This window comes from Gossypium hirsutum, chromosome A05, assembly GCF_007990345.1.
Source record: "Gossypium hirsutum isolate 1008001.06 chromosome A05, Gossypium_hirsutum_v2.1, whole genome shotgun sequence".
NCBI lineage: Eukaryota > Viridiplantae > Streptophyta > Magnoliopsida > Malvales > Malvaceae > Gossypium > Gossypium hirsutum.
The window spans coordinates 23,189,541-23,261,629 of NC_053428.1; the positions used below are offsets into that span (position 1 = coordinate 23,189,541).

General features: G+C 32.3%; 4 protein-coding genes, 1 long non-coding RNA gene and 2 other non-coding genes across 16 annotated transcripts in view; 1 reads left to right on the forward strand and 6 right to left on the reverse strand.

Moving 5' to 3' along the window:
* The window catches only part of LOC107957744 (putative pumilio homolog 8, chloroplastic), a 4,508-nt gene extending 3,893 nt beyond the window's left edge, over positions 1 to 615 (reverse strand). Inside the window, exons 1-2 of one of the 2 annotated variants that reach the window (XM_016893314.2) lie at positions 343 to 615; positions 1 to 247 (exon numbers count right to left, since the gene is read on the reverse strand). The exon at positions 1 to 247 is cut by the window's left edge and continues 976 nt beyond it. In XM_016893314.2, the coding sequence (XP_016748803.1) occupies positions 1 to 247 (247 nt within the window). In that variant the 5' untranslated portion in view covers positions 343 to 615. The other variant, XM_016893313.2, reaches the window with a different exon arrangement.
* A 14,200-nt stretch (positions 616 to 14,815) lies between these two features.
* LOC107957743 (uncharacterized) lies at positions 14,816 to 17,927 on the reverse strand. 3 transcript variants are annotated; one of them, XM_041113995.1, is made up of 6 exons: positions 17,014 to 17,439; positions 16,857 to 16,930; positions 16,043 to 16,178; positions 15,635 to 15,916; positions 15,320 to 15,329; positions 14,816 to 15,211 (listed from the first exon to the last, which is right to left on the reverse strand). In XM_041113995.1, exons 1-6 carry the CDS (start codon positions 17,131 to 17,133, stop codon positions 15,066 to 15,068), a joined length of 768 nt encoding a protein of 255 aa, XP_040969929.1. In that variant the 5' UTR covers positions 17,134 to 17,439; the 3' UTR covers positions 14,816 to 15,065. The 3 variants fall into 3 exon arrangements, with proteins under 3 accessions (XP_040969929.1, XP_016748801.1, XP_040969930.1); XM_016893312.2 differs by having other exon boundaries at positions 14,816 to 15,329; positions 17,014 to 17,927; XM_041113996.1 differs by lacking the exons at positions 16,857 to 16,930; positions 17,014 to 17,439 and adding an exon at positions 16,397 to 16,641 and having other exon boundaries at positions 14,816 to 15,329.
* A 3,739-nt stretch (positions 17,928 to 21,666) lies between these two features.
* On the reverse strand, positions 21,667 to 21,739 carry TRNAK-CUU (transfer RNA lysine (anticodon CUU)). The gene has a single exon. It is a non-coding gene; the product is annotated as a tRNA-Lys (tRNA).
* A 390-nt stretch (positions 21,740 to 22,129) lies between these two features.
* Positions 22,130 to 25,357, reverse strand: LOC107957742 (uncharacterized). The gene is made up of 3 exons (XR_005927269.1): positions 24,852 to 25,357; positions 23,304 to 24,054; positions 22,130 to 22,978 (listed from the first exon to the last, which is right to left on the reverse strand). It is a non-coding gene; the product is annotated as an uncharacterized protein (transcript).
* Positions 25,358 to 33,766: 8,409 nt separating this feature from the next.
* LOC107957741 (vacuolar protein sorting-associated protein 2 homolog 2) lies at positions 33,767 to 36,166 on the reverse strand. 6 transcript variants are annotated; one of them, XM_041113998.1, is made up of 6 exons: positions 35,934 to 36,156; positions 35,330 to 35,437; positions 35,172 to 35,243; positions 34,725 to 34,805; positions 34,401 to 34,462; positions 33,767 to 33,966 (listed from the first exon to the last, which is right to left on the reverse strand). In XM_041113998.1, exons 1-6 carry the CDS (start codon positions 35,934 to 35,936, stop codon positions 33,909 to 33,911), a joined length of 384 nt encoding a protein of 127 aa, XP_040969932.1. In that variant the 5' UTR covers positions 35,937 to 36,156; the 3' UTR covers positions 33,767 to 33,908. The 6 variants fall into 6 exon arrangements, 3 of the variants coding, with proteins under 3 accessions (XP_040969932.1, XP_016748799.2, XP_040969931.1); XM_016893310.2 differs by having other exon boundaries at positions 35,330 to 35,434; positions 35,675 to 36,152; XR_005927271.1 differs by having other exon boundaries at positions 33,900 to 33,966; positions 34,401 to 34,607; positions 35,350 to 35,434; positions 36,015 to 36,166.
* Positions 36,167 to 43,003: 6,837 nt separating this feature from the next.
* On the forward strand, positions 43,004 to 48,563 carry LOC107961256 (uncharacterized). Of its 2 annotated transcripts, XR_005927274.1 has the most exons (5): positions 43,004 to 43,111; positions 43,550 to 43,624; positions 47,044 to 47,129; positions 47,698 to 47,763; positions 48,224 to 48,563. It is a non-coding gene; the product is annotated as an uncharacterized lncRNA (long non-coding RNA). The 2 variants fall into 2 exon arrangements; XR_005927273.1 differs by lacking the exon at positions 48,224 to 48,563 and having other exon boundaries at positions 47,698 to 47,957.
* Positions 48,564 to 62,768: 14,205 nt separating this feature from the next.
* On the reverse strand, positions 62,769 to 63,959 carry LOC107960659 (uncharacterized). Its single transcript, XM_016896967.2, has one exon. The coding sequence runs from the start codon at positions 63,957 to 63,959 to the stop codon at positions 62,769 to 62,771; it is 1,191 nt and encodes a 396-aa protein (XP_016752456.2).
* Between the last annotated feature and the right edge of the window lie 8,130 nt (positions 63,960 to 72,089).

Genomic DNA, 72,089 nt, shown 5'->3' on the forward strand with positions numbered 1-72,089 from the left:
ACAAATCAAGACCATCCTCGACCGATCTTTCTTCATTCACGTTCGTATTTCTGAAATGAAAATCGGGTAAAGAGGTAGAATCCAACCAGAGTCTATAATCATGAAACTCGGGCTGTTGTTGTTGTTGGTCTTCAAATGACGAACTTTCTTCATGTGAAGAAAACCCATTTGAGAAAGAGCTTGAAGGAGAAGGGGAAACTCGATTCATCATCTTCTTCTTCTCCTTCTTCTCACCCGTTTCAAACATCTTCACACACACACAAAAGAGAAAAGGAACAAACAAAGAATCAAACTTTTATTACGAGAGAATATTTTCACACGAAACAGATACGGAAAGCTCACCGGACAAACAAACAAGCAAAAAAAAAAACGCTTCCTTTTCAGTAGACGATTGTTCTTTTGGTTGATTTGGCTATCTTTATTTCAACGATTTTCTCTTTCAAAAAAAAAAAAAGAACATTGGGTTCTTTTTGTATATTGACGGTTACAAAAGGGATGGCGTACGGACTGGTTATGGCTTAAGCTCACTCCATTGCAGTAGGTGAGCAGGCACTACATTGTGAAAATATATAGATACATAAAAATAAAAAATAAAAAAACCTTGGAGATTTAAATTACGGTTTTTTTTTAATCATCGGTATCTATCTTGAAATGCAAAACAGAATGCTTGATTTTCTCAGATTAATTTGACTTGTTTTTAACCTGTACAGTCAATTTTAGTTTTTTATCAGTGAAAACAAAGACTGAGAGAATTTTTTAGTCATTGGATTTGTTGAAATTTGGGACATTCTCTCTAAGGTTAAAAAATAGAGTGTGATTTGATCATAAACTTGGCCTTTTAGATATATACGATAGGGATAACCGCACCAGATCCCTTATTCTTCTATTCTAATCGTTACTGTTGTTGCCCAACAAAATGGATTCTCAGTTTGGAAACTTTGGCTGTATTTTCTCTACCTTCAAACCACGACATAACAAAAATAATCATATTTTGTAATATTTTAGGTGATATCAAACTTATAAATTTAATTTATACAAACTAAGGGTCAAGTGCCAGATTCAAATATTATTGTTGTCCTCACTAATGATATTGCAACTTATGTTAAAAGAATTTCCATATGATTATTTTTATATAACATTTATCACAATTTTAAATTCTAGGTACTTGACTTTGATTAAAATTTATATATAAATTTTTTATTTCATTCGATTTTCATAAACATTAACAACATTATTGATATCAATTTTGTGGGCTAGTCTAGAAGAGGTTGAAGGTAAGTTATTGGTAAATTGATTATTATGGTGAATATAACAATTTATTGGTTTTTGGCCTCTGCCCAAAACTTCTCTAGCAAATGCCAAGATCTAACTACTTCTGCATAAACTCTTTCCAGCACATTCAAGGTTGTTAGATAGTTTTTGTGCCCTACAGGGAAAGGCCCCTTATGACATTATTTTTATTTTTGTGCTCTGCAGGGAAACATCCCTTATGAAGACTTTGAGGCTTGTTCAATTATGCTTATGGGTCAATAACCTGTTTCAGGTTTTGATGTTTGGCTAGCCTGCTCATTGGTTTGAGCTATTATATTTGTTTTGGGCTTAAGCTCATACATATGTTCTTTAAGTCCAGGCTCGTATAACTTTGGGTATTAACAATAGTTCCACCGCCCCCAAACAAATAGACCTATAGCTTTTTATAGCAACTTGTGGAAGATTAGCAATGACCACTGCTATAGAATATCGTGAAAACCCGACACCTTTTTATAGCAATTGGTACGATAATTTTGAAGGGAATGGGCCATAATAAGAGGAAAGTTGGTCATTAATGGTCTTCAATCTTGTAAGTTACAAGATGGTGGGGAGTCAATAAGGTAGTGTCACGAGTTTAGACAACTATAGTTATAAGCTTCATTTGTGAGGCTTTCTATATTCTTTTTCATTTATACAAACCAATGTTTCAAAAGAAAACTCCTTAAAGGGTGCTTCTTTCATTCTTCTCTGCTGTATTCTACTTTGCCAACTTTTTTTCTTTTTTTCTGTTTTTCCCTTCTTTTTTTTTAATGTTAAATGTAGTAAGGTGGGGTGCCACTGACTCTGAGGGTCTGTCTCCATCAGCGATAGTCGATGCTTTCCACAGTAGCATAGATATGAAATCCGTTAGATTATAACTAAAAGGTTTAAGAATTCTCCTGATATTCCCAAATGTTTTGTTATGGTAGGTAGGCAATGTAGGAGAATCTCTAAAAAAACCGAGAACAATTTGTGTTTTTACCTACACATCTTTAGGGGAGGTTTTCATTTACCGCTCGACCTATTTTTCTATCAAGTATTAAAACTATACAACCTAAAACCTAACCAACTTTTGGCGAGTTTTTTCATCTATTGCTGCGAGTTTAAATAAATTCCATCTATGAGGATGATTCCCCACTTATTTTCCTACAAGGTAAAGTCTAGCCATTGGTATTACTTATAATCAAAGTAAGTAGGCATGTTCGTGGGTTTAAAAGACTGACTGGACCGATAAAACAAAGTATTTTTTTTCTGCTAGGAAGGCAGCATATGCATGATAGGGCTTCAGTGCCCACTAGGATTTTAAAAACCAAAAATGCAATGTAAAACTACCTATGTCTGGAAAAGAAGGACGTCAAGTGACTTATTTCTTAAACCAATCCCACTCTTGTGAAATTGAACCCTTAAACATTCAGAAATACTACTTGGGTTAGACTAAGGGCAAGGGGTACTTCCCATCGATCTGCTTGTTACTGCGGGGTTGTCACCCCAAAAAATGAGTGCCTGTTATCCCTATTTTTTAGTGTATTTTGGTTTCTCAAATTGTTATACTAACTACTAGATACTATGTTTATGATAAGAACGAAATGCCTAAAGCAGTACTTATGCTACACTGGAGTCGGGACCTTTGCAACTCTTGTTAATTGTAACTGAGAAGATGAGGGTGTTGAGAGTTCAACGGGCGTTGATGTCGTTAAATTTTGTAATGCTCTAATGAGGGAAGGTAAGATAAAGAGAGTTGCTGTGGTTGTAGAGTGAGAGAAGCTAGAGGGATTGTCCTAAGGTTTTAGCCCGAAGCCTAAAATGAAAGGCATTATTTCCAATGAGAGAAAAGTTGTATCCAATTCTTCTAAAACTCACTCAACCCTGAGACCCAAGGTACTAACTTAAAACTACCTTTACTAACTTTAGTCTTTGCCTGTAATCATTGCGTTTCTTTAATCTTGTAGGTATGAAAAGTTCTGCATCTTCTATCACTCATAAAATTTCTACAAAGAAGGGCAAGGGATCTTTAGAAAAATCCTCTGGAAAGACACCAAACACAAAGTTTCCCAAATTGTCAAGTGATAAACTTGTTCCTCTGACAAAAAAGTCTTCACATGTATCTGCCTCTCAACTGAAATTTGTTCAAACACTGCCACATCCATTCCTTTCGAGTGGACCTTGAAGTATTGTCTTGTTAATGAACTAAAGAATTACAGAAACTATGGCCTCCTTTATATGACAAAGACATTGTCTTGTTAATGAAGTATTGTCTACCTTTTATTACACATGCATTTCTATTTGTGTATTTGTTCTAATAGTGTTCATTTGCGTGCAGCTTATTTCCATTCTAACTTGGTGCTTTCATTGGCCACCTTGAGGTGTTGACAGAAAAAGAAAGAAGGTTTGGTATGAAAAATCCAACTGCTAGAGGGGGAATTAGAGGCTACACAACAACGCTTAAGCGAGGAAAATTGCGCAGCTAAGGACTGATTAGACTTTATTATCAAGAACAAAAATAAGCAGTTGATGTTGTTAGTGTAATAGTCCAAATTTCACCGATGTCGGAAATAGTGGTTCGAGACTACCAAATCTGACAAATGAACTGTAGATTATATTATGTAATATTTATGAGCCAAATGTAGCTTTTAAAAGATTTTTGAAATAGTAAATTGTGTTTTATAAAAATTTATTTGGTCAAAAATTGAGAAAAAAAAGTATTGAGATCTCGGTGTTATAAACCGAGCCATAAATATTTTTATAAATATTTACGGAGTGTCAATAAGGTATTATTAAAATTTCGTTAGAAAATTTTAACGTTTGGGTGATTAATTAAATAAAAAGAGCTAAATTGAAAAAAGTGTAAAAGTTGCTAGAAGGGTTAAATAGCTTAATTGTCAAATGAGGAAGGACCTAAAGTGCAAATAAGCCCAAAAGAGATATTTTGGGCGGCAATAGCTAAGAAAAATCAATGGGTGAAATAAGGGTAAAATTGGAAAATTGACAAAATTAGCTAAATAAAAATGGGACCAAATTGGAATATCTAGAGTTTTCTTCATTTTCTCTTCATTTTCTTCTCATTTTCATCTGCTGAAGAATAGCCATGGAAGAGGGTTCAAGCTGATTTTCATACTCTAGCTTCATGTAAGTTTAATTCTTGCTTTTTCCTTAAAATTTTTAAGATTTTGGACTTTTACAATTGGGTCCAACTTACTATGTCATTAGTTTTTGATTCCATGGCTAATTTTTAAAGTTGCTATGGATGGGTGCTGAAAGCATTTGATGAATAAATATAGAATTGAAGCTTTAATTTGGATATATGATGATTTTATCAAGTAAAATTGATGGAAATTGATTTTAGGACCTAATTATGAAAGAGTTTGGAATTAAGGTCTATGTTATAATTCTAATTTTCAAGGGTTATGAAGTAGTTTAAAACGATAGACTAAAGTATTAATTGAGAAAAATTAGCTCAATTGTAATTTAGTAAGGACTGAATTGTATGAACTGTGAAATTTGGGGTAAAATAGAAATCAACATTTTGTATTAAAACTATTTTGGACAGCAGCAGTAGTCTAAATTTTAAAATTCACCAAAAATTGTAGAAATCGAATGAGATGATGAATAAAATATGAAATTAAAAACTTATTGAGTCTAGTTTCTTATAGAAGAAACGATGTAAACAATGGAAATGTAAATCATGAGATATAATAAATTTTGTGAGACAAGGTCAGAATAATTTTGGGTTCCCCTGTTCTGACTTTGTAAAATCATAAAAAACTGAAAAAAATAATTAGGGGCTTAAATGTATATGTTTAGAATCCTAAATGAGTCTATTTTCAAGAGAAACAAACGGGAACATTATTCGAATCCCGTACGAGAACATAATTAATTTTTAGTGAAGAAGAGTCGGAACTGTCAGACAGCAGAAAAATGGTGACTTTAAAGAATAAATTGTACTTATTGGCTAAACCAAAAATTCTGAAAATTTTATGGTAACAAGATATGTAAGTCTAGTTTCAGGGAAAATTAGCGGATCTTAATTTTGAGTGCTTCATATCTCAAGTTAAAAATAATTTAGTGACTAAGACACGGATGGACAGCTTTGGAATATAAATATAAGTAAATAGTGAAATTATAGATAATGTTACTTATAAGCGTGTTGTATACATCAAAGATGTGGAATGGAGAGGGGGAGGAGGAAAATATGTGAGTGGCTTATGCATAAATTGATCACATGCTCGATTATATTTGGTAAATGTTAAACTTTACTAAAATGAAAAATGTTATAAATTCATGTTTGAATTAAATGTTATATACGTTAAAGAATAATTTGAATATTTGATATTGCCTAATAAATGAATATCCGATATTGCTTAGTAAATGTCAAGCCAAATATAAAAAAAATTGTTATAAGTGGAAAATGTGTGAAAGAATGTGGTAAGTATTTTCATGGTTATTATTGAGCTCATTCACATGAATTTGTCATTTGAAATTGTGATAGATAGGAAGAAATAGTGAATGGCATGCTTATGCATGGTTATATGTATTTATCTGAAATACAAGAAAATGATGGTTATATATTTGATATATGGAGACATGAGACTATGATATATGAACATGGAATATATTTTATGAATGTGTTCGTTCATAATTATAGAATTGTGCAACTCAAGTGTACTATTTGTATAAAGATAGTATTTCAAATGATTTGATGAGTAAAGCTCTAATGTGAGATAGTCTAAAATCAAGACAAATTTTTATGAAAGCGTATTTAAAATACATAGATATGATTGTTATAAGTTATATGAATAAATGATGTGTAAAAGTATATGCATATGAGAAATTTAATGAAAGTTGAGCCCATACATGTTTCTTGATATTTATATGAATTATATGACTAACAATGTGATAAGAATAGGTGTAAATGCCCAAATTTGACCGGGCCCAATAAACCAACATAAGACCCAAACCCAAAACATCCCCATTACACCCAAAACCAAACTAAATCCAAATAACCCCAAACTAAACCCTAACTAAACCATCAGCCCAATACAACCCAATACCTAAAATCTAACCAAAACCCTAAGCCCAATTAACAGGCCCTGACCTAAACAAACTTTCAGCTAGGCAAAGACCTTAGCTCATTCTTGGCGCCGCGCCTCCCTACTCCTCCCACGTCAGCCCCCTGTCCGATCGCCCGTACCACTAGCTCCTCTGACATCTGCAAAACCAAAGCAACAAGCAAAACAAAAGTAGAGACAACAGAGGCAATAGAGCAGAAGGACAACGAAATAGTAGCAAAAATAAATAAATAGAGATTATTCGGCTATAAGAGAAAACGGATTGTATTTTCAAAGGGGGGATAGAAAAAAACATTGTATTAAACACGAAAAGAAATCAAAAAGAGAAAGAGTTTCAAAAGGTAGTTGTTTCATCCTTTTTATTTTATTTTTATTTTTTATATAAAAGAAAAATACAAAAAACTCACAGTGGTTTTAGTTTTCTCGTTGCACCGCCGTCGGAGAGGAGTGAGCCGAAGGGTTTTCCTTCCTTTCGGAGACTTTCGGAGAGATTTCGATGATTCCAACTCCGGATCGGGGTTCTACGCGGCAAAAGGGACCCCTTTGAAATTTTGGTGATTCCCAGCCACCGGAGGCGGTGGTTTCCTGCACCGGTTACCGCCCGTCACGACGGCACCGATGGCCGGAGTTAGGCCTGAGATCGCAAAAGGGGGTGAGAGGGAGAGAGTTTTTGAGAGAAGTTTTGAAAATTCTCTTTGGTGAAGAAGGAAAATGATTTTTTTTAAAAAAAAATTGATTTATATAGTGCCTTAATACGGCGTCGTTTTGGGGCAAGCCACAGACACCTAAAACGGCGCCGTTTCACCTTGACCCGTGGAGACCCGACTCGATGGAGGCTATGACCCGCGTGTTTTTACGCCTTATGGGTTATTTATGGATCTGGTCCCTCCACTTTTTTCTTGTCTTTGATTTAATCCTATTTTCTTTCTATTTTTAATTTTGCCCCATAATTTTGGGTCTTGTTTCATTTTAGTCCTTCGACTATCTGACCACCTGAAACGGTGCGTTTAAAAAAAGGAAATCTAGGGAATAATTTCCCATTTGACCCTTGTTCTTTGTTCGCACGTTCAGTTTAGGTCCTCTCCTATTTTATTTTTTTACGATTTATCCCTTTTAGCCCCATTTGGTTTCGATCCAGTCCTTATTCGTTATTTTTATTATACTCTAGCCTTTAAATTTCATTTTTATTTTGATTTAATCATTTTTCGTTTAATTTCCACCCTTATAGATTATTGTATATTATTTCAATTGTTTACGCATGTATCGATTCATTTATTTGTTTCTTTATACTTTTATTTCATATTTTAAATTCATATCATTATTCTGCCATACGTGTGTTTCATTATTGATGTTATTATTTTATTATTATTATTATTTTATTTCTACTCTTGTTATCATTATTATTACTATTATAATACCCCTACCCGCATTCATTACCGGAATAGGATACGAGGCATTACCGGAGTTTACGAATTAAAATTTTTTTTATATTCAATATAGCCCCTTTATAAATATCTAACCTTCCCTGCAATATTAAATCGAGACCAATCCACATCAACCAAATCAATTCAACATATTTTCAAGATAAATTCATGCATATTTATAAGATAACATTATCACATATCTAAAACCAGGTTTGTTAACCATACTAATGGCTAACTTTACATTCATTTCACGTTAACATTTACTTTGTTAGCTTATACATGCCATTGATTTCCAAAATAAAGTTTCTTTATATACCGAAATCCTGAGGTTGACAGTGTGATGTGTCTCTGACCAAATCCGACCTCTGAGCTCTTAACACTACAAAATAGGGAAAAAGGAAACGGGGTAAGCACTTTGTGCTTAGTAAGCTCATGTAACAAGAATTATACTTACCTAATATTTTCAATACAATATAATAAACATTTATATATCCATTCAATGCATTATTACCCTAACATGCACAAACTCAACATTCAAGTTAGTACAATAATTTCCATGTATCAATAATATATATACCATGATTGATGAGCTCGTCAATACCATGATTTCCATTTCCTTGTTATTTTTCCATATTTATCCCGTTGAATTTATCGGAATTTCGATGGATTTTCAAAGGTACACATTTATTGTATAATTCTGGGTCCGTCAATTCATATTCATGTGCGCACATATCCATTTCAGAGAGCACACTCCCGCGAACCTCAACCTTGCAGCGGGATTACCAGTCCAGGCTAAATCCCCTGCAATATAAGCTCATAGAGTATTGTCGGGATTACCAGTATAAGCTAAATCCCCTGCAACGACAATTACTCTAATGAGCTTGGATCTGAATTACCAGTCCAGGCTAAATTCAGACCCTAATTCGGATTACCCGTCCGGGCTAAATCCATTTTACACATATTCTTCGGGAGGGCTATATCAGGATAGGATCACCCGTCCGGGCTAGATCCTTTTTACCGTTAATTCCTTTTTAGAGATCCATCGAATTTTCCTTTCGTTCAAACGGGATTTCTTCCCATTTTATCAAATATATCAATGTTTCATAAATTTCCATATAATGAACATTCAAATCATATTCATATCAAAAACATGCATTTCAAGCATTTAAGAATATAATTCAAGTTACACGAACTTACCTCGATACTTGTTTGTAAACAATAAAAATCTACTAATCCCGAACTTTTTCCTTTCCTCGATCTAGCTTCGTATTTGAATCTTCCGGATCTAAATAAATAAATTTAATTATCAATTCAATACATTTCATGTTCATATGCAACATTCTCTATAATTCAACTATTATTTATAGTTCATTCAAAGCTGTCTACTTGAGTTATAGTCACTAAATTATTTATAACTTGAGCTACGGAACTCCAAATTAAGATCCGTTAATTTTCCCTGAAACTAGACTCATATATCTTTTTACCATAAAATTTTCAGAATTTTTGGTTTATCCAATAAGTACAGTTTATTCTTTAAAGTCACCCCTGTTCTGCTGTCGACAGTTCTGACCCTTCTTCACTAAAAATTAATTATCTCTTCATACAGAATTCAAATGATGTTCTCGTTTGTTTTTCTTAAAAATAAACTCATTAAGGATCCTATACATATAAATTTAAGCCCATAATTGTTTTTCTTAAATTTTTTATGATTTTTCAAAGTGAGAACAGGGGAACCCGAATTCATTCTGACCTTGTCTCACAAAATTCATTATATCTCAAAATTTACAAATCCATTGCTTACACTATTTCTTCTATAAGAAACTAGACTCAATAAGCTTTAATTCAATATTTTTTTCATCTTCTAATTCGATTTCTAAAATTTATGGTGATTTTTCAAAGTTAGTCTACTGCTGCTGTCCAAACTGTTTTTTTGCAAGCTGTTTATTACCATTTTTCCCCTAAGCTTTTAATAAATGATAATTTCGTCCCTACTCAATTAGCCTCTCAATTGAGCTGATTTTTCTCAATTAACATTTTATTCTATCACCTTAAACTAGTTTACAACCTTTAGGAATCAAAATTTCAGCAATAGACTTTAATTCCAAGCATTTTCACAATTAGGTCCTAAAAATCAATTTCTATTGAAATTACCTAATAAAATCATCTCATAAACAAATTAAAGCTTTAATTCAATTCTATTTCATCATAAAATTACAGCACTCAACCATGGTGACTTTCAATTTCATCCATGAAATCAAAAACTAATGAATTTAATAGTAGGACCTAGTTGTAAAAGTCTTAGAAACACAAAAATTACAAGAAAAAGGCAATGATTAACTCACTTGGTGCAAAAATTATGAAATATCAGCTTAGATAACCCTCCTATGGTGTTTTTAGCTGCTGCAATTGAAGAGAAATGAAGAGAAATCTAGATATTTCCTATTTAGTCCTAGCTTTATTTAGTTAATTTTGCAATATTCCAATTTTACCCTTAATTTATCAATTTTTCTGCTGATTTCATACCCTTACCATCCAGCCCAAATAACTTTTGGGTCTAATTCCTTTTAAATCTTTTCTCATTAGACTCTTAAGCTATTTAATCACTCTAGCAACTTTTACACCTATTACAATTTAGTCCTTTTCATTTAATTGACTACCCAAACATTAAAATTTCCTAACGAAATTTTAATACCACATTAATAACATTTCATAAATATTTATAAAATTATTTTTGACTCGGTTTTACGAGATAGAGGTCTCGATACCTTGTTTTTACCCAATTTCTTCAATAATTTCTTTTTCTATCTAATCACTAAATCGGTAAAATTTTTCTATCAATATTTTCATACGATTTTCCTATCATATCAATTTTCATGCAAAAATATTGAAATAAATTTCTCTTTAAATCGGATTTGTGGTTACGAAACCACTGTTCCGATAATTTTGAATTTAGGCCCTTACAACTATTGTATTACTATTATTATCAGTATTATTATATTTTCTTTTCTACATATAAGTCATTATTATTATAATAAATAATTTAATATTATTTTTAACATATTTATTTTATTTTATTCTTATTATTATCATTTTATCATTCATTTTTTTATATCTTTTTAAATAATTTCGAACTTTAAAATATTTATTTTTATTATTATTATTATTATTATTATGTAATCATTTATTTACTCGTTACCCATTCTTTGTATATTTTTATAAATCAAATTATTTAGACTTTCACTTGTAATATTATTACTGTCATTCCCATTATTATATATATGATCGTCACTTTATTATTTTTTACATATGTCTTATTATAATTGGTGCCTTTAATCCCATTTATCTTTTGATTTGATTCTTTACTTTCAATTTTTTTTATAAACTATTTTTCTTATATTTATTTTTGTCCTTATTTTAGTTATTCCTTTATCTTTATTATATTTCAAAATCAGTATTGTCATTTCATGTGCGTGTTTTATCATTAGTGTTATTATTTTTATTATTGTTATTATTCGTTGATAATTATTGTTATCGTTTCTATTATCATTATTATTATTATCCATGCATATTAATTGGTTAGTTTATTGATATCAATGTTATATATTATATTGTATTTTGTATGTTACGTTATTATTGCGCCAAATTTATCACACTACTATTATTCGTCAATTATAACACCATTCATGTTTCAAATAAATTTTCTTTAAAACAAGATCAATTATACGTGTATCATTTTTAAATATTTCAAATTCATACAAGAAATAATTTTGAAAAATAAAGGCAATATTTGTGTTTGGGAAATTCGAGAAATCGTGCCCTAATGTGCTGGGTTTCGATTTTTTTTGACCAAACGACCAAATATCCCTTCAAAATTTCGTCTGTGTTTTCTAAATTTCAAACCAAGGCAATATTTTGTGTTTGGAGAATCTAGAGATCGTGCCCTAATGTGCTGGGTTTCGATTTTCTTCATTTGACCAAAATGACCGAATAACCTTTTAAAATGCATGAGTTTTGAAAATCAAAAGACAAGTTTATTCTCGATAATTTAAAATGTCATGTCCTAACGTGTTGGATGTGATGTTTAATTACCTCGTGAAAAGAAGGTCTTTAGCATCCGCTTTGATTTATCCAAGAATTTTTGTTTAATTAACATTAATAAAAAAGGATGGATCATATTTTAAATTTTTTTCGAGTTTTCAAATTTCGACATTAAGACATTAATTAATCAATTAGGTACTAATTTTGGGCGTTACGAGGGTGCTAATCCTTCCTCGTACGTAACCGACTCCCGAACCCGTTCTCTCAAGTTTCGTAGACCCAAAATCGTTGTTTTAGTAAATCGAAATATTTTATTAAAAAAACCAATTTCTTGGTGGTCCGATCACACCTAAACAAAAAAAGATTGATGGCGACTCCCATGTTCGTTTTCGTTTTCAAAACTAAAGTCGATCCCCGTTTTTAAAAAAATAGTTTCGACAATAGGTACAAGGGCTCATGATCAATTCGAATAATTATACGTTGCATAATTATGTTGAATATAGAGAAGCGGTAACTTAATTACTATGTTATACGAATTTATTTAATATTACATGTTTACTTTGTTTTACTTTTTTTCCTAATTAATAATGATTCGATAAGCTCCGATAATGCCTCGTACCCTGTTCCGATGACGGATACGGGTAGGGGGTGTTACAGTTAGAGGCAGAAAAAATATCAATGTCTGAGGAGTTAGATAAAGAGGTGTCTGCCAAGAAAGTTGAGAAAGAAAATCTAGTTGATCAAATTATCAATGTAAGGGAAAGCTATCATGCATAAATGCTTTTAGAGGTGCAGCTAAAGTATGAGCCATTTGTATTAAGTGAAGTCCCGTTAGAGCTGCTGCATTTTTTGCCAAAAGGATTAAACGTGTTGAACCCTTCTACCTAAATAGTGGAGAATGTTCGTATTGTGGTCACTACTCAAGAGGTTGCAAAGGAAAACACTCCAGAGGTTGCCCTAGGATTTGAAGTGGACCTGACTGCTGGCCAAACTACAACTTATGTTGTAGAGGAAGATCGAATTAGGTTTTTCCGTTGTTTTCTGTTACTGGGAAAAATAACTTTTTAGCCCTTATGGGTGTTATTAGATGGATGTTTGACCCCGTTTGAACATTGGATGAATGTGTTCTATAACTCTAATGATTTTGCCTCGTTATCGATGCAATACAGTTTTTACTGCTGCACAGGTATTTACACATAGTATTTTCCAAGTTGATTTGCATTACATGTGTTTTTTTGTAGGCTTGCCTACAAAGGCGGTTAACTTGTATGCCTCATGTAGTATTTATGATATTATGCAAGGTTCGTCCCAATTACGAGTTCACTTTTTTCATTCTAAGATTGGTTTGATGGATTCACGATTAGGGGTGTAATCGAGCCGAGTTGAGCCGAGCTTGAATACTGTAAGCTCGAGTTTGAGCTCGACTCAAAATTAGAAGATGGATACTTGACTTTAAATTCAATCAAACATATATTTTTAAGCTTGATCTCACCTTGAGATATAATGGAACAACTCAAGCTCGAGCTCGATTAAACTCGTTTACCAATTTTTATACTCAAGCTCGAACTCAACCTCGATCTCAACTCAGTAATTAAGCTTAAGGTTAATAATATATATTAAGGGCAATAACATAATTTAATAATATAAAAATATGAAAAACTTGATAAGGCTCGCGACCTATTCGAATTAAGTATTACTAAGCTTGAATTCGACTTAGTCAATAGCTCAAGCTCAGCTCAATAATTACCGAATTGAATTCAAAATTTTCAAGTAAAATCCAAGTAGCTTATGAGCACCAATGCCTCATTTAAATCCTTATTGACAGTTTCGTGGCACTAGGTCCCATTCTTGAGACTACTTATGGCTGACCCTTTTACAAAATGTCGAGCTATTTGCTGGGCTTAATCTACTTGCTTGATAGTTGCATCCTCCCGAACTTTTAATATGTCTAAGTTAGTCTTTAAGGCATTTTTATTTGAGTTTTGATCTTTGTATTAAGGCATTTTTATTTGAGTTTTGATCTTTGTACTGGACCCTTAGGGAATTAATCCCATTTTTACTAGAACTTACTACTCCATAAACTAAAGTAAGAGGAGCTTGTCTTGTAGCCTATGTTACTATTGTCTTGTTGACCCAAAAGATTCTATAGCTTATTTTTCTCATGCACCCTTCGCATCATCGAGTTGCTTTTTTTAGGGTAGTAAGAACGTTCTTATTGGTGGATTCAACTTGCTGAGTTTTTTATTTTTTATTTTTTTGTGAATAGGCTACAAAAGCGTGAACCAAAACTATATTAAATCTGTCATAGAAATCCTACAACTTTCCTAAAAATTGTTTTCTGTTATCTATTATTATCTCGTTTGGTATTCCAAATAGAAACAAGATGTTTTCTTAAAGGTAAGTTTTCATGGAAAAGGTTGAGCTTTCATTTGACATAGCATTTTTTGAGGGTCATAAGACGACTTTTAGCTACTTATTATGGATCTAGAGAAGTTCTAATTGTTTATCCATTTTCTCTAATGCCTTTTACCTTACTTCAAATGCGTTGAATAAAAGTTGAAACTGTAAAGCACATAGAGAGTGTGTACCATGCTATTGTGAAATTGATGTTGTAGTGTTTGTTGTTGAGGATTGAGGAAATATTTGTGGTTTGCTATTGACATATGGTTGTCTAGAAGTGGCTAATAGGATGCTTGTTCTTGAAATCATCGAGTTGGCCAAACAATTGAAGGAAGTCCAATAGTGACTTGAAAAGTAGTTGTGATTGTTGGGTGAGTTTGGTGACATGGACTGATAGTTATGGTGTTATAACCTTGACCAAGTCATACCCAACTAGTGAATGCTATTGGGATTTTCATAATAGACATATTGTTCTCCAGGAAGAGTTGTTGAAGTCAGTATTTTTTGATTAACTGGATCTGGTCCGACCCATTATCAAATCTACTCATGTTCTAACACTTGTACAAAACTGAATAATATAGACACAAACAAATATAATGAAAACCAATACAACGCTAAGAAATAAAATTAAATATGAAACGGCCCAAGACAATCACTGAGACGGACCAAAATCCTCTAGACTCATGGACAAACACAGCAATTAGTATAGGTCCATAGCTCTACTTGACACGTTGAACCTAAAACAACAATTCCGGAACCCATAACGGTAAAGGTCAAATAATATAAACACAACCCCAATGAAGATAACCGAAAGACACCACCAAAATGACTCGTAAAACCCGGGAAGTTAAACCAAAGCAATGCTGCTTTCGCCGCCAGGGGGTTTGCGTACACCACCGAAGTAGTCTCGAGACTCTAACTTCCCATCAGCGAAGATGTTGCTGCCGCTCATCTCTCGCAGTTTTGCCACGCTAAGCGGTTTCTCTGCAGAACCTGGTGGAACATCACCCTTAAATATGTCATTTCCTGAAAGCTCAGCAAACTTCTTATCATAAATTTTCTTTGCTGTCTTAACCACCTCCTCCTCACTTGACATGTTACCTGCAGCAGGCTACAAAATAACATCCAAGCTCAACAACCAGTTAGATATTCAGATTTTTAATTAAAGATGCAAATTTCGGCAAGGAACTCGGAACTATGCTTGCTAGTCTCCATATAAGTAAAACTGAAGCAAAGAAATGTCATTCTGATATTTCATAACCTAATTCCAAAGCACAACTTTAGGATTCTTAGCTACCTTAGGTGCAATACATTGAACAATAAATCTCAAAACAAAAATGCATACCAAGTTCAGAGCACAATTTGCTTATGCATTTAAAATATGAACCAAGTAGGGGTCAAAATACATGTACTTACATTATGCATATCAGGTTCTCTCATGTCAAAATTATCCTTCAATGCCAATGCACGTACGGTTGTCGTCCTGGGCAAAATTTCAGGTGGAGGCGCGAAGATGTCATGTCCGCTAAGCTCCTTGCACTTTGCATCAGAGAGCTGCTTCGTCAACGTTGCTTCCTCACTTTTCAATGTTCCACTTAGCTCACGCTGCTTCGCTACCTCTGTAAGAGTAGTTGGCTGTTTGGGGGAAATACTTTCATCCTCAGCAAATGAGATGTGACTGATTCCAGCTAAGGCTTGCTGGGCGCAAAACATAAAAAACGTTTAGCAAAACAATATTGATACGAATATATTATGTTCTAAACATTGGTCTGAACTACAGATATCTATCTTCTCATAACAAAAAATGAAAGAACGAACGCATACCTGGTACATCCTAAGTCCTGTTTTGCCGTTCGGAATGGAATTGGCACTACCTGGTTCTAACTCATCATTTTCACCGTTGGCTGCAAAAATACCACTGCCGGTCATCTCCTTCATTTTATATCCAGAACAAGGTTTCCTGAACATTGGAACATACGAATAAGTAGCTTAAAACCAAATCGATGGAGCCATGAATTCGCTCTCTCGTTTTACCACAGAGAAGAAGGAAGGAAGAAAAAATGGAACAAGTTTTGAACAGCTTTACTTAATTATACTTAGAATGCTAATAAGCAAATGAATCTTAATAAAAGAAAATAATTTTCAGAAATTACACTAGTAACTGATTTATTGACGTACATTAAATCATCAGCCTCACATAATTTTTACTAATTCCAAACAGTAAGAACTTCTATCGGATTCACGAAGACATGATTGATTTGGTACGTGAGCAATAGTTAGAGTTCGTAAACGGTTGGTACAGTTGAATTTCAAGGGGAACCCGATAGATCATCAATAAATCATTGGCAAATAAAAGCTAATAAGGAAATTAATCACAGATACGCACAGATTAAAAGTCAAAATTTTCTTTGCTTCGGTTTTTTTTTTCAAAAAATTTCAGAACGGTAATGTTTAAATAATAGAGAGAGAAATGACAGAAACAAACAAGAATAATAAGACAAAAGGCGAAATTCTAGTTACAGTTCAGGTTTCCAACTGACAAATAAAATAACGTCTACCTAGAAAGTTTTGAAAACAATAAATTTAAAATGAAATGAAGGTAGAGTTAGGAGAGAAAGAAGGCGGAAGCAGATCTCACCGTTTGTTTAAGCTTTCAAATTCTTCATCTGTCACTTGACCTCCAAACACCACTTTCCTGATCCCATCCGACGGCTACCAATAATTAAAATAAATAAATCAAAAACACTAATTCACCAGCCAAACAAAAGAAAAAAGAAAGAATCTGAAAGAGGTACCTGGTAAGGGCGGGTGGAGCGCGGGGCGGAGGCGGGGGAATCGGTATTTGGAGTTTCGGACCAAGTGAGAAGATCTGCTGTGGAAGTGTGTGGTTTCCTCACTGGAGTGCTCCTCTCCATTTTTGTGTGGATTCTTTTTTTTTCGCTAAATTCACTCTCAAAACTGCCAAAAACAGTATGGTTCTAAAAAAATACAAAACCCGAAATGAGAAAAAGAAAAGCCTTGGGTTCCTCTACTCTTACTCAGTTCTAGAGGTTTAAATAAGTGACAAGAGAGAAATGACCAACTTTCCTTCTTTGTTGTAATTTTATTGGATTGCTTCAATTATATAAATATAACGCTGGAAGAAGCGTAAGAGTAGCTGCTACTCTACTTCAGTTTTAAAACCAACAACATATTCTTAAAAACTAATAACAAGTAAAATGGAGATGGAAGGAATCCGTTCGGAATTTAATTTTAATTAAAAATTCAAATTTTAAAAAACTTTATTGATTTTAGGATTCGACCGCTACGTGTCAATTCAGATTTCGATGGAGAAAGTTTTTGGTGATGTTAGCTCCGATACCCGATGAAATTTTGTTGTTATCGTTTCAAAATTCTAAGAATCTAATTTTGAATTTATATCTAAACTTGTGACTTGGTTAATGGATACAAAGTACGAACTTGAAAAATAATAACAAAAAAAAACCAACTTCAAATAAAAGGGAAGGTTTACTTCATTTAATAATTCCGACCCAATCTCCCCTCAAATAATTAAAGCTTAATTTTGGAGTGAGACATAAATTTTAATATAAAAATCTTATCTATTGTAGTAGAATCTTTTTACATTTTTTTTGTAAAGAAAAGTTGGAGTGAGGAGAATTTGGGGTTCTCGTTGACTTAAGTAAATAAATCATTTGAATAATTTTGTATTGCAGCTCCGCCCCATGTGAGCCAGCAATATACCCCATTTCATTCACGGCTCGCCTTTCACCTTTCGCTTTGTTTTCACGTGCGGTGATAATGGACCTACCCGCTAAGGATAAGCTTTACCATACAATATTGGGTAAATTCCACACAGAAATCATTCAATTATCATTTTTTTTTATTTTAGGTACTTAAAAATTTTATAAACACTCACGTTACATAGTTGGGTGACTTTTATCACTTTCGCTAAATTTTCTCTTAAATAATAATATTATTTTAAAAATTGCCCCTAATAGCTTTGGTTTTTTTATTTCATCGTCATCATTTTTCATTATCTCTTCAACCACCACTATTCATAAATTTATGAGAAAGTAATGAAGGCTTCAAGTCGTATATCAATGTCACTTTCTTTAAGATTCTATTTTTTTACACATATATTTTGGTATCCAAAAGAGTTACTGGCAAATAAACATCGAAGATACAATAGGGTCTAACGACTGTTGATGTTTTGCACTGACGAAAACAATCTGCTGAGCATTGAGTAGAGCATTGCAAGAATATCGATTTCTATAAAGAATTTCTATGATAATTCTTTATAGAACAGTCTAGAAATATAAAAAATGATAAGAGAATGGAAAGAAACTTTGTTTCTATGTATTTTTTTGGGCGTGTCATGCAAATGAAATTATACTCCTATTTATAAGAGGTCTCATGTCTCTTCATAAGAACATAATCATCAAAATGGATAGTGATATCTCTAACACTAAATATAATTATTCAATATATATTTGCTTAAATATTTATGATTACTTGTTAATAATAAAATGACAAAACTTTTAATTATTTATAACTTTTTATTTGCAAACTATTGAAATATTATAAATATTTTGAAAATGCTCCAACATGGAACACTTTTAACCTACCCTGTCAGAGACAAGTGTTGAGCTTCTCCTTTGTATGGAACAAACATAGAGCTTACATGGGGCCTCACCAAGTCAACATCAATCCCATCACCACCTAGCTAAAAAGGTTACCACGTTCCATAGGAGGCCAACCAAGAACGTTGTGGACACATGCTAAGACTTGTGGCATTCCATACTCGACTCAGACGATAGATCTAAATCCGAGATGTTAGATCCGTTACTAGAGCAACTCAGATAACAATCATTCATTACATCAAGTTAAATGATCAATTTTTAGAACATTTTTATAAAAGCATAGAAAATAGATTAATTAAAATTTTAAAACATTAAAATCATGTTGAAAGCATTAAAAATTCATTTATAGGGGTTTAAAGGTGTCAGGGACCAAAAATAAGCCTTAGAAGGTTGGGAATACTCAAAACAGGGTAGGGCATCAGTGCAAGTGGAGAGAAATATTGATACTTCTCCTTAGTACTGTACATTTTGGCATTTTGATACACATGTTACGATACCACAAGAGCTTGGTATCAATACCTGTGTCCCATGTAACAAAAATTGCCTAAAACTCACTTGTTAATTTTGAAACCTAAAAACTCAAACTTAAACTTGCAGGACTCAAGAATCAAGTTTAAAATATCAAAACACCTCCAATCATAGTGAACATAAATCAAGCTAGAGATCAACTATACGCAAACTAAATTTCTTAAAAACATGTGCAACTAAACCATCAATCAACTTAAAACATGATAAACTATTGTTCAAGTGCATATACCACACCAATTAAGTATGCATACACATTGAAGGTATTCAAACTTTTTAGTAAACACATAAAACTCTTTAGTAGGTTCTGTAGGCTTAGGTATATGCTATTTACTAATAACCTCAAAATAAACATTACTTTTACTTGACTGAGGTGAGTCTTATATTTAGATGTCGATAACTATATAAGTCAATCAGAAACATCACTTAACACCTACATACGAAAACAATATATCCGCTTGCTGAGCATTGAAAGCTTGTGAATTAATTCAAATAATTTAATTTTTTTTTTTTGGTATGAATAAAAATTTAAATTTCAAACCTAAATACTAATCGAGAAATAATAAACAAGAATTAAAATGAAAGTCTTAGATATACAGGAGTTATTTGAGTGATTTAAAAAGAAATAGCGGACGTGGAAGTTAAGTGATTATACATTTTAACAAGAGTGATTATCCATCAGGATTAGAATTCTGAGAAGAATGCTGAATTATTACCATAAGAATCTCCGACAAAATCTTTGACACCACTACCTTTTTAAAATTTTCTTTTAAGCAAAAAAGTACTTTTCCTTTGACTAAAGAGTGAAGTGTTTTGGGATAGGTTGGAGCAATTGAGCTTTCCGCACCCATATGTCTTAGGACGCACACAATTACACGTGTATACTACAATTTATAATGGAGGGGGTTTCTTTCATACAAATGTTGATTTTTTTTTTTTATGAATATTATAGTTCCACTTCCACCCCTACATTATTTCATTTATAACTTATGAAAATTATTTTATTGCGGGGTGGATATAGTAAAAAAATTAAATATATAAACAATATTTTCTAGAAATAATTTAGACATCGGCAATTATAAAAAAAAATGCAAAAAGCAAAATAATTATGAGTGGAGTGAAAACCCAACAAACAAAACCAAAGATTCCTTAAAAGAAACCATATTTATTTCCTAGATTTGAGTTTACAACAAAAGCAAAAGTTTGATGGTGAAGGTTTTTCTTTCAGAAATATATTATTAAAGTTGCGCAAATGATTTTCATTTGACTTCAAACATCAATTTCTTCAATCAAATTAATTAACTAAATGTTTGGGACCAATGAGAAGATGTCGGCAGGTGATTGCTTTCGTATCTTAATGACTTAAAATTTAAAGTTAGCTAAGATTTGATTGTTCTTTTGATTCACAACCAAAATATATGAAAAAGGAAACCAAGCATAATGTATTTATTTAACAACAATTTTCTCAACCAACCAAGGTTTAATTATCCACGAAATCATTCACACTCTACCCTCACAAAAACTTGAATGCAACCTTCGCTTCTTATAAACCAAAAGAAGATTATTTTGCTAAAGTTAAACTAATTGCTTCAAAATGTTTCTTTTTGGCCCTCATTATTCGAATATCTTCTCTTTTTCTTTTTGCCATAATTATATTTATTACCTTGAATTCTTATTTTCTTTTTTTAATTCTTATGCTATAAATATATTATCACATATACAATATCATATTAACTTATTATTTTTACATATCATTAAAAAAAATTTAGATTTAATAGTTGTTATTTGCATCCAGACTGAAATTTCAGATTTTAAAAAAGTTTAAAAGCTAAGAATGATAAAATTAGAAACAAATAAACTAAATCCATAACTGTATACATAAAACAAGACTAATAACAAAACTTATCCAAATCAATTTAACTACTAATATTCAAATAAAGATTAAAATTTCACAAAAAAAAAATAACGACTAAAATTCATCACGAGAATTATAAGCGACTAAATTCACATCTTTTGCACTTCTTCTTTGGAAGGAAAGAAAAATCTATATTGTTGAGGGATAAGAAAGAAAGATACCTACAATGAATCTATTGTGGATGTGATGAAAAAGAAGTAATTATTGTATACATGTTGGTGGAGCTTTGTAATTTTCGCCAAGTTTCTTTGCTTTGCTTGCAAGACATCCACAAGTTTCAATTAACAAAGGGCTTGAATAAATGAGGACAAAGAAAAACCCAAGAATAAGAAACGAGAGGCCAGGCCCTCCGCAAAAACAACAAATAACGCCCACCGTGGGGCTCGAACCGACGACCTCAAGGTTAAGAGCCTTGCACTCTACCGACTGAGCTAGACGGGCTTGTTGCTTCTGACTGTTAACCATAATATCTTTATCTCAAATTATAATCTTTCATGGACTCTGGCATTTTCTTTTATTGGAGATGAGTCCTTATGCCAATAGACAGCACACCTTGCGGGCTGGAAAACATATGCATGGGAACTGGAAGTGGTAACACTGGTTTACTGATTTATTTCCAAGTAAAAGATAATTCTCTTAGAGAAGCCTCTAGTAAGAATACTTCAGAGACCAGAAATAATATCAGTTCCATAACAACATAAGCACGGATTGATTGCAGAGCTTTCAAAAATGGATGGATTTATGTAAGAATCCCTGAGATGCTGCTGCTGTATAGGACCCTGCACTTTGTTGCTTGAGCTTTCACATTCTATAGCCCGTCCTTTTTAGTGATTTTGAAACCGTTTGCCTAGGTGGCCGAAATGTACATGAACAGGAAAAATGAATGCAAAAATTTATAGGCATTTACAATAATCCTCGACCGAATGTGATCAAATTTGACTACTCAAATGTTGTTTGATATGCAGCTTTTTCAGTGTGTATTACCTTTGAATTTATCAAACTTAGGTATGTTTCCTTTTATAATACGTATCGCTGAAGAAGACCAGAGCAGGTAAGAACTCAATTATGCATCGTTGCAGCACACTAAAATTGACTTCAGCTTGATCAAAATGTCAACAGGATGAAGGATGCCTCGTCATTGCTGTAACATTCCTCGCTATACATCAAAGAGAGTGTCTACTGGCGTAAAGTATAGGCTTCTCATCATTTTCGTCGGGATCAAGGTCAACCTCATCTTCATAATCCACTTCAATAATGGTTCTGTCTTTAATATATGGTTCTTCCAATTCAAATGGTTGAGATTGAGAATGATCTCCACCTTCAGGCATAGTATCTGACAATAGCTCTCGCATCTCGGATTCTATGAGTGCTTCCATTTGAGCTCGCTCTCTATCCTTCGGGTAGGTGAAGTAGAGAAATGAATAGATGAAACAACAGAGTGCCATCGGAATTCCTATTGCTGTGTACAGTGCTTTTGCCAACGACAAAGCGCTTTCTCTATCTGTTGCAATCTCTTCAGATTCACTTGCTCCTTTCCGAATAGGTTTGTAACCGTAAACGTGCTGAGCTAGAATTCCAACTGCAGGAGGGGCGAACGATGACAAGATGGATTCAAAAGATCTGTCCAAAGCATAGACGCTTGTTCTAGATTTCTCTGGAACTATTTCTGCAAATATTGGACTGCATGCATAGGAACATTCACATTCCACGTTATCAATATAGGAACACGAAAATTCCTTTGAACCCTCAACTATACATGCTCAAGTTTGTCAATTCTTTTTTGGCTCTTCATGTGTTTTCTACAAGTAACTCAGGCTTATGTCCGGACTCTTGCATTCCTTGATCCAATATTTGATAGGACATTTCGAGATACATTTAGTTTTGTCCAGCTTATGACAAAACTAAGTTGGTAAATGCAACATTGCGAGTATGTAAAATGTAATTTCATGTAATGGAATATTAGACAAAATAGATGGAGGGAAAAGAGAAAGTTTGAGAATCTTACTTGTTTGCAGCTGGAGCATTCCAGGAAATGCAGAAGCCGACAATGATTAAGACCAAACCATGCATCACACCTGTGGATGGATCATCAGGTAAAACAAGCAAGAGTATTGCTGCTAAAGGGATGGCTGATGCCGAGCTTATTTGGGCTAGAATGATCCTTCCGGAATTCGGGAGACGTGTGGACAGGAAATCCCCCATCCTACCACCAAAAAGGCCCCCACAGAAGTAGCAATCACAAACATGGCTATCAGGAATGCAGTTTTCTTGTGGGAGAACCCAATTAACTCCAACCACATCGGTGCAAATGACAATGCAGACCAGGGGAATGAACCAGTAACACCCTGAGCAACGATAATTTGAAATGATGGGATCTTTACGACTGATTTTGCTTCCAGAACCAAGCCCTTCACTTCAGACCATAAGGTTCTATTTGACATTTGATTGCTAGATTTTGCCCCACTATCTGAAAAATGTGGATCATTGGCAAAGAGGTAGACTAACGTACCAACAATAATGCTGATTAGTCCTACCAGATGGAAGGCAATTCTCCAACCAGGGATACCGATGAATGTTATTGGAGCTATTAGTACTGCAATGAATCCTCCAATAACAGAACCGAGATTGCTTGTGAGTTGTAACCACCCAAAAGCCATACCACGGTTACTGTCATCTGTTGAGTCAGCAACAAGGGACTGGATTGCAGGTCCAACAATGGCAAGGCCAATTCCGTTTAAAGCTCTAGATATGGCCACCTGTTCAAATGATGCCAAATGACTAAATAATTTAAGTAGGTTGCTTGCTCTAGCCGTTACCAGTACTTCCTGTAGCACTCTAAGCAATTTTTATAGTAGCTAACTGAAAAATCCCCCAAACAAATTGTAGACATATGATATTTTAGGGAATTCATAACTACAGATTTGTTAACTCATAAGGAAACAATAGAAAAAAAATAAAAAAAGTTTAACCTGACATCAGCCTTAAGAAGCAGTTGAACCAAGAAAATAAACACCTCTAACCCTCTGTGCTTGACTGACCAAGCAAGGAAAAAACCATAACATTAAAGAAAAAGTGAAAACACCAAAATATTCCAAGATTTCTTTTGGTGCCACAAATGTGCATCTTCAACAATGTTTCTCAATTCAAGTTACATTTATCAATAGCAGATGAAATCCATTAAAGCATTTTCCTTTGTTTTTCTTCGCCAGATTACCAGATCCATCATAACCAAGAATACAAGTGGATGTCACCACCATCAGACCAAATATTTGCACCATTATATTTGCCAATACACTCAACCGATCCAATCCAAAACAACCAAAACATAATCAGGCAATACGCTCCAATCACTAATTCACAATACAGAAAACCTCTATTAAACCATACTCAATTCAACAAACTTGAACCGAAACAACATATAAAGAACAAAACCAAAATCCCTGATTCCCGGGCATCACCTTTCACATCCCCACCAACCAAGCAAAGAAAGATAAATAAAAGATCACTCGATTAACAAAAAATAAAGGGGGCAAAGTATGTAGCTACAGTTTACCTGAAAGAAACTGGAGGAGAAGGCAACAAGGAAAGTGGCAGCAGCCCATAAAAACGCACCAAGAGCTATTACATGGGCTCGATTGTGACGCACAACCAGGTATGCAGCAATTGGATAACAAGCGGATTGAACGATAGATCTGAACAAGGTGAGAGAGCCGAGTCCAGTGGGGTCGGTGTGAAGGGCAGCACCAACTTCCTTGTAAACACCTGGTAACAATGACTCATCCGCCCTCTCCATGATCCCTGCCAGGTTCACCAGGACCAGAGTCAAAGTCTCGGCCATCATTTTTTTCCGCCCTGCTAAGTTATTGTCCCGCAGGTTTTGGGATATCTTTTGCGGACAATTACGTAGAATAGTGGAGTAGTTCCCTAGTTGACAGCCTCTGTTTGTTTTGGAATATTCGGATGCTTAGAATTTTGGGTGTTGAAAATTGGAAAGGATTACATATATATGTTATATGGCGACAGTTGGGTATGTCTGTGGCAAGACAAATGGAGGCAATTGGAGATACGTGTAACCCATGGGTAAAATTTTGGACTTTGACTAAATTGCAAGGGGGGGTTCAGCTATAGATAGATAATATTGGAAACAATGCCGTGCATGGAGGTTGGGGTTAAAGTTTTGAAAAATCAAAATCAAAGATTTATTTGGCTTAAGATTTTGTTTTACTGATTTCATGGCATAAAGTACTAGGATGAAGTTCTAGGGAAAAGGAAATTTGTGGAGGATGTGGGCTTACAAATAGCAACTTCGGATTGTGGATTTGGAGAGTTTTATGCATCGCCACTTGGCAGTGAGGGGAAATAGAAGAAAACATGGCGCTGAGTTGCAATTTTTTCTTGTTTTGTTTATTATTTTTGTATATTAATCATGTGTAGGTTCAGTGGCAAAGCTGGGGTAGGGGCTTTGGCCCTTAGTTAAAAAATAGAAAGCTACTTGCAAATTTAATAATTTGATTTAATTAATATAAAAATGATTTTTTTTTTTAAATTAATAATTCAATTCTAGACATTATTGGGTATAAGTTAAGATAATGTGTAGTGTCTCATCCCATTATGTAATGAGTGAGTTTTGTTTAATTATATTTTGGTTTTTTTCGTTTGAGTTTTTTTTTTATTTGATCCATTTTATAATTATTTGGATGTATATTTATAGTTGTAATGTATTTATAATTTTTTTTATATTTATACTTGTAAACTTCCAAAAAAATTAAATGTACTTAACGTAACATTTGTAGTTTCGGCTTTCAAAAATTTTATTTTTCTCGACCCAACATAAAATTTTTGACTTCCTTCCTACGTAAGCCTACCTTCAAATTGTCGAAGCCACGTTTATAAATGATTACTGAAATTGTATTGGATAATAATTAATAGAAAAATGTGGGAGGAAAGCTTGATAAAAAATGGAAATGAATATTATTACAATACAAAAGTATGGGATGGTTGATAAGGTTGGTTCACACCAAGTGGGGTGCAGAGAGTCACTATTATGAAGGAAGTTCAGATAAAGAGAGGTGCAGAAGCTGTTGCTCGCGGAGAAACAACAAGGTAGTTTGGTACAATTTGGGCTAAATAAATTAAGTATTTTAGCTTGTCTTTATCCATCATCCAGGGGATTTATAGGGGGAAAGGATGACCAATCACGAACTCCTATCTCTCAAGCCTAGGCGTCATAATAGGGTTGTGAGTGTTAGCATACAATATTGTTGGAATTGACCTAGAAGAATCAGATGAGAGAGCTGATGAATGTGTTATGGATTGATGGGTGGTTGCAAGGGCTCTTCCCAATACATATTCTTTGTATCATGTAAGTCTTAGGAAAATGGTGCTCAGGGGAAGGTTGCCATATATAATTTGTAAAGATGAGATCTAAACTGAATCTTATAGGATAGTATATGAAAGTATATCAAATATATTTAAAAAATAAGATAATTTAATAAAGAAATTATATTTAAAATCATAACCCATTTAATAATTTTGGTTGGATTTTATATATAGGATTGGATAAAATTATAAATACAAGCATATAAAAATTTTGAGATTATGAAAAAAGAGTGGGTAAGTTGGGGTGGACAACAAGGATCATATGCTTTTACTTTACCAAGATTTAATAGAAAGAAAGAAAGAAAGAAAAAGGGGTAAGTCCAAAAGATAAATAAAGAAAAGAAAAAGGCACTGCAAATTGAATGGTATTAGGAGTGGATCAGATTAATTCACATTATCGCTCTAAATATAAGATTACCATAATTGTTTTAACAATTTTTGATATTATTAAGAATGCAATTTTAAATAATATAGGAGAGAATCTTAGTGCTACTTGTGATAATTTTACCTATTATTAATGACTTTAATCCATTTTCTTTATACCATAAAAGAATAATAATGAATTTGTATATATTTTTTAAACTGGTATTCCAATTATATTAATTTAGTGATACAAATGAGTTTTGAGATTTAATCTATATATTTTAATTTTGACATGATTTGATACTTCAACTTTTATAATGTCATTAGATAGCCTAAATACTTTATTTTACTTAAAATGATGATGTGAAATTTTAATAATTGTTAGCACCGTTAAAACTCTTTTATTAGATTTAGATGGATACTAAGTTTATTTTATTTTTTTCACCAATACAAAAGAATTCTAACAAATGAACCTAAACTTTCACTATTGATTATTATAGTCTAGGTTTTACTTTCACTATTTGCATATATTTATCCATTATATAATCTTAATTTGTACTTAATTAATTATTATAAGCAATATTTTTATTATTATTAGTTAAGGGAACTTAACATTTCATAGTCACTTTTACTCTTTGCATAATCGAATAGTTTTATCTATGATTGAGGACAATTTATAAAAAAAAGATATTGTTATCTTATATTCACTCAAGCAAGAATATTAATTCTACAAAAAAATATTTAATAGCATCGATTGTGCACTGAATCACAAGGTGGTTTTTTTATACCTATATCTTTTCATTATTTTCCTGATGTATTTTCTACAAGTAGAGGATTCTAAGGATTTAAAACTGGAAGAAATTGCTCTTCACTTTCTCGCCTATTATTTTGTTGATGGTTATTAAAGTCTTTTTAATTTTATATAAAAAAAAATTATTTTAACTTTTCATTTAATTTACATTATTTGTTAAATCATTTTAAAATAAATGAAAAAGTTAACATTTGTTAACTTTGCTGATGTGGTATACAGGTGAAGTGAATGCCATATTAGTAACTAATTAATTTTTTAAATATAAAACTTTTAAAAAATTAAAAATATAAAAAATTAATTAATTGTTAATGTGACATGCACATGGATATCATGTTAGCAAAGTTAATAGATGTTAACTTTTCCATCTATTTTAGAGTGATTTAACAAATAATGCAAGTTTAAGGGATAAAAGATGTCAAATTTTAAATAGAAGGCTAAAATAATTTTTTATAAAGTTGAAGGGTCAAACAAGTTATTATGCCTTTTTAAATAGCTTATTGCTCAATTTAGCCCCGAACTAATATTGTTTTTCCACTTGGTACCTAAACATTTTGTTGTCCCACAGTGATACTTAGACTATCATTATGTTACCTGGTTTAGCCTCTCTTTTTTGTAACATTGTTTAAAATTTTGGTCATGGCGCCAATCGAAATCTGCTACATGGCACCTTTCAACCAATCAAAATTTAACATGTGGCACTTAGGGTTATTTATAATAAAAAATTGACCCACCATTGACTTGATGTTGATTGACATTAATCACTGTTGATCGGCATTGACCACCATTGATTGACTGTTGATCATGTTGAAAAAGTCTAGTTTAAAATACGGTTTTTTGTCCTAAAAAAATTAAAATTTAAAAATTTACGCGATTTGTGATATTTATAGCAATAATTTTTTTTTCTAAAAAAGTACCTGTGCTTTGTGCGAAATAGATTCCAGATATTCTCGGCTTTCAACTGAAAGGTTTTCTTTGCTATTTTTGTACTACGAATTGCTTCGAGTGTGGGCTCAAACAACCACAAACCAAATACAAAACCAAAAACAATTTATTAATTTCAATAGGAAAGTAATTCTCTCTAAATAAAAATTGACAGTATTGTTATTCCCCAAAAAATATATTTTATACTTAGAAAATACTGTTTTCTAGCATAATAACAATTTGAAAACTTATATAAACTGTTATGTAAATAGCTCTATCAGTATAATCTATTTATAGGGAGAGATAGAAAAATTTTGGTTGAATTAATAAAACACAAATAATATTTATTTAATACAAAAACTGATCTTCTAATTTAACTAAAAGAGGGGCCTGACATTTCCTAGTTAAATACACTAGGGATGTTGCCTAATATAACGCCCCAATTTTCGGGAATTCTGTGAATGTTGGCAAAATTTCATGCTTTGATTTTGTCATTTGTGAGTGAAATTATGAAATAGGACCTATGTGAAAATGTTTGAAAATGCTATAGGCTAAATTGAAATGGCCAAATAAATAGGAGTGCAAAATAGGAGGATTTGCATGACAAACCTCCCATTTTACATGAAGTGGCCAGCCATCATGTTGTTGTAGACAAAATGTACACTTGATATCCATAATTTATGGTACAAATTGATACAAATTGATAATAGGTTAGGTAAATGTTCCATGGTAATGGGTTAGGTAAATGTTTTATGATAATGGGTTAGGTAAATGTTTCATGATAAGAATTTCATGTCTTTTGTATTAAAGAATTAAATGGATGAAATATGAAGTTTTATTAAAAGAAAAAGGGGTGAAAAGAACAAAGTTTTGTCCATCTTTGTTCATCATAGCTGAAAGTTAGAGAAGAGAAAGGAGAGGAGAAAGCTCTTGAGTGTTCGGTCACTTGGGGAAGAAAATTGAAGGTAAGTTCATGGTAGTTGGCTTCTATTTTGAGGTTCATGAGTTCTTCTTGATTCTACCTTAACTCTTGAAGTATATTTTGATTTTTGGTTGTGTTGTGAGCATTTGGTCATGAATTAAAATGAAGGAAATGGTTGTTGTTTCATGTTCTTTTGATGAAAAATGGAAGATATGTGAAGTTGAGCCAAACAAATGAGCATGCATGTGCCTTAGATGCTAAAGGGAAAAATCGGCTAACATGTTGTGCTTTAAAATGATGAAATGGAGATTATGCTTAAGTAAAAATCATAGATATGTGATGATTGATTGGTGATATACATGTTTAAATAACATGCATGCAAGATAGGTGTATGAAAGAGTGATTTGGTAATAAATCTGCTTGGGACAGCAGCAGTAACGTGACTTTGGAAAATCACCATAAATTGTGGGAGATGAATTAGGAGCTGAATAAATTATGTAATTAAAGCTTATTGAGTCTAGTTTCTAATGAAATAAACGAGAACATATTTTGAATTCTGTACAATGAGAAATTTGATTCGTAATGAAGAGTGGTCAGATTAGTCAAACAGTGAAACATGGGAAACTTTAAGAAAAATCTGGTATTGATTGGCCAAACCAAAAATTCTGAAAATTTTATGGATAGAAGATATATGAGTCTATTTTCAGGGAAAATTAACGGTACTTTATTTGGAATTTCGTAACTCCAGTTATAAATAATTTAGTGACTGTTGCTCAGGAAGACAGCTTGCAGTGAAATTATGATTATGTGGTAAACATTGATAAAAATTTGTTAATGAGTTGCTTATTGATTTCTTATAAGCTTACTATGATCTGTAGGTGTGGTTGGCCGAATATTGTAAGGGGTTAATACGTAGTTTGTATTTGAATAGTTAGATTAACGTGTTAGTAATCCAATTGTAGGCGGTTCGTGTGTGGATCTCGTCAGCATATCGTCGCAAACAGGTGTGTAACTAACACCCTCTTTCTTAGTCTAGATCGGTAAAAGCTGAAAAGCCGAAATACCGAAAACCAGTATTTTGTAGATTTGCGAGTGTGCGAATGCTCGTGAGGTAAATCGATAATGTTTTTAGTAAGCTGCAATGTTTGGACTGCAAAGTGCATGATTTCTGTGCCCTCGATATTTTTGGGCTTAATGGGCCAAAATTGGAATGATGGGCCAACGGGCCCAATTCGGTAAGAACTCTCGGTACATGATTCTGTTAGTACGTGAAAAGTAGGAATATGCATGAAAAACCCTAAAATAGATAAATTACTGAAATACCTTTAAAAGTGGAAAATTTACAATTTTACCCCTAAGAGATAAATTACCGAAATACCCCTAGGGTTAAATTGACCTAAATGCATGTTTGACTGTTGTTATTTACTGCATGCCATGTTGTTATTATCTGATGCATGGGACTGGGCTATTGACGGAGGAAGTACTGAAAGTGGCTTGTCCACGTACTGGAGGCTTTGCCTCAATTTACTGTTAACTGAGCAGCAAGGCTGCAACTATGGAGTGTTGGGCTGGGTGGGTTGAGCTATTCCCCACATGGAGTGTATGGCTGGTACGGGTGGAGTGTAGTGGTTGGTGGGTTGAGTAGTTTCCCCAAATGGGCTTGCATATGTTATTGATGTTGCATGTATTTTGAAATGGGCCTATGCGCCATACTGTTATCTGAATAAGGGGCTAAGGCCCAGTTTATTGTAATCTGAAAAGGGCTCTAGCCCAGTACCACTGTTACCTGAATGGGCTTAGGCCTAATAGGCTTGAGCTGACTTGGGCTTTGAATGGGTTTTCCTTACACACCGAGTTTCCCCAAACTCACCCTTTTATTTTCATCCTCGCAGGAAATCCCCAACCATAGTGGGCTTGGAGCTGTGAGGGAATTCGGAGTGGCCACCCGTTCTGAAAGTTTGATTTTCTTCTGGTGAACTGGGCATCCTTTTATTTATGGAAATTTGAAGTTTTGGGTTTTTAAATGTAATAAGGCCGCTTAATTATTTTTGATGGTTTTAATATGTATTACTAAGATAGGTAATACTTATTTTAACTGTTGAAATTGGATAGCTTTAGGGCGCGTTTTCAAAAACAACAGTTGATTTCAAAATAACACGACAACAAGCAAAGCTTCCGCAATGAAAGTATTTTCCAAAATTAATCACTTTTCCTAAAAATGAATTAATCAAATCGGTTTCCTAGAAATATCCATGACGTTAAGGTGTGGCAATGGCGGTATGCATGTCTAGGATTGGATCAGAAGGGAGCTTGGTACTTAAGCAGTCCGATGGACTCACCACCTCTTTTCTGGTTTCCTACCTGGTGTACAGCTTCCATTCACTTTAACCCTTAATGAATTAATCTTTTAAAACACTCAGTAAGTTTTCTTTCTGGATCGAAAATGTTTTGAATACTTCGATGTGACATGTCGGATCCGGCCATAACGTCTGGGCCGGGTTTGGGGTGCTACATTTAGTGGTAGCAGAGCCTAGGTTGCAACAACTCGGCTGTGGAATGGGTTTACAAAAAAAAAAGATTTTCAAAAACAAAAAAAAAATTATAAAGATTGCAAAAAATGCGATTTTCAAAATTTAGATCTTTAGAATGTGGCATTTCGAATCTCCGGTCCAAGCCAATAAGTATTACTCTGAACTCTTCTGAATATTTTTCTGACTTATCTGTCTATACTAAAATCCTGCTAGGATACTCTAGATAGGATGATACTGAAACCATAGGAAAATCTGATAAGAGACTGAAACTGTAGCTAGACTTCGATTCTGCGAAAACAAACTCTGAACTACTGTCTGATTCATAAAACATCTGTAATAAACACTGGAATATTAATTGATGCATAAAAATTCGTAATCAAGAAAATACGATATGAGTACAAGAGGCCATGGACGGAGCCGAGGAAGTGCTCGAGCGAGATCTTTGTCTTCGAGACATATGCCGATGGTGGATGCACCGGTATCACAGGCAACAAAGGTAGAGTCTCATGACCGTGGTGCCGAGGATGATGCCCTGTCACAGGAAATGCTTCGTGTTCAGGAAAGGGTTGCCGGGGCAAGTACGGGCAATAGAGTTCGGGGATCTATTTCTGAACGACTTCGGGCTAACGGAGCGGAGATCTTTAGGGGCGTGTCTGGTATAGCCCCGAATGTGGCAGAATATTGATTGGAGGCCACAGAACGGATTATGGACAACTTGGACTGCTCTGAGGAGATTGTGAGTGGGGTATCTGTACTAAGTCCTTTGGGTCACTCGGTTAGGGTAGACAAACTGTATAGCGATGCACCCTTAGAAACTCAATGTAGGATTTTCTGGAAAATGATTTACTTTTCTGATGTTTGAATGAATCTGTGTAAAATATTTTCTGTCGTTTGGTAGATTTCTTGAAAATATTTCATAAAAACTGTTTTAAATTAAACAAATATATATTTAAGAATTTATTATCTTTTCATTATTTAATTGAGTTTATTATATATATATTAATAAATTTATGTTTTATATATTTAAAGTATGATCATCTTTTGTAATGATTAATTATGATAATAGTTATTTAAATGTATATTATTTATTATTACAATTGTGATTCTAATTGTACTTAAAATTAAAAAAAATTTAAATGACTAATCAATATCAAAAAGTAAAAAAATTTATATCAAAATTTATATGTTTAATTTGATACTTAAGTCTACATTGATGTTTAATTTGGTACATTTTTTTTCCCAATTTAATATCTTAATTCAATTTCAATATTCAATTTGATGTTAAACCATTACAATGAATATTTGGGAAAAGCACAAATGTAAAATTAAAATAGTTCAAATACCAATTTAATTATTGAAGTCAAACTCAAAAATTACATATTAACTTTATATAAATACCAAATTGACTCAAATAAAAATGCATCCAATTGAGAAAAAGAAAAAGAAAAGCAAATAGAAATGGAGCTATCTATAAGCACAAAAATGGAGCAAAATTTAAAGTAAAATGACTACTATAAAAAATAGCAGATAAATCATCAATCTAAAGAAGTTAAAAGGTATCAGGTCATTATCTAACATATATATAATTTCAGCTAAGTCCTTCATGAATATAATATATAAATATATAAAATTTGTTTTGTACTTCATATCATTTACACATTTCCCTTCTTTTTGTCATCAAAGTCATTGTAAAGATGCCAATCTTTTCTCAAGATCATCAACATTAGTGGTAGGCTCGGACCTGCACCAAATCACCGACAAGATTTGTCAAAGCTCTGGTGTGTGCCCAACGTGAATATGTTTCTAGAGGATTTGTATGAAGGTGGAGTAACATACTCTCACCATACACAACACTTTCGAAAAACAAAGTAAAACATAAAATTTTGGTCAAATTCTGTCTCTCCACTATAATGATCATTCTAGTTCCTTTACTTTCCAAAATATGTATTTTCAATCTTGAGCAGATAATTTGATGGCTTATTTTTTTTCTTGTGATGATGAAACATATAATATTTTGTATACTTTCTTTGTAGAGTACTTTGTGAATGATCAAGGAAAAGAATGCTCAAGTTTTTTAAGTTCAATTAACAGACGCAGACCTATCTAGAGGATATTATAGTGCATAACAAAAATTATTGAATTATGAAGCTTTTGCTCGAAAAAAGTCATACATACTTGACATTAACCAGGGGAGTAGCATTCTTTGATGCAATCCGACCCTTTGGAGCCGAAGATAACTATTAAAAGAATGGGACAAGGTTAAGCCTTTATCGACACATTCTAGTAATTAGAAAAATGGAACATGTTACAGAAATTTTTTTATAAGGTCAATTTCAAGAATCCAGCCTGAGAAGCAATATCCACAACAATCTCATCAAGCACCTGATCGGTTAAAAGCTTATAAATTAGAGTAATAGGGGAAAAACTTACTGGGAACAATGGCAATGAAACAAAAAAAGAAATCAAAACAAATATATATCAGTAAATAAAATATCTCACCTGGTTGGTGAGCTTTTCTGTTTCCTTTTCGACCTCATCTTTATCTAAAGTTTCATCAATAGCTTCTGACATCATCTCTATCTGTAAAAAATACATCCAAACAAACATTACTAGAACATAAAACACACTCGCACAAGCTGATCCAAGCTCTAAGTTTCTCTTGCAAAGATTTCTGTATGAACAAAAAATGTAAGCATCTTTGCACTGAGGACAAAGTGAATCGATCTTAATTAATTGTTAGCAGTCAACGTCATGTTCGCAAGACTCCTTATGTGCTAGTCTACACTGCATCACTTTTATGTTCTCAAGGTTAAAGACTGTATGAAGAGAAAATTGTCATATCCATTATGTGTTAGTCTACACACGATTTTTTGTTTCAAAAGGACTTCACGGTTGATAAAAAAAACATCGTAAAACATTTACCAAAGCAAGGTTTTAAGTACCTACCTTGTTCATTGCCACCATTGCCTTAGTTGCTCCTTTTATTCCCGTAGAAATCGAGGTGTTGGCATATAATGCCTGTGAACACATAAAATGAAATATGAGGTACTGGCGTACAAACTTTAACCACCCCAAGAACCAATGATTTATTGTAGAAACTCAACCAGTGTATGAGTTGCGACACCTGTAATTTGGGCACGACTCCCCTGCAAATTAGTTATCTGTTGACGCAGTCGTACAAGTTGGCGAGCTAAAATTCTAGCAGCAGCCTGAGAAACACATATGGGAGATTAAACACATTAGATTTGAAACTAATGTGTTGTTCTTATGTTCATGCCTCACATGAATAATCAACAGAATCTTCTAGATTTGAAACAACCATTGAATTTTACAACTTCATTACCAATGTTAAGTAGATAAAGGAACCAAAGCATGAAATCAGAAAAGTTAACAATCTCACTAAAATAGAACTCACAAATTGGGGGAAAGTTTCCCATTAGAACTGTTACCTCACTCCCAGTTCCCCTATTAGAACTGATGTACAAAATGGGGGAAAGCTTCACCCCAGTCAAGCGAATGACAGTGGGTAATCTTTCTCGTTCGTCCAATTGGAGAAAATAAAGAAAGAAGCAGTTGAAAGATGCAAAATCCAAATAGAACAAACAGATGCAAAAAATCCAAACAGATTCTTCAACAAAAAAAGAAGAAGAAGATTTGAGTGAGAGAGGCGACAAAAACATGAAATACAAAGCATAAAAAAGTTAGCTGCATGAAGAAGGAGAAGGAAATGAAGAATGGATGAAGGAGAATTGGTGAGATTGGAGGAAGAAATTTCGAAAAATGTCTTACAGAAAGAAATCAGTAAGACATTTTCCCTGAACCCAAAGCCATTTTATCCGTGTCTTGGAAAACATTGTCCATATGTAAAACCTTTTCAGCCAAACAAACACTGGAAAATGATGAAAATATTTTCTGGAAAATCAAATACAAGCAAACAAACAGAGCCTAAGGAGAGAATGGGCCTCTCTTGTATTAGTCCAATTATATGTGCTTCTTAAATTTTTAATCAAACGCTTTATAATAAAATTCAACCCAATGCATATTTTTCTATTTCTCAAAATAAATATTATTAATTAATTAATTTAATTAGATAAATTAATTTTCAATTAAATAAATTTCTCAACTCAATTTTAATACCGTTGAAGTCATGACAACTTTACTGTAAAAAGTTTTATGAGAAAATATATTTAATTTTCATATTCAATGGATTCATGATGACTAATTAATTTAACTCTATTTTCGATCTTCAATTATTTAATTAAATAATAATTCGAAAAACTTAAATTAATTTTCAAGTCATTTTTATACTTAGTGAGAAAATATATTCATTTCCGAATGTGACCAATTTCACCAACTTTATCATTTTCATTCATTTTTGTTCATTTGATCAAGCTTTTCACCTATTAATTATAAACTTATTTAGTCATGAAGTCATTTCATTATAGTATTGTGACTGAACTATCCTTAATTACATACAATTATAAAAGCTACTCAATTAGTGCTTGTCCAATGAACTTGTCATAAGTGTGTTACCCTCATAGAATATCCTTACATCAAAGTATACGAGTCACACGCACATAGTCTATCATCCACTCATAATTAAGGTATGTCACACTATGAATATCACAAGTGAATAAATTCATAAATAGATTTAGGATTTATTCTACTTGAGTCTTGTTCGATGTATTATCAATTCAGTCAGTCACATCTATGTTTCTATCTTTTGAGAGTCATCTGTTTCGATGCTCAAGACAAAGTATCTCCCCAATTAGACTTGATAGATGACATATTAGTCTTTCAATCGGTTTGCTCATTTTTTATTAGACTAAGGACATGTTTAAGTCCATCTACTAATATAAACTATCTTTCCGTATTACGATCGACCACGTAATATCACTTAGTATTAATTAAACGTTAGATAACATGTGAGTTAATATTTGCTTTCATGTTGCTTTGCATACAAAAACTATTGAGAACAATGTATATGGATATTAATGTAATTTATGAATATTTTTATTAAACTAATTTTTTCTAAAATACAATTATACGAATCGAATATACTACACTTACGGCACCATAACTAATAGATCAATGTTCAACGACCATTGACCATCCATGTGATGTTATTAGAATGCGTCATGTCACATTTTTTTTAAATGTTATAAATAATATATTATTTAAATATAAAAAATTATATATAAAATATATAAATAATTCAAAAAATATAAAATTTTAAAAAAATATAAAATTTTAAAATATGTAATTATAAATTTTAAAAAATCAAAATATTATATAAAAATTGAAAATTTGTCATAAACTATATTTTTTTTCAAAAACTCTAAATTCTAAAAATTCTAAAAATATATATCTTTATAAATTTGCAAAATAGATAAAGTTCATAAAAAATATATAATTTTTTTTAGGAATTTAGATGTATATATATTTTTTGAATTTTTTGAATTTAGAGTTTTTGAAAAAAATAAAATTTGACCATTTTCAATTTTTATATAATCTTTTATTTTTTTAAAATCTATATTTATATATTTTAGAATTTTTATTTTTTCAATTTTTATGTAATATTTTGATTTTTTAAATTTATAATTACATATTTTAGAATTTTGGGTTGAAAGCTAAGTCGACATTAGGAATATATAACCTCAAGGCAGCTTGGCTTGCAATGCTCTCGAGTAACCAAGTTTGGTAAGGAGGCCAGGCCAGAAAGTGCCTGCCTGATTTGGCCCAGGCTAAGATACTGGCTTGTGAAGAATCAACTATAAGTTAGGCCCAGTTTGTATCTTTGAGCGAACTATACAATTCTAAGGACTAGTTCTCACTTCTTGTTGCTTTCGAAAAATGCTGTCTAAAAGTGTTTTCTTAGAAAAAGTATTTTTGAAAAATATGGTAGAAAAATATAAAAAAAAGTGTTGTTAGTTAATTTTTTAGTGTTTCTCATTGTTGTTAGAAATTGTAATTGAAGGTTTAAGATATTATTTTTCGACATGATAGTGGAAAGTTAAAAATTAATTAAATTATATAATATTTAAATAATTTGATATAATGATACATAAAGTATAAATTTTAAATATTTTTTAAATAATTAATATAAATTATTAGTAAAATTAATGATGCATAAAATATTTTAAAAAACCTTAAATATGATAACAAATTATTTTTAAATAATTTAATATAGTGATTAATGATATTTAAATAAAATAATATAATAATATATGAAATATTTAACATAATGAAACATAAAATATAAATTAACCTAATTTTTTATATACTTTTTAAATAAGTTAATATAAATAAAAATATTTCGATATTTTTCGCTTCCAAACATAAAAAAGTTAAAAGCACTTGTTCATTATTTCTAGAGTGAAAAAGTAGTTTTGAAATCCCAAAGGAGAAATGTTGAAACTTGCAAGCATGGTTCCTTTGAGAGCTTATAGCTCATGAGTTTTCTCGGCCGGTATAAACTTGAAAGTTAAGATGATGATTTATTTCTTTATAGTGATCATTTAAATGAGATTCTAGCAGCAGTTTCCAATGTATATAATATAAATTTATATCCATCGGACCGGCACATATAACAACCAAAACGATACAATGTTAATACGAACGAATCGACTACCATGGCATAGATGCGACAAAGGAGGTAAATGCAAGCATTAAGAGACTATTGCATCTAATTAATTATGTAACCCTATAAATCAATCCCACCCTATTGGCTATTTTTTTTTTCTGGTACGAAAGAAAGTGTGGATTTCACCTTCGGATGTAAAATTTTCTCTTTCTAAAGCTTGGCTAACTCTACCCTACCACATGTAATTGAAAATTGCATGCAGTTAGTTCCGATGGTACATTATTTTACCATAAGATTGATTATATCTTTTTTAAGAAAGAGAATATAAATTCGATTTTTGAATATAATATAATTAAGAGAGATAATTACGAATTTTAAAAATAAATATCAATAATTTTTAATGTGTTCGAACTCATATTCTCTTAAACTGATAATAATACCAATATCAATTGAATTAAAATTTTATTATGATTGGATAAGTTGTATAATATGAGTACATAATACTATAAAGTTTACACTATTTTGTATAAACCATTAATTTGAATCACTACATATTCTATTCTAACCTTATGTGATGCATAAATATGAGAACCATGTCTAAATATGAGTTTGGTTAACAGGATTAACGTGTCATACCGTTAAAGTCATCCTTTTGTGCTTTTGATTTTTTCATCATAGATATAAATCTTGATTTATATAAAACAGTGGTTAAAATTCTTGACGGACATTCATTTAATACGGATTTGAATTATATTATCTTTTTTCTATCTTTAATATTATATAGGAAAGAACAAAAAAAACATTTTTACCCGCAATTTAAACATTCAATTGAAACTGTAGATCAACATAAGCATTGAACACTTAGTTGTCCATAAACCAAGGGCATGTGTATGAACAAGATTACCAGGCCCTGGCTTGTATCAAGCTGAGAGAGACCTCTCTGAATCTTTAATATTTGAAAGTATATTGTTTTTTTGTCGGGTAGCGAGAGAATTCCAATCATTCTAGACGGAAAGCTCGGGCGAGTAGGCGGCTCAACATTACCTACCTTAATAGAAGCTACTGGGCTTTAACCTAACCGCACAACAATAGCCACAGGGGAGCTAGCTAGGATTAAGGACACGCTAAATTTCTTCTCCTGTGGCCACCAATCACCTCTTTGTAGGCGAATCCAGTTGCATACTATGGAATATTTTAAATAGTTGATGATTTGAAGTAAATATGTATAATCCTGAAAGAAAGGGAGTGTGTTCAAGTGAAAAGGTTTGTGCCTGACTCGCCACCAAATTTGTTTTTCGAAAAAGAAGAGAAATGTTTTATCAGCTGATAGTTTTAATTGTTATTAGTTTAAGCTATTAGCATGTTTTATGACACAAGTTACATAATCATCTTTTCAGTGAATTTTCATTTGTGAATCAGGAAAAAGTGAGGAGGGCAGTGCAATCTCCCTCCCTCACATGACTCAAAGGACAAGTGAAAGAGAGTGAGAGGGTGATGGATGGATGGATGAGAGAAAAACAATCATGATTGCTAAAAACCAGATTATTGTCTGGCATGGGCCACTATTGATTCCAAAAACATGTCCTCTTCCTCCAAATTGCCCACATAGCCTAATCATCCCCCCTATTACTTGTTTTCCAAATATCCATCATTATCATATTTTTCCTTTGATAGGGTTATTATTATTATTATTTTTGCACCCTCCTTTCCCCAATTCTATTGTTTAATCATTTCCTTGAGTTTCAAAGTCATTCATCACCATCTCTCTGTTTATTCCAATGAGTAAGATAAAAGATCTACCATGTGAAGCAAAATCTACGACAACCAATCAATCAACATATGAAAAGAGAAACGATAAAATATATATCATTGATTGTTTAGGCAGATAGCATCTCTCATTGCTTTATTTTATCATTTACTGATTAGCTTATCTAATCCACCTCCCCAACCTAAATTTCATAAGTTATATATAACCCATCCATGCACGCAATCTGTTTTTAATCCAATTCATCAACAAAAATGGCGTTTTCATCAAAAGCTTGACTGTATACACTCTATCTCCATTATTATATATATGTGGAGACTATTTTTTTTTCATAATATAATAGCAGCTGTGATTATTGGGGGAGGAAAAGCCTAATTTAATTACGTAATATAAAATTAAATATATTTGATTTTTTTATAAATATTATTTTTAACTTCAATTACAATTAAATATTTTACCTATGTAATTAAATTATATATTAATATTGAAATAAATTATTATATTGTTTTTATGTTAAATTAATTAGTTCCATTATGAGATGAGAGAGTATTTTTCCAATAATAAGGTATAAATTATTATTATTTTATCAAATCTCAATATTTTTCATTTTATTTTTTATATTTGGGTGTGTTTCTCTAATGCTTAGGTGTTGGTTCACTGTTACTCAAAATATTTCAAATAGAATTCAGGGGAAAAATGGATATCTGGTTTCTACAGTTTTGTTAGAAGGAGACTATAAAAAGATATTATTAAGTCAAATGAAGAACCAAAGTTTCTGCTTATTCAAAACTTTGCTAGATTTTTAATTTTAAAAAAAAAACTCTGCTTTATTGTTTAAAACAATTATAATGTTACTTCTACCGGGAGTAGTGGTGTTCTTTCTATTGGGCGGTGTAAAAATTAAATGTTGATAATGGTAATGCACTGCAAAGTAAAATAAAGAAAAATAAAAATGTAGATTTTATGCGGAAATTTTTTCGAGAAAAAAATTACGAGTAGAGGAGAAGAAAATTCATTAATGTTGAAATTCGAATGAATACAAAAGAAGTTTCGACTACATATATTTATAGGTTGAAAACCCTTATTCTAATCAATGTCAAATAGAAACAGTGTAATAAGGTTGAAACACCTTTTCTAATCAATATCAAATAAAAAGAGTGTACTTCTATACGGATTCCACTTCGGGGCCTTGGCCTTCGCCCCCACAGATCCCCTTATTTTGTCACTGTATTTTATTTCTTTAACAGGAATTTGGGTCACACAACTCTAACAATTTCCTCCTTAACACGAATTCTCAACGAACAAGTTCTCCACCCCTTCCCCCACAGATCCCCCTATTTTGCCACTGTATTTTATTTCTTTAACTGGAATTTGGGTCATACAACTCTAACAATCTTCTCCTTGAAAAGAATTCTCAACGAACAAGTTCTCCACCTCTTCCACAAAACCCCTTAAGGGGTAATTTTCAACAATGAATACCAACTAAGTCCAAACAATACTCAAACTTGGTTATAGGAAGTGAATTAGTCATCATATCTATAGGATTATCATGAGTACTAAATTTGCTCAAAAAAATATCACCACGAGTAATAATATCATGCACAAAATGATACCGAACATCAATGTGCTTTGTTCTCTCATGAAACATTTGATCATTCGTAAGGAAGATGACACTCTAACTTTCACAAAACACTATACTGATCTGAAGATTTTTATTGAGTTCACCAAAGAGTCCCTTTAACCAAGTAACTTCTTTACAAGCCTAAGTAATCGTCGTGTACTCAACTTCAGTAGTGGACAAAACAATTGTAGTTTACAAAGTGGCTTTCCATCTGATTGGACAACCCCTAATTTTAAAACATACATTGTGAGAGATTTTATTTTATCAAAGTCTCTAGCAAAATTAAAATCAACATACCCAATGACTTCATCTCTAATTCTTCCAAACTGTAAGCAAATATGTAACAGCCCAATTTTCAGTAGTGTCAGAACAGTGATTTGAGATCACTAAATTCGATGAAAAAGTTAGAAATATTTTTGAATTAGTGAATTTTGTGATTTAAAAGAAATTATTAGGTAAATTGGGTCGAAAACGAGGTATCGAGACCTCGATTTTATAAACTGAGCCGTAAATATTTTTATAAATATTTACGGAGTGTCAATAGGATAATATTAAAGTTTCATTAAGAAATTTTAATGTTTCGATAGTTAATTATGAAAAAGGATTAAATTGCAATAGGGATAAAAGTTTAATTATAGATTAAAGAAAAGTTAAAAGGATCAAATAGGCAATTATGCCTTTTTCTAAAGTTGAGGCGGCATAATGAAAGAAATATCTGAGATATTCTAGTTAATATATATATTATATATATGTAAGTAATGATTATTATTAATATTTTATATTATATTATATATATAACAAAAGAAGGAATAGAAATGAGAAAGAAAGAAACAGAGAGCAAAACGAAACAGAGAAGGGAGAAAGAAGAAAAAGAAAGAGCGACGGTTCAGGGGTTTTAAAACTTCTAAATTCAATTGGTAAGTTAATTTAGTCCCTTTTTCTTATGGTTTTGATATTTTTGGAATCCTAGAGCAAAATACTACTTGATTTAAGTGGAAATTTTGGAAGTTAGTAGATTATTAGATGTTGTTCATGTTGAATTAATTGATGAATTAGAGGTTAAAATGATTGAATTTTAAGTTAAAAGTTAGTAAAAGGTTGATTTGTAAAATAAAACATAAGTTTTGAATTGATAGGGATTAAATTGAAAGAATCCCAAAATTAGGGATTTATGGGGAAATTGAAGAATTAAACTGAGTTTATAGTAAGAATTAAGAGAGAATATAGAGTTAGAATGGAAAAAATAAAATTAGTATTGATAAGGGATTAAATTAGAATTTGGGTAAAGTTTAGGTATACGGGAAATATTTTAATGAAATTGAGTATTAATGATTTTTAATTGTTTAATTACGTAGCTAATGTCGTGTACGAGTCATTGTCCGAGAAAGGAAAGGAGAAGGTGGACAAGGATTGACTCGGGAGAAATTTCGGTTAGTATTACCATAATTCGAATTTAATTATTAATTCTTAAAATTAAATTAATATACACGATAAGCAAATTGAGGTGAGTTTCATAATTGAATTGAATAATATATATAGTATTGATATTGAATTTATTGACAGTAATTATTGAATTTTGAATAATATGTTAGTAAATAAAAATAAGGAGAATATCGATATTTAATTGAATGAATTAAAATATGAATTGAATAAATGAGATATTAAATTGAGATATGTGAATATGTGAATTGTGTATTGATTGAAAAGTGGTTTGAATTGAATCGAAGTATGATTATATGTGAATATCTGAAATATGTATTGGTATTGAATTGTATATTGATTTGAAAGTGGGAAGTGAATCTGAGTTGAATTGCGATTAAATCGAAAGTGAATTTGAAATAGAAAAATGTATTGAAACAAATGGTGATTAAATGGGAATGATTTGAATTGAAAGTATGAGAAAGTGATTGAATTGAAATGTGATTCGGAAACCCTATTAACTAGTCGGGCTGAGTCGGATATAGTTGGCATGCCATAGGATTGGAAGAGTTCAGGGATACTTCGACCTTGAGTCGATGAGACACTGGGTGTCATACTATTACTTCGGATAGATTCGATGAGGTACTGGGTACCAACTTACTTCGGCTTGGCCGATGAGACACTGGGTGTCAACTATTGCTTCGAACTATCCGATGAGGCACTGGGTGCCATTCTGGTGTGTTTGGTTGGATCCGTGTATCCGCCAAGGTCCGAGTCTTGTTAATAGGGGTAAATAATTGAAAAGAGAAAATTGAATAAATGTGATTGATTGAGCTATGGGAAGAAACGAAAAAGTGAAATTGTGAATTGATGTGTGAATTGGAAATCGAAATAAGAGATTTAAAGATATGAGCCCAAAGTTCATGATGTGATAAAGAGTAAATTTTGTTATATGATATTAGTGAGTACAAATTGCAATAGAATTGATACTAAATATAGTGATAAATTGAATGAATTTCATATGAACTGAAATGAATTATTGGAATGAGATGTGAAAAATCCAATAAAATTTAGATAGTGAAATAAGGTATGAATACCATTAAATATAAGACTGAAATATTGCTTATCGTTATGAATGATCGAGTTGATTTGAAGTATGAGACAATTGGTGAATAATTGTAGACATAAATTAAATGTATATAATTTATCAATTAATGTTATTAATTTGAATTATGGTAATACCACTGAGTATACCCATACTCAGCGTACGGTTGTTTCCGTGCGCAGGATTGTAGAAAACCAGTGTTCGATCCAGCATCCAAAGTAATCCCGACCTCAGAGACATTTTAGTGATGTACCTTTCTGTTGATAATGTGGCATGTACCTAAGTAATGTACATACCTAGATAATGTATATACCTAAGTGATGTATAGGGATTAGTCATTTTGAATGTTGTATCTATGATATTGCTAAAGAAAGATGTGTGAGTATGTGATAATGTTTGGCTTTTAAAATGGTTAAGTATGAAAATCAAGAAAGGGTAAATTTTGCAAAGAAACAGAATTCAGACAGCAACAGCGACGTAACTTTGAAAAATCACCTAAGATAGTATAAAATGAATTAGAGGGTGAATGATATATGAAATTAAAGATTATTGAGTCTATTTTTATAGAAAAATAACGGTTTAGCAAAAAGAATTTTATATTTTAAGATATATAAATTTTAATGAGACAGGGTCAGATCTGTTTCTGGAGTCCTCTGTTCCGAGTTTAGAAAATCACTAAAACTGGTACAAAAATAGTTATGAGTTTTAGTTTATATGTATTGAATCCTTATTGAGTATATTTTCTGTAGAAACAAGTGGTAATATCATGTGAAAATACTATAATGAGAAAAATTATTTTTAGTGGCAAGAGGTCAGGACAGTCAATTGAAGAAACAAGGGAGACTTTAACTAATAAACTGTAATAATTGGCCAAATAAAAAATTCTGAAAATTTTATGGTAGAAAGATATATGAGTCTAGTTTCAGGGAAAATTTACGGAATTAAATTTCGAGTCCCGTAGCTCGAGTTATAATCAATTTAGTAACTTCTGCGCGATTGGGCAGATTACTGTAAACAGTGAAATAAATTTTCAAACCAAATTTTTATGCTCCGAATTGGTAAAATAAGCTTAGTAACGCCTCGTGCTCGACTCCGAAAACGGTCTCGGGTAAGGGGTGTTACAAAATATCAGTAGTACCTCGTAAGTATCTGAAAATCTATTGAACTATTTTCTAGTGTTCCTTATCGAGATTCGCCATATATCTACTAACTGCACTAACTGCATATAATAAATCTGGACGTGAGCAAACCATAACATACATGAGAAAGTCCACTGTACTAGAATATGGAACACGTGACATGTAGTCAACCTCAGCATCTGATTACAAAGATAAAGCCGATGAAAGTTTGAAATTGGCTGCTAATGAAGTATTAACAGGTTTGGTGTAATAGCCCATTTTTAGTCAAACCGGAATAGTAGTTTTGGGACCACAAATCCGAAGTCAAAATATTTGTTTTATTATTATTTTAATTATTTTAGCATGATTGAATGATTTTGTGAAAGCTTCGTTTAGAAATTTTATCATTTGGTTAGTCAATTTGATAAAAAGGACTAAATCGCGTAAAATGTAAAAGTAGAGTTCTATTAGTTAAAGGTATCTAATAGCCATAGAACCTTAAATTTAAGGTTCTTATATGGTAATTAGACCATTACTTATTTGAGTGGAAAATTATGGACATATTAACAAGTGTATTAATGGTTTATTATAAAGGTTAAATTGGTAATTAGCAAATATAAGCTAATTAAATAAAACAACCAAAATTTTTGTTCATCTTCTTGCTATTGCCAAAATTTTAAGAACAAATACACCATTTTATGGCTTTGAACATTCGTTCACTTCTCATTGAGCATGTAAGTTCATTTTTGTCTCGTTGTTAATGATTTTTATATTTTTGAGATCGTTACAACTTAGTCTAGCTAGCCCAAGGACTATTTTGCAAAATTTTTAATGATTTTGAATGATTATATTGATGAATACATGAGTGTTTTAATGTTTGATGATAGATTATGAATGTTTGTTGTGAAATATGCAAGTTTTGTTAAGTGATTTTTAGTGAAAGTACAAAATAGAGAAATTGAGAAATGTTGAAACTGTGTGGTTAAATGTGTGAAAATTTGATACGTATGGACTGATAGGGGCATTATAGTAATTCAGATATCATGGGTATTAAAGAAATTTCATGAATTTGTGATTTTGTGTGATAAGGACTAAATTGTAAAAGTGGTGAAATTCTAGGGGTAAAAGTGTAAATATGCTTAAATGTGTGTTTTGGATTAAATTGAATAAATATATTATTAAATAAGTTAATTTTGAATATATTTAGATCAAGAAAAGCAGAATTCGGATCTAGATCGGGGGAAAACTAAAGTTATCGACTAATCGACTTATTCCGTCGTTTTCACATCCGAAGTAAGTTCGTCTATGATAAATTTCATTATAAATGTATTTTAAATGCTTTGATATTGTATAAGTTGTGAATACGAGACTTGGATAAGTTCAACAATGACTCGATGGTAATTCGGCATTCGAAATCCCAGTTGAACTTTAGGAATAATTTAAGATACCAGTGACATGTCATTAGGGGATACATTGAGTTGGATTCGGGCCATGATACTAGCACTTCGAGTGCGAGTTATACTGATTTGGGTTCGGGCTATGAATATCGACTGATTTGGCTTCAGGCTATGATATCAGTATTTCGGATATAAGTTACCTTGGTTTGGCTTCGGGCCATGGTATAGGTACTTAATGTGCGAAACTCTTAAGTATCTGACTTTTATTCCAAATGGTTCAATGGGTAAATGAATGATGTGGTTGAGAATGAGATTGGTACGAGATGGCACAGGTATGTGCATAAACCATATTAGTTTTGAATCAAAGGTTAATGAGTAATTGTGGTTATGATTATATCAAGTTTATTTCATACAAGCTTACTAAGCTTAATAGATTACATCGTTTCTTTTACTATGTTTTATAGTGTTATCAAGCTAGCTCGAATTCAGGGATTGTCGGAGATTGCTTCACACTATCCACCTATCACTCGGTACCTATGAACTTTGGTATTTTAAGTATATAGCATGTATAGAGACTTTGGTCATGTTGGTTATGTTTTGGTAATGATTTTAGCCGTTTCAAATGACTTGTAAATGTATATGTCTTGGTTTGTATACAATAGCCATGAGAGTTGGCTTATGTGTATGTGCATATAGTTTATGATATATAAATTGAGGTTGATTTTGATGATGCTTATTAATAGTTGGTATTATGGAAGTTGAATGTTGATATTAGTGATGTTATTTGTTTCTGAATCAAGGTAAAAAATGTGTGTTTTAAGTAGCTATATTGATGATCTAATTTTATGAGTTTTGGGTATAAATGTTTGGTCTATTTTGCCCCTTGTGTGCATTAAGAAATGTGGTATAGAATATGCATGAATTAGGTTTGAATTAGCTGGTTTAAATGCCTATTTATGCTATATGATGGTGCAAGTTGATGTGTTGTAGGTACATTCAAATTTGGGTGGCAAATTGGCTTGGCAAATAGCCTATTTTTGTCCACATGGGCAGAGACATGGATGTGTGTCCCCTGTTTTGAGAAAAATTTTCAAGGTTTCGTGAAAGTTTCTAAGGTTGTCGATTTAGTCCCGAACCACTTCCAACGTATGTTTAAGGCATTGTAGGCTCGTATTAGGGACAAAATGATTGGTTGTGAATGGAATGTATGTGATTTGATTATTTTTATATGAAATATATGTTTGAATGTATTATAAGTCTGAAAATATTTAGTAACTTTATTCCGACGTTGAATACGGGTGAGGGGTGTTACATTTGGCATTCTGCGTATTGAACCCACAAAGAACTTTCTCAATATACCATTTCTGACTTAGGTACAATTTACATGCTTTTCTATCTCTAAAAATCTCCATCCCAAGTATTTTCTTTACTGCTCCCAAATTATTCATCTCAAATTCTTTACTAAGCTGAGTTTTAACCTTTCTTATCTCTCATTTATTTTTAGCTGCTATTAACATGTCATCAAAAGAGAGGAGGAGATACACAAAAGAATCATTACTGTTTTTCTTAAAATAAACACAACTATCAAAGCTGTTTATTTTGAAATCATGGGTAGTCGTAAAAGAATCAAACCTCTTGTACCACTGCCTTGGTGGTTGTTTCAAGCCATAAAGGGACTTTTTCAGCAAGCAAACATAGCCCTCCTTTTCTAAGACTGTAAAACCCTTTAGTTCTTGCATATAAATATTTTCCACAAGTTCTTCATACAAGAACGCTGTTTTTACATCTAATTGCTCAAACTCCAAATCATAGATAGCCATAATACCAAGTAAGGCTCGAATCAAACTATGCTTTACAACTAGAAAAAACACATCTGTGATGTCTACACCTGTAATTTGACTATAACCTTTTGCAACCAACCTTGCTTTATATTTGGGTTCTTCAATTCCTAAAGTCCCTTCTTTCTTTTTGAACACTCATTTACAAGAAACAACCTTTTTACCTTTAGGAAGCTTCACTAGATCCCATGTTATGTTCTTATGGAATGATTTCATCTCTTCTTGCATGAAAAACATCCGTTTTCCTAAATCTTTATAGCTAATTGCCTCTGAATAAGCAAATGGCTCTTGATTTACATCTTTATCTTCAATCATGTTTAAAGCATAAGCAACTAGATCAGCCTCGGCGTACCTCTTTGGAAGTTTAATCTCTCTTCTAAGTCTATTCTTGGCAATAAAATATTATGGTGAAGAAGCAATTCTATTCTAAGTTTCTGTACTAACTTGAAGAGTAGACTCTGTTGTAGATCCTGGATCAATCTGTAGTTCCACCTGCTTTTGCTGGTCTTTATTGAAAGAATTTTTAAGAGATAAGTTAGGTAGCATAACAGTTTCATAAAAAATAACATCTCTGCTAATCATAAATTTTCTACTTTCAGGGCACCATAATTTATACCCTTTAACACCAGCCTTATAACCAAGAAAAACACATTTAATGGATCTAGGTTCCAATTTCCCATTATCAAAATGACCATAAGCAGAGACCCAAAAATCTTCAAATAAAAATGATCAGTAGGATTACCAGACCATACATTTAATGGATCTAGTGTAATGGCGTAAATTCAATGTTATCGGAACAGTGGTTTCGTAACCACAAATCCGATTTAAAGAGAAATTTATTTCAATATTTTTGCTTGAAAATTTATATGATAGGAAAATCGTATGAAAATATTGATAGGAAAATTTTATCAATTTAGTGATTAGTTAGAAAAAGAAATTATTGAAGAAATTGGGTAAAATAAGGTATCGAGACCTCTATCTCGTAAAACCGAGTCAAAAATAATTTTATAAATATTTATGAAATGTTATTAATGTGGTATTAAAATTTCGTTAGGAAATTTTAATGTTTGGGTAGTCAATTAAATGAAAAGGACTGAATTGTAATAAGTGTAAAAGTTGCTAGAGTGATTAAATAGCTTATTAGTCTAATGAGAAAGGATATAAAAGGCAATTAGACCCAAAAGTTACTTGGGCTGGACGGCAAGGGTATGAAATCAGCAGAAAAATTGATAAATTAAGGGTAAAATTGGAATATTGCAAAATTAACTAAATAAAACTAGGACTAAATAGGAAATATCTAGATTTTTCTTCATTTCTCTTCAATTACAGCAGCTAAAAACGCCATAGGAGGGTTCTATAAGCTGGTATTTCATAATTTTTGCACCAAGTGAGTTAATCCTTTCCTTTTTCTTGTAATTTTGTGTTTCTAAGACTTTTACAACTAGATCCTACTATTAAATTCATTAGTTTTTGATTTCATGGATGAAATTTAAAGTCACCATGGTTGAGTGCTGTAATTTTATGATGAAATAGAATGAAATTAAAGCTTTAATTTGCTTATGAGATGATTTTATTAGGCAATTTCAATGGAAATTGATTTTTGGGACCTAATTGTGAAAATGTTTGGAATTAAAGTCTATTGCTGAAATTATGATTCCTAAAGGTTGTAAACTAGTTTAAGGTGATAGAATAAAATGTTAATTGAGAAAAATCAGCTCAATTGAGAGGTAATTGAGTAGGGACAAAATTATCATTTATTAAAAGCTTAGGGGAAAAATGGTAATAAACAGCTTGCACTAAAACAGTTTGGACAGCAGCTGTAGACTAACTTTGAAAAATCACCAAAACTTGTAGGAATCGAATTAAAAGATTAAAAAAATATGGAATTAAAGCTTATTGAGTCTAGTTTCTTATAGAAGAAATATTGTAAGCAATGGATTTGTAAATTTTGAGATATAATGAATTTTGTGAGACAAGGTCAGAATGAATTCGGGTTCCCCTGTTCTGATTTTGAAAAATTATAAAAAATTGAATAAAAATAATTAGGGACTTAAATTTATATGTCTATAATTCTGAATGAGTCTATTTTTAATAGAAACAAACAATAACATCATTTTAATTCTGTATAAAGAGATAATTTATTTTTAGTGAAGAAGGGTCAGAACTGTTAGACAACAGAATAGGGGTGACTTTGAAGAATAAAATGTACTGATTGGCTAAACCAAAAATTCTAAAAATTTTATGGTAAAAATATATATGAGTCTAGTTTCAGGGAAAATTAACGGATCTTAATTTTGAGTTCCGTAGCTCAAGTTATAAATAATTTAGTGACTATGACTCAAGTAGACAACTTTGAATGAACTATAAATAATAGTTGAATTATAGAGAATGTTGCATATGAACATGAAATGTATTAAATTGATAATTAAATTTATTTATTTAGATCCAGAAGATTCAAATACGAAGCTAGATCGAGGAAAGGAAAAAGTTCGAGATTAATAGATTTTTACTGTTTACAAACAAGTATCAAGGTAAGTTCATGTAACTTGAATTATATTCTTAAATGCTTGAAATGCATGTTTTTTATATGAATATGATTTGAATGTTCATTATATGGAAATTTATGAAACATTGATATATTTGATAAAATGGGAAGAAATCCCGTTTGAATGAAAGGAAAATTCGATGGATCTCTAATAAGGAATTGACGGTAAAAAGGATCTAGCCTGGACGGGTGATCCTATCCTGATATAGCCCTCCCGAAGAATATGTGTAAAATGGATTTAGCCTTGACGGGTAATCCGAATTAGGGTCTGAATTTAGCCTGGACTGGTAATTCAGATCCAAGCTCATTAGAGTAATTGTCGTTGCAGGGGATTTAGCCTGGACTGGTAATCCCGACAATACTCTATGAGTTTATATTGCAGGGAATTTAGCCTGGACTGGTAATCCCGCTGCAAGGTTGAGGTTCGCGGGAGAGTGCTCTCTGAAATGGAAATGTGCGCACTTGAATATGAATTGACAGACTCGGAATTGTACACTAAAAGTGTACCTTTGAAAATCCATCGAAAATTCCAAGAAATTCAACGGGATAAATATGGAAAAATAACAAGGAAATGGAAATCATAGTATTGAAGAGCTCATCAATCATAGTATATATTATTGGTACATGGAAATTATTGTACTAACTTGAATGTTGAGTTTGTGCATATTAGGGTAATAATGCATTGAATGGATATATGGATGTTTATTGTATTGTATTGAAAATATTAGGTAAGTATAATTCTTGTTACATGAGCTTACTAAGCACAAAGTGCTTACCCCGTTTCCTTTTTCCCTGTTTTGTAGTGTTAAGAGCTCGGAGGTCGGATTTGGTCGGAGACACATCACACTGTCAACCTCAGGATTTCGGTATATAAAGAAACTTTATTTTGGAAATCAATGGCATGTATAAGCTAACAAAGTAAATGTTAACGTGAAATGAATGTAAAGTTAGCCATTAGTATGGTTAACGAACCTGGTTATAGATATGCGATGACGTTATCTTATATAAATGCATGAATCTATCATGAAAATATGTTGAATTGATTTGGTTGATGTGGATTGGTCTCGATTTAATATTACAGGGAAGGTTAGATATTTATAAAAGGGCTATATTGAATATAAAAAAAAATTAATTCGTAAACTCCGGTAATGCCTCGTACCCTATTTTGGCAATGAATACGGGTAGGGGTATTATATTTATTGGTATCAGAGCTACGGTTTAGCCAGTTCTAGGACCGATGTAGCAAATACGGGATTAGCTATACATGCCATTTAAATTATTATTGATAGTGTGATATCTCCTGACCATTTAAAATGTGTTTTTCTTATAGTAATGTCATCCAACCGAGCTCAATCTGAGGAAGCTGGGAGTCATGCTCCGGCTTCAGTACAAAGAGAAGAAACTAGCAGTAGAAGGCCCGAGACAGAGGGTCGAGGGAAGGAGGCAAAAATAGCCTTCTTTCAAATGATGAATGAATGGTTTAATCAATACTTAAGAACTAACCCTGTAGTGCAGCAAGTTCAAGCTCCCCCTCCTACTCCTTCACCGGTTCCCGAGATCCCACAAGGTACAGGTACTGAATCTGTCAGAAAAGGGAAAGCTCCAGTAGATAAAATTCGAAAATATGGGGCCGAAAAATTTCGAGCAGCAGTTGATGATGATTCCGAACGGGCTGAATTCTGGTTAGAAAATACTACTCGGGTTCTGGAAGAATTATCTTGTACACCAGAAGAATGTCTGAAATGTGCCGTCTCACTGCTAAAAGATACAGCTTACCATCGGTGGAATACTAAAGCTTCAGTTGTTCCGAAAGAAGAAATTACATGGGAATTCTTTCAGACCGAGTTCAGAAAAAAATATATCAGCCAGAGGTTCCTTGACCAGAAAAGAAAAGAATTTCTTGAGCTAAAACAGGGCAATAGATCAGTATCTGAATATGAAAGAGAATTTGTTCGATTGAGTAAATATGCTCGAGAATGGGTACAGTCAGAAGGTGAAATATGTAAACGATTCGAAGAAGGGTTGAATGAAGACATTAAGTTACTGATCGGAATTCTTGAAATTCGAGAGTTTGCTACATTGGCAGAGAGAGCTTATAAAGCAGAAGAATTGAGCAAAGAAAAGAAAAAGGCTGAGAGGGAAGCTCAAATTTTTAGTAAAAGACCGATGGGAAAATCCCAGTTTTCTACTTCAAAGAAATTGAAGAAATATCAGGATCGTTCTACTTCAGCCATTGGGTATTCGGGCAAAGAACGAGGTTCTCAACGCACTAATCCAAGGCCTTCTACTCTATCAGTGACCAGTGTTGGCAGTGTTGGCACTCCTAAACCGAGATGCCAGTACTGTAATAAAGCTCATTTTGGTGAATACCGATTTAAGAGTGGGGCTTGTTACCGATATGGTTCTTTTGACCATTTCCTCAGAGATTGTCCAGAAAGGGTTGAAAAAAAGTTGAACATATATCGAAGCCGAGTAATCTAGTTTCGAGGGGCAGACCACCTCGACCATCCGGTAATGTCAGTGGTGGTCGAGGAGCTACAAAAGATACTATAGGTAGGCCTGAGGTACGAGCACCTGCTAGGACATATGCCATTCGTGCCAGAGGAGATGCTTCAGCACTCGATGTTATTACTGGTACATTTTCTTTACTTGATACTGATATTACTGCATTGATTGATCCTGGTTCTACGCATTCATATATATGTGTTAAACTTGCAATTGTTAAAAATTTATCTGTTGAACCTACTGAATTTGTGGTTAAAGTCTCGAACCCCCTGGGCCAGTCTGTGTTAGTGGATAAAATTTGTAAAAATTGTCCACTGATGGTAAGAGGTTATTGTTTCCCGGCTGATTTGATGTTACTGCCATTTGATGAATTTGACGTGATATTGGGTATGGATTGGTTAACCCAGCATGATGCGGTAGTAAATTGTAAACAAAAATATATTGTGTTAAAATGTCAGAATGGTGAGTTGCTCCGGGTTAAATCTGATCAGACAGAGGGGTTATCTGATATGATTTCAGTAATGGCAGCACAAAGGTATGTCAAAAAGGGGTATGATGCTTACTTGACTTATGTACTCGACACCAAGGTATCTGAGTCAAAGATACATGCAGTTCCAGTGGTATGTGAATTTTCTGATGTGTTTCCAGAAGAATTACCAGGATTGCCACCAGAAAGAGAAGTGGAATTTTCTATAGATTTGATTCCGGGAACTACTCTGATCTCCATAGCTCCGTACCGGATGGCTCCTATAGAATTAAAAGAGTTAAAGACACAGTTGCAAGAGCTTGTTGACAGGGGTTTTGTTCGACCGAGTCATTCACCTTGGGGTGCTCCGGTTCTATTTGTGAAAAAGAAATATGGGTCTTTGAGATTGTGTATCGACTACCGGTAGCTTAATAAATTAACCATAAAGAATAAGTACCCGTTACCCCGGATTGATGATTTATTTGATCAGTTGAAAGGTGCTACTATGTTTTCAAAGATTGATCTTCGATCAGGTTATTATCAGTTACGGGTAAAGGAGTCAGATGTGCCAAAAACAGCCTTTAGAACCAGGTATGGGCATTATGAGTTTCTAGTTATGCCGTTTGGGCTAACTAATGCACCTGCAGTATTCATGGATTTGATGAACCGGATATTTAGACCGTACTTAGACAGATTTGTAGTAGTATTCATTGATGATATTTTGGTTTATTCTTGGGATGAAGAAGAACATGCAGAACATTTGAGAATTGTGTTGCAAATTCTACGAGAGAAGCAGGTGTATGCTAAATTCAGTAAATGTGAATTTTGGCTTCGAAAAGTGAGTTTTCTTGGACACATTGTATCTGCCGAAGGCATTAGGGTAGATCCAAGTAAAATCTCAGCTATTGTCAATTGGAGTCCACCGAAGAATGTATCTGAAGTTAGAAGTTTCTTGGGTTTAGCTGGTTATTATTGGAGATTTGTACAGGGATTCTCTATGATAGCTTCTCCAATGACTCGATTATTGCAGAAAGATGTAAAGTTCGAGTGGACTGATGAATGTCAACAAAGTTTCAACCGATTGAAAGACCTATTAACGAAAGCACCTGTATTAGTGCAGTCTGAACCGGGTAAGGAATTTGTTATTTACAGTGATGCCTCGTTAAATGGTTTAGGTTGTGTTTTGATGCAAGAAGGTAAAGTAATAGCCTATGCTTCAAGACAACTTAAACCACATGAAAGAAATTACCCAGTACATGATCTTGAATTAGCTGCTATTGTATTTGCGCTGAAGATATAGCGGCATTACTTGTACGGTGAGAAATGTCATATTTATACTGATCATAAAAGCTTGAAATATTTGATGACACAGAAAGATTTGAATTTGAGACAGCGCAGGTGGCTTGAATTGATAAAGGACTATGATTTGATTATTGATTACCATCCGGGTAAGGCTAATGTTGTAGCTGATGCTTTGAGCCGAAAATCTCTGTTTGCTTTACGAGCTATGAATACCCGGTTATCATTGACTGATGATGGTTTAATCCTAGCTGAATTGAGAGCTAAACCGACATTTTTACAGCAAATATGTGAAGCTCAGAAGAATGATGAGAAGTTACAGGTTAAACGGGCACAGTGTGAGTCAGGTAATGATTCTAAATTTCAGATTGGTTCTGATGATTGTTTATTATTCTGAGGTAGGGTATGTGTACCTCAGAATTCAGAGCTCATACAAAAGATTCTACGCGAGGCCTACAGTAGTACTATGTCTGTACATCCGGGGAGTAATAAAATGTATAATGATCTGAAAAAGATGTACTGGTGGTCGGGAATAAAACGTGATATCTCTGAGTTTGTATCAAGGTGTTTAATATGTCAACAAGTTAAAGCTGAACATCAGGTACCTTTGGGGTTACTTCAGCCAATTACTATACCAGAATGGAAATGGGAAAGAATCACTATGGATTTTGTATCGGGGCTACCTTTGTCTCCGAGGAAAAAAGATGCTACTTGGGTGATTGTAGACCGATTGACAAAGTCAGCTCACTTTATTCCGGTACGTATGGATTATTCTTTAGATAAACTAGCTGAACTATACATATCTGAGATTGTCAGGTTACATGGAGTGCCTATCTCCATTATATCAGATAGAGATCCCCGATTTACGTCTCGTTTCTGGGACAAATTGCAAAAAGCCTTGGGTACTCAGTTGTATTTCAGCACTGCATTTTATCCTCAGACAGATGGTCAATCTGAGCGTGTAATTCAAGTATTGGAAGATATGCTCCGATGTTGTATACTAGAGTTTGAAGGTAATTGGGAGAGGTATCTACCTTTGATTGAATTTGCTTACAATAACAGTTATCAGTCTAGTATTAAAATGGCTCCGTATGAAGCTTTGTATGGTAGAAAATGTAGAACACCGTTATATTGGACAGAGCTCAGTGAAAGGAAGATACATGGGGTTGATTTGATTCGGGAAACAGAAGAAAAAGTAAAGGTTATTCGAGATAGTCTAAAAGCAGCTTCCGATCGTCAAAAATCATATGCCGACCTTAAGCGAAAAGAGATTGAATTTCAAGTCGGTGACAAGGTATTTCTGAAAGTGTCTCCTTGGAAGAAAGTTCTTCGATTCGGTCGAAAGGGTAAATTGAGTCCAAGATTTATCGAGCCCTATGAAATCATAAAAAGAATTGGACCGGTCGCTTATCGATTGGCATTACCACCGGAACTTGATAGAATCCATAATGTTTTTCATGTATCTATGTTACGACGATATCGATCAAATCCTTCACATGTTATTTCTCCGACAGAAGTAGAGATTCAACCGGATATGACTTACAGTGAAGAACCGGTCAAGATATTGGCACGAGAGACAAAAGAGCTTAGAAATAAAAAGATAAATTTGGTGAAAGTATTGTGGCAAAAGCACGGGATTGAGGAAGCAACATGGGAACCAGAGGAGGCAATGAGGAAACAATACCCAAACCTCTTTACTGGTAAAATTTTCGAGGACGAAAATCCTTAAAAGGGGGGGAGAGTTGTAATGGCGTAAATTCAATGTTATCGGAACAGTGGTTTCGTAACCACAAATCCGATTTAAAGAGAAATTTATTTCAATATTTTTGCTTGAAAATTTATATGATAGGAAAATCGTATGAAAATATTGATAGGAAAATTTTATCAATTTAGTGATTAGTTAGAAAAAGAAATTATTGAAGAAATTGGGTAAAATAAGGTATCGGGACCTCTATCTCGTAAAACCGAATCAAAAATAATTTTATAAATATTTATGAAATGTTATTAATGTGATATTAAAATTTCGTTAGGAAATTTTAATGTTTGGGTAGTCAATTAAATGAAAAGGACTGAATTGTAATAGGTATAAAAGTTGCTAGAGTGATTAAATAACTTATTAGTCTAATGAGAAAGGATATAAAAGGCAATTAGACCCAAAAGTTATTTGGGCTGGACGGCAAGGGTATGAAATCAGCAGAAAAATTGATAAATTAAAGGTAAAATTGGAATATTACAAAATTAACTAAATAAAACTAGGACTAAATAGGAAATATCTAGATTTTTCTTCATTTCTCTTCAATTCCAGCAGCTAAAAACGCCATAGGAGGGTTCTATAAGCTGGTATTTCATAATTTTTGCACCAAGTGAGTTAATCCTTGCCTTTTTCTTGTAATTTTTGTGTTTCTAAGACTTTTACAACTAGATCCTACTATTAAATTCATTAGTTTTTGATTTCATGGATGAAATTTAAGGTCACCATGGTTGAGTGCTGTAATTTTATGATGAAATAGAATGAAATTAAAGTTTTAATTTGCTTATGAGATGATTTTATTAGGCAATTTCAATGGAAATTGATTTTTGGGACCTAATTGTGAAAATGTTTGGAATTAAAGTCTATTGCTGAAATTTTGATTCCTAAAGGTTGTAAACTAGTTTAAGGTGATAGAATAAAATGTTAATTGAGAAAAATCAGCTCAATTGAGAGGTAATTGAGTAGGGACGAAATTATCATTTATTAAAAGCTTAGGGGAAAATGGTAATAAACAGCTTGCACTAAAACAGTTTGGACAACAGCAGTAGACTAACTTTGAAAAATCACTAAAAATTGTAGGAATCGAATTAGAAGATTAAAAAAATATTGAATTAAAGCTTATTGAGTCTAGTTTCTCATAGAATAAATATTGTAAGTAATGGATTTGTAAATTTTGAGATATAATGAATTTTTTGAGACAATGTCAGAATGAATTTGGGTTCCCCTGTTCTGACTTTAAAATATTATAAAAAATTGAATAAAAATAATTAGGGACTTAAATTTATATGTCTAGAATTCTGAATGAGTCTATTTTTAATAGAAACAAACAATAACATCATTTTAATTCTGTATAAAGAGATAATTTATTTTTAGTGAAGAAGGGTCAGAACTGTTAGACAACAGAACAGGGGTGACTTTGAAGAATAAACTGTACTGATTGGCTAAACCAAAAATTCTGAAAATTTTATGGTAAAAATATATATGAGTTTAGTTTCAGAGAAAATTAACGGATCTTAATTTGGAGTTCCATAGCTCAAGTTATAAATAATTTAGTGACTATTACTCAAGTAGACAGCTTTGAATGAACTATAAATAATAGTTGAATTATAGAGAATGTTGCATATGAACATGAAATGTATTAAATTGATAATTAAATTTATTTATTTAGATCTAGAAGATTCAAATACGAAGCTAGATTGAGGAAAGGAAAAAGTTCGGGATTAATAGATTTTTACTGTTTACAAACAAGTATTAAGGTAAGTTCGTGTAACTTGAATTATATTCTTAAATGCTTGAAATGCATGTTTTTGATATGAATATGATTTGAATGTTCATTATATGGAAATTTATGAAACATTGATATATTTGATAAAATGGGAAGAAATCCCGTTTGAATGAAAGGAAATTTCGATGGATCTCTAAAAAGGAATTGACGGTAAAAAGGATCTAGCCTGGACGGGTGATCCTATCCTGATATAGCCCTCCCGAAGAATATGTGTAAAATGGATTTAGCCCGGACGGGTAATCCAAATTAGGGTCTGAATTTAGCCTGGACTGGTAATTCAGACCCAAGCTCATTAGAGTAATTGTCGTTGCAGGGGATTTAGCCTGGACTGGTAATCCCGACAATACTCTATGAGTTTATATTGCAGGGGATTTAGCCTGGACTGGTAATCCCGCTGCAAGGTTGAGGTTCGCGGGAGTGTGCTCTCTGAAATGGAAATGTGCGCATTTGAATATGAATTGACAGACTCGGAATTGTACACTAAAAGTGTACCTTTGAAAATCCATCGAAAATTCCAAGAAATTCAACGGGATAAATATGGAAAAATAACAAGGAAATAGAAATCATGGTATTGAAGAGCTCATCAATCATAGTATATATTATTGGTACATGGAAATTATTGTACTAACTTGAATGTTGAGTTTGTGCATATTAGGGTAATAATGCATTGAATGGGTATATGGATGTTTATTGTATTGTATTGAAAATATTAGTTAAGTATAATTCTTGTTACATGAGCTTACTAAGCACAAAGTGCTTACCCCGTTTCCTTTTTCCCTGTTTTGTAGTGTTAAGAGCTCGGAGGTCGGATTTGGTCGGAGACACATCACACTGTCAACCTCAGGATTTCGGTATATAAAGAAACTTTATTTTGGAAATCAATGGCATGTATAAGCTAACAAAGTAAATGTTAACGTGAAATGAATGTAAAGTTAGCCATTAATATGGTTAACAAACCTGGTTATTGATATGTGATGACGTTATCTTATATAAATGCATGAATCTATCATGAAAATATGTTGAATTGATTTGGTTGATGTGGATTGGTCTCGATTTAATATTACAGGGAATGTTAGATATTTATAAAAGGGCTATATTGAATATAAAAAAAAATTAATTCGTAAATTCCGGTAATACCTCGTACCCTATTCCGGTAATGAATACGGGTAGGGGTATTACATCTAGCTCCTGTGTGCCTAGATGTTATCAAGCTGCTAAGGATGTGAATCATGTCCTATGTTTTTGTGTTTTTGCAAAAGATGTCTGGTTAGCTTTGCATTATGGTAGTTTAGGAAATAATGCCCAAATTGACTTCCATGAATGGCTGTCATGGATGTTTGAAATCATTTTGTAAATAGAAGAACCGAGATTGCAGTTATGTTATTTGGCTATCTGGTACACTAGAAATAAACTACTACATAAGCGAACAAACCAAAGAGTAGAAGACTTGGTAGTTTTTGTTCGTAGTTATTGTGCGGAGATTGAGGCACTAACTGAAGGTGTATATCGATCGCCTCCATCGCTAGTTGTTCGTTGTTTCCTCCAGCTGACATCTTTGGTAAAGATTAATGTTGATGCCAATTTTTTCCTTGCACAAAGGAAAGCATATTCAGGGGTAAGTATTAAGGACGAACATGGACAGATTATGGGGGATTGTAGTCGACTTACCTATCAGGTGCCTACAATTTTTACAGCAGAAGCTTTAGTAGTGGTACATGGTTTAAGGTTTGCTCTAGAGCTGGGTTTCTTGCCGATCATTTTGGAAGGAGATTCAAGGTCGGTAATCCAAAAATTAACAGGAAATTCAGATGATTTTTCATAAATCAGTGCACTTGTCTAGGAGGTGAAGGAGCTTTCAAAGATATTTATGTTTGTCGCTTCAATTGGATCGTGAGATCGGGGAACAAAGCTGCACATGCAATGGCTCAAGATGGTTTAAAGAGAAGAGAAGAGTGTTTTTGGATGGAGGAGGCACCACTGCTGGTCGTAGCTGTCGTCGATGAGGACAGAAGATTGCTTGACTAACCCTAGTCCAGGCCTTAGGATGCTTTGGTTTAGGGATTTTATCCAAATAGTGTTTCCCCAATTTTTATTCTCAAGTGTTTCCTCATTGTCGTTCTTGTTGCTTTCACTTCATGGTTAACGTCGGTTAGAGTCTCCGTGAGCGAGCCCTTGTTTTATTTGTGATTTCTGTCCTCTTTTTAAATTTCGATTATTTTTGTTGATTATGTCTTTTAGTTCCTATTTTTAATAAAGTAATTAGCTTATGATTTAAAAAAAGTTTATATATTTTATATTACATTTATAATCAAATTAAATAAACATATCCTTTACTAATTGAAATAAAAAATTAAATGATTCGAATACATCCAATTAAAATCAATTCTATCCTCAATGGGTCATTAAATTAACCTAAATCCTAAAATTGCCATAGATGTTAGGCGGCATCTTAATATTAGCATACGGCAAAACAATAATAAATTGGGATATTATTTAAGATTTAACATCTATGGCATCTTAATATTTATTTAACATAAAATTTAGGGTAAAGGTATGTTTTTGCTCTGCTAGGTAAAGGTATGTTTTTGCTCTGTTAGATAATATAGATTTAAGTATTTGAATTTAGGTTTCAATTATTATGTAAATAGTAAAAATGAAGTCCATATAGTATAAATAAATTAGTTAAAATTTAATATTATATATTAAAAAATATATAAAAATATGAATTTATTAAATTTAAAATTATTTTAAAAAATTTCATATTAAGTAAGTTAGTATTTCTAACAAAATTAAAATAATTTAAATTCTATAAATTTCAAAAGTGAGCAATTAATGACAATGTTAATATTTTTCACTAATTATATATATTTTTGTTGGCATAATAACAAATTAACTATTAATATTTATATATTCTATTAATTTAATTTTAATTTAACTAACTATTCCCTTAATATTTTATCATTATTACTCAAAATATACGAGTAATAAGAGCTAAATTTATTATATCATAATTATGTATAATTAATAGAAAATATTAGCGCTAATTAATTATCCTAGTTCCTCATATTCGAAATTGAGGAGAATAAATTACTTTAATTTTTTAAAAGTACTAATTTAATAAGAAAAGTATTTTACTTAAATTTGAGTTATTTAGTTATAAAATTGTTGTATTTTAATTAATCAATAATTTTATTTCTCACCGAACAAATTGCAGTTTAAATTTCTTATTTAATTGTAAAATGAGAAGAAAAAGAAAAGAGAGAAGAGAATATGACTACTGCTTGAAAAGCCTATTCACATTAAAATTCTAGTTCTCTGCATTACAAATTTCATGTAAGTAATTATTCTACTGGTCTGCAGGACAATTCCATGAATCAACTGTACCTTCAGCTCTAAGTGACACGTTTTCCAATTCCTTATCATGCTGAAAACCTGATGAAGAAGCTGAGGTGTTCAACTTGCAGCTGTTATTTCTTTGTGAATTTTGATCAGTACTAGTGCTACCACGATTCCAGTGGTCTACAGGCCTCAAATGATCTTCATTCCCATGACTCATGCCCAAGTCATCAATGGAAGGCATGGCTGAAGTTCCATGGGAATTCACACCAAAACCAGCCAAATTAAGACAGGGCTGAAGAGGTGTAGGATGTAGGAAGGACTGGAATGATAGGAGGGGGCTCTGGTTCTGAAAGTTTGGCATATTTTGAGTCTGTTTTAGCATGCCTAAATCAGAAGGCAGTTGAGCATAGTTACTACAAGTGGGAACGGTGTTATTGCTACTTGTATTGGTAATATTAGCATCAGCTAAAGGATTATTTAACAATGAAGGAGAAGAAGCTAGAAAAGGAGTTGGCTTAGCCCTTTTAGCTGAGGGACGTAGAGGGTAGAGAGAACCTAAAGTTTCTACATGACCGGATCGCATACCTGACCTAGAGCCGAAAAGATCAAGCCTTCGAGAATATGATGAACCCGAAAACGGTGGTGCAGGGATTCCAGTAAATTCTTGCACTATTGCTCTAAAATTCATTGTGTCGGTGGTGAGAACTGTAGTGGGTGCCGTTCTCGATGGTCTCGTTCGTTTCTTGGGGTTCTTCACAACACTTTTCTGATCGGATTTTGTTAAAAGCCTTACATCATGATATGGCCATGATTGCAAGGATGATGAGCTTGGATATAAGCAGCCTTGGTTAAGTTCTTGGGCACCTAATGTAGATTGGCTCGATGAAGATAAGCCTTGAAGATGAAAGCTACCCAAGTCAACAGTGCAACAGTTTGGTTTAGGTCTTTGGCTTAGCGGCCTAAACCCATCAATATTCAGCAGTGAATCAATTTGTTGAGATTGAGAGAAAGGGTTGAGATAATTTGCAGAAGGATCAAAGAAAATTGGTGGGTGGTTTTGATGGTGGAAGACAAGTGATGGGTGTGGATTTGATAAGGGATTAGTGTTCATAAAAGCTGGGACCGACTCCGTCGGTGACTCGCACCCTTCATCATCCCCACTTGCAGATTGCATGCTACTACTATCACTGGAATCCATGAAGAAAGCTTTGATTAACTTTTTTAAAATTGCAGCATGAAAAGCTAGAAAGGGCTGTTATCTATATATATATATATATTTATATCATCTAGATGGTGAAAGTTGTACAGTTGAGAAAACAGAAACAAAGATATGGGTATAGCTCGAAAAAGCGACTACGAAGATATAGCAAAAGTACCCAAGAAATGAATGAAAAGAAAATACATCCTTCTAAAACAGCTTTGAGAAAGTTGCCATATTTATATATATCCTTAAAAGCTTCCTCTTATATCAATCATCTTTCCTCTTGTCTTTCAGTGAGAGAGGAAAACATTCTATAAAAAGAAGAGAGAATGATAGAAAACACGACAAGCAAAAGAGGAAAGATTCTAGCTGTTAAATCTTCTTCTTGTTCCTTGCTCCCTAACCTTTATATGATCTGAATTAGGGTTTTTCGATCAAGATGAAATGTTATTTAAGCTTATTCTTTTCCTTTTAATTAAAAAGAAAGTGGGGGCCGGCTGTCTCTCATCAAACAAATTTTTCATGTATGAAAATCTCTCTAAATTAGAGTGCGGGCGTTGGTTGGCAATATATCAAACTCAAAACTAATGAGAAAGATAGGCCGGTAATTGGCTTATAATATGCTATGAACAAAAGAGAATAATAATAATAATAATCTGAATTGTAAATACCATGACAAGGTCAAATTTATAAAAGATCCCTGTGCTATGTATTTTTGCCAATTTAATGACTCAATTATAATTTGATTATTTTCTTAGAATCTTGAGATTAAATTTTGTTGTTGTTAATTTTGTCAAACTACTTGATGACTTTGACATATATATTTTGGCTTTTTCCACATTTAAAAAAGTAAAATAAAAATTATAATAATTTTCAAACATTCAAAATGTTTAGGTGTATATATTATATTATTTTATAGAGTAAACTACACCATTATTCACTTAATTAAAAAGATTATAATTTAGGAATTAAATTATTCAAAAAATTTTATTTAAGTAATTAAACTATTCAAAAGTTTTTAATTAAGTCAATAGGTTGATAAGTTCTTTTTTTTTCATGTTTAATTAGTAAATTCCAAGCGACGATTCGACGATAGATACGGTGGATTAAGACCTATCAAAAAGTAGTAGAATGTACTCATTGTGTAAATTATCCTATTTTATATTTAAAAGAAAATAGGAGCATCAAATTTTTAATCCACCGTAAACTCATTGTATAGGTACATTTTATATAAAAATTTAACCTAATAAAAAAAGGTTTTAAAAGATAATATGAAAAGAGGAATGATAAATTTAGGGAAATGAAAAGAAAAAAAAACATTGCCTCCGGCACATTCAAAATTCACATTACTAATTTAAAAGCTGTTTTTATTTATTTATTTCATATTTTAAAAAATAGTTTTAATGAAGTTGATAAGCGTGTAAGGGTCGTAGAATAGGATTATAATTGCATATCAGCAAGTCTCTAGCAAAACTCAGCCTTTGACCAAGTCAGAATTCAGAAACAAAATCTAAGCCATAATTCAATAACATCAGAGAATCTTTTACCATTTTCATTATCTCAGATTGGTTTCCACAATAACAATAATTTATGTTATTTCGTTTCCCTCTGCTATACTAAATTTAGGGTTTTGAAAAATGCTCAAACCTTGCATAAGTTTGGACTGATTTAAATATATTTTGCACGTATTTAATGATATGTTTTCATGCCCACCGTTTGTACCATATTATGATTTGCTTTGCTGCATCTTTTCTGTCATAAAATTTACTCGCCTTTGCCTTTGCTTTGCTGGGAGACAATACAAGGTGTTGGTGTTTTGGTTTTGGTTTTTTCCTTTTATCAGATGCCAAAATATTCCCATGTAAATTGCTTTTGATTTGATGGCATTACTCCCCAAACATTTGGTGGATAAAAAAAAAAACCAATTGGAAGCAATTTGTAACGTTAATTGCACCTCTTGTGCTGTTGTTATGTCGTATTAATACGGCCTCTCCATTTCATCATTGTTAGGCCGTCATCCCTTCAATCAAATTGCAAATTTAAATGCTTTTTACTGTTCTACATACTTTTCCTTTATCCTTAAGAAGAAGTATGAGGCTATTGAAAATAAAATAACAATACATAATCAAGTCATGCTGGGAAAAAAACCTGCCCAATAAATACACAAGTTATGGATACAAATCATTTCATGGGGGTCAACGTCAACCACCAGAATACAACATATGAACTGGTACATCCTAATCTCCATGGTTTAGGTAATTTTTAATTTAAAATGCAATTTTTTTCATTAATTCTTTTTCCTTTTCCAAGCTATTTTTTTTATAAACATAACGTCTTTGGGAAAATTGTGATTTAAAAGTTTAATTCGATTGGAAACTTAATTGAAGGTTGAATTGTTTTATATTAAGCATAATTTGGAGCTTTAAATTTTGTAAGGAAGTATGGGCAGAGTCACTGCCGGGCTGGCAGTGGAAAACTGAAAAGGAAGATGGACCCTTTCAAACTTCAATTCAAGTCCAAATTCCAAACCCAAGCTTCATCTTGGTGAGAAGATTTTTAAATTGTATGTCGTTCCTAATAAACCTTTGGAAATTTGGTAAAACGTGTTGGATCCCTTCAGATATTTTATACCCTATATGAGCACAACAATCAACGTATATTTTTATATATAATTCCATTCTATTTTTCCATACTTGTATTTTTATATATATAATTCTGATTTTACGTGTTTATTTTTAAAATTTATTAAATAATATATATTTATAATTTAAAAAGATATTGGCTAATTAAATGGAATTGATCTTATTTATAATAAAAGTCTATATATTTATAAAAATAATTGAGAGAATAAAATAACGTTTTAAAATTAATATAAATAAAAAAATGAAAAGCAACCATTAGTAAAATATTAAGTAATTAGACAAAATAAATTGTCATCCAAATTTGAGTAAAAAAATCACCTACAAAGAATCATTACTTTAATAAATCATTGTCTTTAACATAATATTTCACAATATAATTAATAGCTTGCACAAAAACAGTTTGGACAGCAGCAGTAGACTAACTTTGAAAAATAACCATAAATTGTAGAAATTGAATTAGAAGATGAAAAAAAATATGGAATTAAATATTATTGAGTATAGTTTCTCATAGAAGAAATAGTGTAAGCAATGGATTTGTAAATTTTGATATATAATGAATTTTGTAAGACAAGGTCAGAATGAATTCGGGTTTCCCTGTTCTGACTTTGAAAAATCATAAAAAATTGAATAAAAATAATTAGGGGCTTAAATTTATATTTCTAAAATCCTGAATGAGTATATTTTTAAGAGAAATAAACAAGAACATCATTTGAATCTTGTATGAGGAGATAATTAATTTTTGGTGAAGAGGGGTCAGAAATGTCAGACAGCAGAACAGGGGTAACTTTAAAGAATAAACTGTACTTATTGGCTAAACCAAAAATTCTGAAATTTTTATGGTAAGAATATATATGAGTCTAGATTCAGGGAAAATTATCAGATATTAATTTGGAGTTCTATAGATCCATATATAAATAATTTAGTGACTATGATGCAGATAGACAACTTGAATATTCATAAAAGTAAATAATAAAAATTATGGATAATGTTACTTACAAGTGTAACACCCCTTACCCATATTCATCGCCGGAATAGGGTAGGAGGCATTACCGGAGTTTATCGAATTAATTTTCCATTAATACGAGTTAAATACTATTTATTTACTAAAACATGTCATGGTGTCCTTTAGATGGGCCTCCAAAGCCCAAAACATACTTCGAGACCAAACTAGAATTAGATCGAAACCATAAGGAATTTTTTTTTTGCTCAATATAACCCCTTTATAAATATCTAACCTTCCCTGCAATTTTTAAAACCGAGACCAATCCAACCAACCAATTCATTTCAATCAATTTAATACAAAATTATACTTCTATTATAATTATACTATTTAACATACTCATCATTCTTTACTTTAATGTATATTCATTAAACAAGTCTTAATATTTATATAATCACCAAGCCTTATACATGCCATATAAATCAAAAAGGAAATTTACAAAAGCTACCGGAGATAATCTGGATAGTGTGATCCTCTGTGTTGATCCGATCCTCCGTATACTTTCACGTCAATCTACAAGAGACATTGAATACACTCAAGTAAGCTTATAAAAGCTTAGTAAGTTCATAGGGATAAAACATAAATCTTACCAAATATTTATACACTTATACTATATACACAATTATTAAGTTCACCTGTCAATTACAGTCATTGGTGAGTTCCCTGTATAAACTCACTACCACTTATCCATTTCCATTAATTCTTTTGGGCCCATTTGTCATATATCATTCTTTAACCAAATTAGGGAATGGTAACGGAAAATTGAGTACTTCACTTTCACTTTGCCATAGTATAACTATGGTCTTGCATATGATCACTTATCACTTTTTAAAATCATAGTCCTGCCACGGTCTTACACTGATCACATTTATCACTTGTTACTGATCAGATAAGTGTAGCTAAAGCTACCACTTATCACTTATCACTTGTCATTGATCAGATAAGAGTAGCTAAGCTACCACTTATCATTTGTCACTTATCACTGATCAGATAAGTGTAGCTGAGGCTACCACTTATCACTTATCACTTGTCATTGATCAGATAAGAGTAGCTAAGCTACCACTTATCATTTGTCACTTATCACTGATCAGAAGTACTCAAATCCGACATTCCACTCAATTTGATCATTTATTCGATTTTCGGGTTGTTATTTTATTTTCTATTCATCAATAAATATATTTCATCATACATTATATAATTCATAAAATTAACATATAATCATTAAGCTTCAACCATATGAACTTACCTGGGTCGATTTGTAAAATTTGTGAAAATTCAAGGACTAATCAGCTACTTTTTCTTTTCCTCGACTTGCTTCGGGTTCTCGATCTATCATTGTAAAATCATTCATTTATCAGTATTGACTTCATCTTCAACCCGCTTATAAGTAATATTATCTATAATTTAATTGTTTACTTATGTATATTCCAATGCTGTCCATCGGTGTCATAGTCACTAAATTATTTTTATCTTTAGTTACAGAACTCCAAATTAGGATCTGCTAATTTTATCTGAAACTAGACTCATATATCTTCTTATCATAAAATTTTTAGAATTTTTGGTTTAGCCAATAAGTACAGTTTATTCTTTAAAGTCACCCCTGTTCTGCTGTCTGACAATTCCGACCCTTCTTCACTAAAAATTAATTATCTCTTCGTACATAATTCGGATGATGTCCATGTTTGTTTCTATTGAAAATAGACTTATTAAAGATTTTAAAAATATAAATTTAAGCCCCTAATTATTTTTCTCCAATTTTTGATGATTTTTTAAAGTCAAAACAGGGGATCCCGAAATCATTCTGACATTGTCTCACGAAATCTATTATATGTCATGATCTACAATTCCGTTGCTTACACCGTTTCTTCTATGAGAAACTAGACTCAATAAGATTTAATTTCATATTTTTTTCATCTTCTAATTCGATTTCTACAATTTATGGTGATTTTTCAAAGTTATACTACTGCTACTGTCCAAAACTATTTTAGTGCAAATGTTGATTTCGATTTTTGCCCCAAATTTCACAGTTCATACAATTCAGTCCTTGCTCAATTAATCCCTCAATGAAGCTAATTCTTCCCAATTAATGCTTTACCTTAACATTATAAGTTATTTCACAATTATTTAAATTCAGAATTTCCACATAAAACCTTAACTTCAAACTTTTTCACCTTTAGATCTCAAACATTCACTTTCTATTCAATTCTTTCAATAAAATCAGCATATAAACAATTTAAAACTCTAATTCCATGCTAAATCATCATATAATTCCAGCACATATTCATATCAGCTTTCAATTTCTTTCATAGAATCAAAAAATAATGAATTAAACAAGTGGACCTAGTTGTAAAAGTCATAAAAACACAAAAATTTCAAGAAATAATCAAGAATTGAACTTACTTGCAGTAAAAATATGAAAAACCAGCTTAAGAAAACCCTTCTATGGTGTTTTTGCTGATGAGAATGCAGAAAAATAATGAGAATTCTAGATAATTCCACTTTAGTCCTAGTTTATTAAGTAAATTTTGCAATATTCCAATTTTGCCCTTAATTCATCAATTTTCCTGCTGATTTCATGCACCTTGCCGTCCAGCCCAAATAGACCTGGGGTCTATTTGCCTTTTAAACCCTCTCTCTTTTATCATTTAAGCTATTTAATCATTTCCCATAATTTTACATTTGTTACAATTTAATCCTTTTTATTCAATTAACTATCGAAACTTTAAAATTTCTTGACGAAACTTTAAAACTAACTTATTAACACTCCATAAATATTTATAAAAATATTTATGGCTCGTTTTAAAAATTTTCAAACTCTCGGTATCTCGTTTCCGATTCTAATTTAATTTTTTTTATTTCTAGTACACTATTCGCTATTTCAAAAACTTTCCTGACTTCACACTTAACTTATATTCACTAAATTATTAATATTTTCTACTCATTTGTCGGATTTAGTGATCTCGAATCACTATTCCGACACCACTAAAAATTCAGGCTATTACAACAAGTGTGTTATCTACATTAAGGATGTGGAATGGAGAGGAGGAGGAGGAAAAATATGTATGAATATTCATCTAGCATGGCTAATTTGCATATTTTAGGCTCAGGGACTAAATTGAATAAAAGTAAAACTTTATGGGCAATTTTGTAAACATGTCAGAAATGACCAAATTGCATGAAATGGATTATTTTATTATTTAAATTACAAAATTGAATGAAATTATTAATTTAGTTCAAGATCAGGGGAAAACATGTTTTAGGGATTAAATTGAAAAGTGTTGAAATTATGAAAAAATTATGATATTTTATAGAATTCATGGATTGTTATCAATATATATGAGAATAATAGCTGGAAATAAGGATTAAATTGCAAGAATTTTATTTTCCTGACCCTAAGGATGAAATCGTCATTAATTAAAAGTTTAGGGGCAAAATGGTAATTTTGCCTAGAGCTTTAATTAAATGCATTAGAATATGAAATGAATGAAAATGATGATCAAATTTATTTATAAAGATCCGGACGACTCAAATACGAGACTTGATCGTGGAAAAGAAAAGATATCAGATTAATGAAATTATAAACACAAACAAGCAATGAGGTAAGTTCGTGTAACTTGAATTATATTCTTAAATGCTTGAGATTGTATGTTATTTATGTGAATATGATTTGAATGTTCATTGTATGAAAATTTATGAAACATTGATAAATTTGATAAAAGGAGAAGAAATCTCGGTTGAATGAAAGGAAAATTCGATGGATCTCTGAAAAGGAATTGACGGTAAAAAGGATCTAGCCCGGATGGGTGATCCTATCCTGATATAGCCCTCCCGAAGAATATGTGTAAAAAGGATCTAGCATGGACGGGTGATCCTATTCTGATATAGCCCTCCCGAAGAATACGTGTAAAATAGATTTAGCCCAGACGGGTAATCCGAATTAGGGTCTGAATTTAGCCTGGACTGGTAATTCAGATCCAAGCTCATTAGAGCAATTGTCGTTGCAGGGGATTTAGCCTGGACTGGTAATCCCGACAATACTCTATGAGTTTATATTACAGGGGATTTAGCTTGGACTGGTAATCCCACTGTAAGGATGAGGTTCGCGGGAGTGTGCTCTCTGATATGAAATGTATAAGACCATGGTTGAAAGATACCATGGCAACCTGTGTGTAAGACCATGGTTGAAAGATACCATGGCAACCTGATATGAGATGTGTAAGACCATGGTTGAAAGATACCATGGCAACGTGACATGAAAAGAATAAGACCATGGTTGAAAGATACCATGGCAACATGACAGAAAATGAGTAAGACCATAGTTGAAAGACACTATGGCATCACGTCAAAGATAAATAAGACCGTGGATGGGAGACGCTATAACATCTGTTGAACAATTGATATTCAGGTAAAATGTATCAGATGACGAATGGTTATATGAAATGGCTGTGTGAAATGGCTGTGTGAAATGTTTACAAGAACTGGTCA

Bases quoted from the DNA above. Each gene is read 5' to 3' on its own strand.
- LOC107957743 (XM_016893312.2), bottom strand. From the start codon at position 17,133: ATGGAGAGGAGCACTCCAGTGAGGAAACCACACACTTCCACAGCAGAT. The intron at 16,179-16,856 runs GTGAGATCTGCT...TCCAATGTTCAG, and splicing joins TTTGAAAGCTTAAACAAACG to GAAACCTTGTTCTGGATATA. The intron at 15,330-15,634 runs GTAAGTACATGT...GTTATTTTGTAG, and splicing joins GAGAACCTGATATGCATAAT to CCTGCTGCAGGTAACATGTC.
- LOC107957741 (XM_016893310.2), bottom strand. From the start codon at position 35,905: ATGTTTTTGTCGCCTCTCTCACTCAAATCTTCTTCTTCTTTTTTTGTT. The intron at 35,244-35,329 runs GTTGAGTTTCTA...ATGTGTTCACAG, and splicing joins GTGTCGCAACTCATACACTG to GCATTATATGCCAACACCTC. The intron at 34,463-34,724 runs GTGAGATATTTT...TTCTTTTAATAG, and splicing joins CAGAAAAGCTCACCAACCAG to TTATCTTCGGCTCCAAAGGG.
- LOC107960659 (XM_016896967.2), bottom strand. From the start codon at position 63,959: ATGGATTCCAGTGATAGTAGTAGCATGCAATCTGCAAGTGGGGATGAT.